The sequence below is a fragment of the Schistocerca piceifrons genome, chromosome 8, assembly GCF_021461385.2.
Source record: "Schistocerca piceifrons isolate TAMUIC-IGC-003096 chromosome 8, iqSchPice1.1, whole genome shotgun sequence".
Taxonomy (NCBI): domain Eukaryota; kingdom Metazoa; phylum Arthropoda; class Insecta; order Orthoptera; family Acrididae; genus Schistocerca; species Schistocerca piceifrons.
This window is the reverse complement of record NC_060145.1, coordinates 257,519,544-257,591,632: the sequence shown is the minus strand read 5'-3', so window position 1 is coordinate 257,591,632 and position 72,089 is coordinate 257,519,544. Positions and strand designations below refer to the sequence as shown.

At 44.3% G+C, this 72,089-nt stretch overlaps 3 non-coding genes across 3 annotated transcripts; 1 reads left to right on the top strand and 2 right to left on the bottom strand.

The window, feature by feature from the left end:
- Positions 1-28,775: 28,775 nt before the first annotated feature.
- Positions 28,776-28,850, bottom strand: Trnat-ggu. The gene has a single exon. It is a non-coding gene; the product is annotated as a tRNA-Thr (tRNA).
- Positions 28,851-50,050: 21,200 nt separating this feature from the next.
- Trnat-ugu lies at positions 50,051-50,125 on the top strand. The gene has a single exon. It is a non-coding gene; the product is annotated as a tRNA-Thr (tRNA).
- A 14,292-nt stretch (positions 50,126-64,417) lies between these two features.
- On the bottom strand, positions 64,418-64,492 carry Trnas-aga. Its single transcript has one exon. It is a non-coding gene; the product is annotated as a tRNA-Ser (tRNA).
- Positions 64,493-72,089: the final 7,597 nt, after the last annotated feature.

The following is a 72,089-nucleotide window of genomic DNA, read 5'->3' as shown; positions in this document are numbered from 1 at the left end:
TTAATACCTACTCCGAATTTTTCTTTTGTTTCCTTTACTGCTTGCTCAATATACAGATTGAACAACATCGGGGAGAGGCTACAGCCCTGTCTTACTTCCTTCCCAACCACTGCTTCCCTTTCATGTCCCTCGACTCTTATAACTGCCATCTGGTTTCTGTATAAATTGTAAATAGCCTTTCGCTCCCTGTATTTTACCCCTGCCACCTTTAGAATTTGAAAGGGAGCATTCCAGTCAACATTGTCAAAAGCTTTCTGTAAGTCTACAAATGCTAGAAACGTAGGTTTGCCTTTCCTTAATCTTTCTTTTAAGATAAGTCGTAGTGTCAGTATTGCCTCACGCGTTCCAGTGTTTCTACGGAATCCAAACTGATCTTCACCGAGGTTGGCTTCTACTAGTTTTTCCATTCGTCTGTAAAGAATTCGTGTTAGTATTTTGCAGCTGTGACTTATTAATAACGACTTATTAATAACGAAATAACTGATATGCAAAAAAAAAAAAAAAAAAAAAAAAAATACCAGGTTAAATGCTGAAAGTCGAAATGTAACAGCCAGTTTTGATGGTTATACTGCGGTTTCCAAAAGGTAAAGATTAAGCGAGACGTCGAATTGGAGTAGTCGAATAACAGACTTTCTCAGGTATTATACGGGAGTAAATGATATTCGCAGATACCGATATGGACAACCATCAGCTGCAGAGTGCAATGACGACTGTGAAAATTTTTGTCAGACCAGGATTCGAACCAGGATTTCATGCTTATCACGAGCTGCCGCCTTGCCATTAGCCTATCCGAGGACGCTTCTCGGTAAGACCCAAACTTCCATATGTCGTCAGCTCTGTGTTTACAGCTTGCATTCATACATCCATTATGTTGTATATCCCCATACAAGGGAGACATTTTAACTGAAAGTCGCTTGACTGGTATCAGCAGATGAATACACTATTACAGTGCTTGTGTTTTTCAGAAGTTCGATGTAATTTAGTATGACACGGTAGTTCTCCGTGAGAACAGACACACATTTATGTGTGCAAACTACAATCTCTCAAAAACTACGGTATGATTCTATAAGTTTATTATTTTCTGCTGCATGTATGATGGTGTTATTAATGAATGTGGATAGAATGGAATAGTTAATGGATAATATATCCGAAAAACATTCGATTCTGTATTACACCGAAAACACTGTTTTAATGCTGGCGGTGATAATAAGTTCAGTTACATATTTAACATATTGAGTTTTTAAATCACAATATCACCTCGTGTCGCATGATATCTTCTGCTCACTGCTAGATCGTCGCAAACCGTTCACCGACGAAGCACATTTCATTAGGCAACCAATTTTCAACAGAGGCCTTCCTTAACAGCGTTTAGGTCCAGCTTGAGAACGGAATGCAGCAGAGATTGTAAGTGCCATGTCATTGAAAAATACGAGGGTGAGTCAAATGAAAATCTTAAATATTTTTTTAAATATTATTTATCGTGCAGAAGTGGTACAAAGCTGTATCACCTTTCAACATAATCTCCCCCACGCTCAATGCAAGTCCTCCAGCGTTTACAAAGTGCATAAATTCCTTTAGAAAAAAAGTTCTTTTGGTAGTCGGCGCAACCACTCATGCTCCGCGTGGCGTACCTCTTCATCAGAACGGAACTTCTTTCCTCCCATTGCGCCTTTGAGTGGTCCAAACATATGGAAACCACTTGGAGCAAGGTCTGGTGAGTATGGTTAATGAGGAAGACACTCAAAATGCAGGCCTGTGACTGTTGCAACTGTTGCACGGGCAGTGTGGAGCCTTGCATTGTCATGTTGCGAAAGGACACCTGATGACAGCAATCCACGTCGCTTTGATTTGATTGCAAGCCGCAGATGATTTTTTAGGAGATCTGTGTATGATGCACTGGTGACAGTGGTCCCTCTAGGCATCTAATGCTCCAAAGTGACGCCTTTTTCGTCCCAAAAGAGAGTCAGCATAACCTTCCTTATCATGGTTCTGCTCGAAACTTGTTTGGTTTTGCTCGCTCTCTTCGTTGCTGGTTGGTGGAAGTGAACCCAGGTTTCGACCCCAGTAACGATTTTTGCAAGGAAACCATCACTTCCTCGTTCAAAGTGCCGAAGAAGTTCTTTACAAGCATCAACACGTCGTTCTCTCAGTCAGGAGTCAGCACCCATCTTACAGACACTCTGTGAAACTGGAGCACATATGCAGAATGTGGCGTAAACATGCTGCAATATCATTCATTGTCACTCGGCGGTTCACTATGGCCTCATCTGCTGTAATGTTCTGTGGAGTCACAACTTGTTGTGCCTGACCTGGACGAGGAGCATCTTCCATTGAAGTCACACAATTTGCCAACTTCCTACTCCATTCGTAGGCTAGCTGCTGTGACAAACACGCATCACCGTACTGAACCTTCATTCGTCGATGAATTTCAATAGGTTTCACACCTTCACTACGCAAAAACCGAATAACAGAAAGCTGTTCTTCCCTGGTGCAAGTCGCAAGTGGGGCGGCCATCTTTATACTGATACTGCGACGGTATGTGTGCATCTGCACTATGCTGCCACCTACAGGCCATTCCGCACGCTGTTTGTAGCACGCTTACCAACTTACAGGATAACTGCGCGAAATTTCGATTTGTTATTATAAATTTAAGGTTTTCATTTGGCTCTCCCTCGTACTTAGGTTTCCGAAGACATGTGCCACTGCATGCAAATACACAGGTCACTCAGTTACTGTAAATTACGGGGAAGTGATTTTTGTGGGTGGATCTGGCTACCTATATCTTTCGAGATGTGTTACATCGGTATTAGAGCAGGGGAATTTCGTGGACAAGATGGCAATGTGACTTCAGTATCATGCTCCTCAGACTACTGTAGATCGATTCCGGCATCGTGACACGGACACTTATCCTGCTAGAAGATACCATCGCCGTCAGGGAAGACACTGAATATGAAGGGATGCAGGTGGTCCGCAATAGTATTCACGTAGTCTACATCTACCATTGCGCCTTCAATTACTACTATATGACGCGTGGAAGCCCAGATGTATTCGTCCCTAGTATAATACTGCCATCACCTGCCTTTGTCCGTGGAGCGGTCCATGTTTGGAGCTGTCGTTCGCCTGGATGGCGGTGTATCTGCACACGATCGTCTATATGGAGTAGCAATGAACGTGAGTAATTCGACCAGGCGACATGTGATCAATGATTGAGAATCAAATATCGATTATACTGTGCCCACTGCATTCGTAATTGAGTGATGTCGTAGGGTTGGCATCGGAACATGTAGGGACAATCTGCTGCAGAAATTGGTGTTCAACAAAGTCCACTGAACGGCGTGCACCCAGATATTTGTAAATGCGTCAGCTATGTATCGTGTGTGGAAGGAGTATACAGATGTAAATGAGGACAATATTATGGAAATGGAAGAGGATGTAGATGAAGACGAAATGGGAGATATGATACTGCGTGAAGAGTTTGACAGAGCACTGAAAGACCTGCGTCGAATCAAGGTCCCGGGAGTAGACAACATTCCATTGGAACTACTGACGGCCTTGGGAGAGCCAGTCCTGACAAAACACTACCACCTGGTGAGCAAGATGTATGAGACAGGCGAAATTCCCTCAGACTTCAAGAAGAATATAATAATTCCAATCCCAAAGAAAGCAGGTGTTGACAGGTGTGAAAATTACCGAACTATCAGTTTAATAAGTCACAACTGCAAAATACTAACGTGAATTCTTTACAGACGAATGGAAAAACTGGTAGAAGCCGACATCGGGGAAGATCAGTTTGGATTCCGTAGAAACACTGGAACACGTGAGGCAATACTAACCTTACGACTTATCTTAGAAGAAAGATTAAGGAAAGGCAAACCTACGTTTCTAGCATTTGTAGACTTAGAGAAAGCTTTTGACAATGTTGACTGGAATACTCTCTTTCAAATTCTAAAGGTGGCAGGGGTAAAATACAGGGAGCGAAAGGCTATTTACAATTTGTGCAGAAACCAGATGGCAGTTATAAGAGTCGAGGGACATGAAAGGGAAGCAGTGGTTGGGAAGGGAGTGAGACAGGGTTGAAGCCTCTCCCCGATGTTATTCAATCTGTATATTGAGCAAGCAGTAAAGGAAACAAAAGAAAAATTCGGAGTAGGTATTAAAATCCATGGAGAAGAAATAAAAACATTGAGGTTCGCCGATGACATTGTAATTCTGTCAGAGACAGCAAAGGACTTGGAAGAGCAGTTGAATGGAATGGACAGTGTCTTGAAAGGACGATATAAGATGAACATCAACAAAAGCAAAATGAGGATAATGGAATGTAGTCGAATTAAGTCGGGTGATGCTGAGGAAATTAGATTAGGAAATGAGAAACTTAAAGTAGGAGTTTTGTTATTTGAGGGGCAAAAAAACTGATGGTAGTCGAAGTAGAGAGGATATAAAATGTAGACTGGCAATAGCAAGGAAAGCATTTCTGAACAAGAGAAATTTGTTAACGTCCAGTGTAGATTTCAGTGTCAGGAAGTCGTTTCTGAAAGTATTTGTATGGAGTGTAATCATGTATAGAAGTGAAACATGGGCGATAAATAGTTTAGACAAGAAGAGAATAGAAGCTTTCTAAATTTGGTGCTACAGAAGAATGCTGAAGATTAGATGGGTAGATCACGTAACTAATGAGGAGGTATTGAATAGAATTAGGGGGAAGAGGAGTTTGTGGCACAACTTGACTAGAAGAAGGGATCGGTTGGTACGTGTTCTGAGGCATCAAGGGATCACCAATTTAGTATTGGAGGGCAGTGTGGAGGGTAAAAATCGTAGAGGGAGACCAAGAGATGAATACACTAAGCAGATTCAGAAGGATGTAGGTTGCAGTAGGTACTAGGAGAGGAAGAAGCTTGCATAGGATAGAGTAGCATGGAGAGCTGCATCAAACCAGTCTCAGGACTGAAGACCACAACAACAACATGTATCATGTAGTCAGGTCTGCCACAGATGGCCGTCTACCCTGATTTACAGCGGCCAGCCTCCAGTAAGTACCACGTATCAGTTATATTAAGCAGATGTTTCACTGGGCGATCGACATGAGGTGTTGTCCCATCTTGCATGAAAACAGTGCTTTCCATAGAGTAGCGCTCTTCCAAAGCAGGAATAACGTGTTGTACAAGGAGGTCTTGATAACGTGGAGACGCCACGGTACACCTGACAGGCCCTCTGTGTGTTCTCTTCAAAGAAGAACGGACAACGGACAGAGAATAAAGGTGCATTGAATCCAGTTGGCAGTCACGCACGGCGAGTGAAATGGCTCTTCGTGAACAACACGCGGTTTAACAGTACCCTAAAGTCGGCAATTCTGTGTTCCCAGTGCACCCTGTAGTGTAAAATGTGCCTGGTCACTCCATAGAATATTGCTTGTTTCGATCCATACCAGAAACCAAAGAGCAAATTCAGAATGTTACTGCGGATCATGAAGTTTCAGTTGCTGCACCGTCTGGATATTGTACGGGTACCAGTCTAAATTAGACTGCAAAACTTCCATACTATTGACCATGGGCTGGACAGGTCTCGTGACACTACACGAGCACCAGCGATACTTAGGGGCACGTGCTTCATATCAGTTACAGCAACAACAACCCCGTCAGTAAATTCCACCGGGATAATACGCATTTCATTTGCACGTGCAACACTAAGGTCACCTGTGCTTTCAAATTTCAATCTTGTTTAAACCATTTAATGACGTCGGTCCTCTCCTTATACTGTCAGTTGGTGACGCTCTAATTGCTGTCATTCACATAAAACCGTTTCAGCAACAGCACACTGTCTCTTTTCTCGGTAACCAACTGTTCACAACTGTTCACTAACGTTATGGCTTGTCAAATGACAGGGTGGGTGTCGTATCGTCATAAAAATGGTTCAAATGGCTCTGAGCATTATGGCACTTAACATCTGAGGTCATCAGTCCCCTAGAATGTAGAACTACTTAAACCTAACTAACCTAAGGACATCACACATATCCATACCCGAGGCAGGATTCGAACCTGCGACCGTAGCGGTCGCGCGCTTCCAGACTAAAGCGCCTAGAACCGCTCGGCCACACCGGCCGGCCGTATCGTCATAGAATCAGTGTACAGCGTCAGAATTGTACCTGAAGCCCACAATTGGAACTAATGTTTTTTTCCAGAGTAAATCGGTTCCGCATTAACACATTAGCATATCTGCAAAGTTTCGCTGCCATACGACAATTACAGCCCACAGTGGACTTCCTAGAGTAGCTGCTCTTTAGTTATAACCACCCTCCACGACGTTACAGCGTCGCCGGCCGAAGTGGCCGTGCGGTTAAAGGCGCTGCAGTCTGGAACCGCAAGACCGCTACGGTCGCAGGTTCGAATCCTGCCTCAGGCATGGATGTTTGTGATGTCCTTAGGTTAGTTAGGTTTAACTAGTTCTAAGTTCTAGGGGACTAATGACCTCAGCAGTTGAGTCCCATAGTGCTCAGAGCCATTTGAACCATTTGAACCTTACAGCATCACCTGCCCGCAACGCCATCATACGGCATTCAATCTCGCGGAACATAGTCTTTTGTTTCATCGGTGTCTGTGATGAAGCTTTCAAAGCACCGTAATTATCATCATCTCCATCATCATCATCATCACCACCATCAGTAGGCTACCACTCGCTAAATATTGTGTCGCTTGACAACGCAACTGAAATTTTACGCCACCATTTAGATAGTCTAAGGACGACCGCTAGTTGATCGAAATATGGAACTCCACTTATTTATTCTCCGTTGAGAACTTTCTTTCTTTAAATCATAACTTCGTCAAACTTTACACCAATGTATTACATTACTTTGTCCTGCGCCAGTATATAGTGCCAGGGTTGCAGAGCGGTCCGTTAACACAAAAATATGTTTCTCAGCAATTTCTCCCAAACCGATACGAGCTTACCTCTGCAGTGTTAAATTACTACGAGGCACGTGGGCTAATGCCCTGGTATTATATTGTATTGTATGTTAACCGGGGGCCTAGAAACGACGGAGAGGCTCTGTCCCCGCCGCAGGCGCAGTGGTTCACAACCCCACGACGGCTACCGCTGTCCACTTCACCTCTCCGCCGTCCCACACCGAACCACTCTTGCATGGTTATTGTGTGGCCCCGCCCCCGGAGGGAAAGTCTCACACCAGACGAGTGTAACCCCTATGTTTGCGTGGTAGAGTAATGGTGGTGTACGCGTACGTGGAGAACTTGTTTGCGCAGAAATCGCCGACATAGTGTAGCTGAGGCGGAATGAGGGGCACCAGCCCGCATTTACTGAGGCAGGTGGAAAACCGCCTAAAAACCATCCACAGACTGGCCGGCTCACCGGACCTCGACGCATTTCCGCCGGGCGGATTCGTGCCGGGGACCAGGCGCTCCTTCCCAATCCGGAAAGCCGGGCGCCCTGGTATTAACCAGCAAAGGAAACTGAAGACCTAGCCAGAATGGCAGCAACGTCGTATCGATGCTCACGAAAGAGGGAGGGGAGGTGGTGATGGAGTACACTTCAGTATTTTTACAATAGAACGCTGTCACATGCTACATGTCTATATCACAATGCCCCGTAAAGCATAAAATTTAAACTCTGACTGGTGCTTTTGTTTGATAATAGTGCTCAGAAACTATCAAGTTACTAGCTTTTATTTCCAGTGTAGTATGTATGGATAGACGTTTTGCCTAAATAATCCACTGGGTGCTTTAATTCTACTGCTACATTTTTTCGTAAAAATTTAATGAAGTTCTCGGAAAAACTTAGCGAAATAAGTCCGTTTTGAAATTGTTTCATCTCGTTACCACAGCTCTTTTACCCTGGCACCTATTAGAACCGAGTCGCATGGACAGAACATTTTCTTCTGAGACTGTCTGTGCCTTTAAGGTCAATTTTATGCAACGAAGCTGTGACGTTTTCGCAAAGTTGGTGTTTCTTTGTATTGTTCAAATATTGCTCAGATTTCTGCCAAATTACGTTAACAATACCCTCAATGAGGTGCTTACTGAAAGCACGTTATTTCTTCTCCTCTGGGGTTGGTACTTGGGTCCCTCTACTATCAGCTGTAATTTGCACACATCGACTTACTCAGATTTTAACGTTTTGCTTTTAAGTTCCGTCATCTTTTACGTCAGCAATGACATATCTTTTTCTCTCGCCTTGTCAGTAAATGCAATTACGGTAACGGCAACCCGTCGCAACTGTCAGCAAATGCATTTTCGGAGGCGACTTTCCGTGATTAAAATAAAATCACAAACTATTTTGCACTGTTCTGAATCTTCATATTCCCGTAATGTATTACCTCATTCATAAAACTACGCCAATTTAACCACAGCTGCAATATGTCTGCTGCTAATATTTTGGTTGTAAAACATTTAGCCATATTCAGAATGAGCCTGGAAGATTGAATGTAGAGCTTTCTTTTTTTTCCCTCTGTTGTTATTTTGTCCCCTCGCCCCATATGGGTGAAGGGGTTGGAGGGGCGCTCTCCACTCTTCAACCAAGAGCATTTTTTTAAAAAAATAACGAAGATGGAAAACAAATATTATGAAAGGACAAAAGTTTACAGAAGGCTTTAAAAACGATAAAACGGATTAATTTTGCTAGTGTTTAAATAAAAACCATTAAGACTGTTGTCTTCTTTTTTAAATTAAAATCGTTAGACTAACAGCTGAAAAAAATACACAGTTTAAAAACGCATGCAAAACGTTGACATCCTTCTAATAGAAAGGAGTGCACTTTCACTTATAATCTGCACTGGGGCAAAATGATTTGGGTAGAAGAGAGCATGTTTAGTAGGATTCAGCGGTATGGGTACAAAAAAAAAATGTAGTGTCTGTTAGATAGTAAACTATGGAGATGAAGTGTAAATGTGGGGGTGGAAAGTGGAAGGACAAATGTGAGGAATTAGGTGAGTTGGTAGCACAGTTATTTCGAGAGGAATGGGATGGGAGGCCTTGAAAAGCGAAAAGGAGAGAGAATCCCTGATGTGGACTGATATAGGTGGGAAAGATTTACAGTTGTCAGGACGGGTAAATATCGGAGTGGACTTCATTATCTGGGAGAGGCAGTTGGTTGAAGTTGCGTTGGAACAGGATATGGAGGTTGTGTAGATGTAGGGAAGGTGGTATGTGTTCGTAAATGCGTGGCAGAATACCGGGATTGGCGATCAGAGGGGAAACAATAAGGTTGTTGGAATCTAGTTTGCGGATAGTGTAGCATATTGAGAGGTGTTTCATGTGGGCGAGGAGGGGCAGGAATTTGATCAGATGGTAGAGGATTCACACAGGGGAAAGCAAACGTATGCAGAAGGCGAGGCGGACTGCTTAACATTCAAGGATTTCGAGGGATTTATATAATGGTGATGGAGCCGGCATCTATGCAGCATTTGCATTGGAAAGGATAGGTCGGATCAATGTTTCGCAGGTGTGGAGGATGGTGGAAAGGTGTAATCATCGTGTTCGGCCAGTCTGTTGTAGGCTATTGTCTGTTGTGATCCTTCTGTAGAATAATTAGTAGGTGAGGTTTCAATGTTAGTGTATTTGTTAACTGGATAGGACGGTCATTAATGGTAAAGTAAAAGTCTGCGTTTTGTTCCTGTAGAGTGCTCCCTTCCACCTTACATACCGGTAGGGCGAACGAAGTGGTTTTGAAACAACAGAAAATCATAGCGAAAGAAACAGAATACCGATGGCAGAAATATATGCTACTGTGACCCCACTCTGAAAGATGTTGTTTCACAAATTATGGTCGACTGGGGGATAATATACACTACTGGCCATTAAAATTGTTACACCACGAAGATGAAGTGCCGCCAGGAAGAAGACGCTGTGATATGCAAATGATTAGCTTTTCAGAGCATTCACACAAGGTTGGCGCCGATGGCGACACCTACAACGTGCTGACGTGAGGATAGTTTCCAACCGATTTCTCATACACAAACAGCAGTTGACCGACGTTGCCTGTTGAAACGTTGTTGTGATGCCTCGTGTAAGGAGGAGAAATGCGTACCATCACGTTTCCGACTTTGATAAACGTCGCATTGCAGCCTACCGCGATTGCGATTTATCGTATCGCGACATTGCTGCTCACGTTGATCGAGATCCAATGACTGTTAGCAGAATATGGAATCGGTGGGTTCAGGAGGGCAATACGAAACGCCGTGCTGGATCCCAACGGCCTCGTATCACTAGCAGTCGAGATGACAGGCATCTTATCCGCATGGCTGTAACGGATCGTGCAGCCACTTCTCGATCCCTGAGTCAACAGATGGGGACGTTTGCAAGACGACAACCATCTGCACGAACAGTTCGACGACGTTTGCAGCAGCATGGAATATTAGCACGGAGACCATGGCTGCGGTTACCCTTGACGCTACATCACAGACAGGAGCGCCTACGATGGTGTACTCGACGACGAACCTAGGTGCACAAATGGCAAAACGTCATTTTTTCGGATGAATCCAGATTCTGTTTACAGCATGATGATGGTCGCATCCGTGTTTGGCGACATCGCGGTGAACGCACATTGGAAACGCATATTCGTTATCGCCATACTAGCGTATCGCCCGGCGTGATGGTATGGGGTGCCATTGGTTACACGTCTCAGTCACCTCTTGTTCGCATTGACGGCACTTTGAACAGTGGACGTTACATTTCAGATGTGTTACGACTCGTGGCTCTACCCTTCATTCGATCCCTGCGAAACCCTACATTTTAGCAATATAATGCACGACCGCATGTTGCAGGTCGTGTACTGGCCTTTTTGGATACAGAAAATGTTCGACTGCTGCTCTGGCCAGCACATTCTCCAGATCTATCACCAACTTAAAACATCTGGTCAATGGTGGCCGAGCAACTGGCTCGTCACAGTACGCCAGTCACTACTCTTGATGAATTTGGCATCGTGTTGAAGCTGCATGAGCAGCTGTACCTGTACACGCCAACCAAGCTCTGTTTGACTCAGTGCCCAGGCGTATCAAGGCCGCTATTACGGCCAGAGGTGGTTGTTCTGGGTACTGATTTCTCAGGATCTATGCACCCAAATTACGTGAAAATGTAATCACATGTCAGTTCTACTACAAAATATTTGTTCAATGAATACCCGTTTATCATCTGCATTTCTTCTTGGAGTAGCAATTTTAATGGCCAGTAGCGTAGTTGTATACGAGAATTATCTAATTCCAGTGCCAGGTTTCACATTTTGGCAAGGCTAAAACCATCGTCACGATTAATTAAATCATTCACCAACCGTATTTCAATAGCTTTTTTGAAGAATGAATCCCAGAAGAATGAAACTGTTGTTAAAATGCTTGCATTCTTGTAGTCCACAACGTAACCTGTCTGAATATGATGCTCAGCCCAGGCAGATTTATCCGTCTCTTCAAACTCCCTCCACTCATTACCCACGTCAAACACTTCCACATCTCCCATACTAGCCTTGAAGCTAAATTGTCCTGCCTAAACGATGAAAATGGCGATTAAGACTTGAACTATAGAGAGCATCGAATCCAGTCAAAGACGTACAAATACAAACTTGGCAAGAGAAGGCTGAGAAATTAGAGGATGAAAATAGGGAAATCAGTGTAGCAAAACAAGACTTGCAACAACAAATTAGAGAATTAACTAAGTCACACAACAAGTGCAAACACAAGCACTGATACTGACATAAGCTGCCGCCTTAACAATAGAGTCCTAAACTATAGAGGCTTGAAGAATAGAATAGGCTAAAACGAAACAGGCCACAACCCTATATATCAAATCGACAGCAAATCAAGACGCCAAAGCTGTTCGACAGACAATCTCCAAGAACATAAATCCCAGGAAAGAGAATGTACATATCAAGTCAATCAGAACAATCCAGACTGCATTTATAGTAACGGAAACTGTTACGTCTGCCACAGGCGGCCCCTGCCAGGCAGACTACACTCAAGACACCCCTGTGTACCATATAACATACACAAGCACTTGCAGGCGCATCCAAGAGGGACAACAATTCTTCAAAACAAACAGAACTTGCTAGAGACTAATGCGAGCCTTTTTCTGCAGAGGTCGCCTCACAGATACAGGGAAAGTTGGAATACTCCGCCGACCTCCACCGGCTTTATAAGGCCAGCGGAGCACCAGTACAGCCCCTCTCCCAAGGTGGCTTCCGCCTGCTCCCTCTCCCTGATGATGCCCTCCTCCCCTCCATCTACCCCTTCTACCAACTTTGATCCTCCCTCCCTCTTCCTGTGTTTGCTCCTTTGGGCACCCTCCTTCCCTTCTCTCCCTCTTCCCTCCCTCCTCCATTTCTCCCCACTCCTCCCCCGGGCTTCCCCTCCCCTGTCCCTCTACTCCTCCCTCCATCTCCTCAGCCATTGGCATCTTTGTTCTCCCCTCTCTCCCCCCCCCCCCTTCACCCTTCCTCCCCTCTTGGCAGGTCCCCGGACTCGCACACGCTACGTGGACATTCACGCGTCAGAGATCATCGCCATCAGTGTCTCGTGTGTGCCGTCGTGTTTAGTGTTCAGTGTTCACCGTCGCACTCCATCGTTCACCTGTGCCATCGCCATCTTCAGTGTTTGTGCGTCGTGTCAACAGTTTGTAGTGTGGATTATCGTCGAGTGTGAACAGCTCCGTGTTTGTCTTTATGTGTCTACTGTTTTATTACCCCCCCCCCCCCCCCGTTCTGTCACTTATGTGTATTCTTTCTGTTGTTTATTTATCTACTCTATGGCTGAAGAGCGCAACATGCTGCTGACAGCCTGCCTGTTTGTACGGGTTTGAAAATAAACACCAGTACAGCCAGTTCCTCGCTGAGCTAGGAGCAGCTCCGACGGACCTCACCGACGCTCTTGATGAATGGTCGTCTACATGTTATTTGTTTTCTTTGTGTGTACATAGTGATTGTTCGAGAAGTGTAGTTCAGTTTCAATAAACGACATTACACTGAGTGTTCTACACTACTGAGTATTCTTCAGAAACACAGGAGGATTGTCGAAAAATAAAAGAAAAGACTAAAGATCTGCACAACATTGTCTGTGAAGGACCGTGAAAACGCAAGCCACAAGTGGCAGTATATCACGTGACAGATACACTTACTGACGAGGAATTTCTAGAAAGCCTTTACGAGCAGAATCTAAGCGGTAACACCACGAAAGAAGACTTCGACAGAGAAGCCAAAAGAAGGTTTAAAACAGTGAAGGGGTTTCAGTCACCAGATTCTGGAGGTCAGCCCACACACGTACAGAGCCCTTACATGAAGACAGTGAGTCTACATAAATCTCGAATCACTCTCTGTGAAAGACTATACAGTAGTAAACCATTGTTTTAAATGTTGTGACCTATTACACACGACTAAAACCTGCAGAAAGGCCGACGTTACGTGTGCCAAGTGCGGCAACGAAGGACAAAAGCGCAGTGAGTGCAAGTCCCATGTTTGTGTCTGCATCTCATGCAAATACAGTGGCCGTGTCTGCAATAAAACAAAATGGGGTGATTGTCAGACCTATAAACAATTGCTTGACCGGCTCCTGGACAGTATAGACTATGGCAGCTATAATCAGCACACACACACAAGAAACGCGAACATCCAAAGCCAATCAACAAAAACACATAAATACAAATCATCGTCAACGCAACAGGGAAGCTACCAAATAGCATTTTCCTGGAGAAGGCAAATGAATCTTCTACTGGAGAATTACGACGATAATGAACTCATCCCGCCCCTAACACACTCAACGACGTTACATGATAGCTGTATTGATACGATAGAATACATAGATGACATGAAAATCGGTGGCTCCATCCACTACGAGGTGGCGAGCAAATTAAAAGACAATTACTCCACTAGATAAACTTCCAAATAGCATTGACGCAGAGGATAGATGAGTTGGGAGATGAGCTTCCATATATTCTGCACAAGAAAATGTGCAAACAAAGCCGACATAATCATTCACAATTTCTCCCAACCGAAGCACATCACATCACACATACACAAGATATACACAAACCAGCATCATCATCACATGGAAAACCCTACGACACACGTAAATGTGAACAGTACGTCAAACCGGTCAAATTTGTCTCGGTAGGCACTCTTTACCCTGGGCAAGAGGAACAAGGAATAGACAGATAAGTAGACCATGAATCAATACAACAACAAAACAATCAGGCCATAAACCAATACAAAACTCAGAACTACCGGACCCAGACTTGTAAAAGTAGACAAATTAGATAAGGACAAATCTGAGGGAGAGACATGTGGCATTTGCAACGATGTCAACGTGCGTCTAGAAACAACCTCCACTCCAAACATCAACAAAGACAACATAACACATACAGTCAGTCCCACACAAATCACCACCATTGCCGACACCACACCATCAGGCACCACCAAAATCAATGAAAAACGTGTGAAGGCATTGAAGAAGCGTGAAACAAAATGAAGTGTAACCGTGTGACATCCCAAAGAGATCTTAAAATGTCTCCCAATCAGCGGCCAACACCAAGCCACAATCCATCTAGTACCAACTCAGAAACCACAACAGAAACCAGCATCAACAGCAAGCCAGCTACACCTAATTATGATAATTTAGAATTTAAATTACTTTTAAGTAGGCTAGAGAAAATATACTGCAGTCAGCGCAGCGGATGCTACTTAGATTGTGCCATCCAAAGGGAGATTCTCTCTGTTTTCCAGTAACTGAGCAGACAGACAGAACCATCCTAAGGACAGAAAATATTCCTACATCAGCAGAGCCGCTGCTCGACCTCATGCTACAGGTCTGCCTGTGCAGGTCAGAATAATTCGACTTGGACAAAATATATATAGGTCATGTAAGAGAACACGGACTAACATATTTCGATTACTCACACACAGTCAGTACATGCTTTGTACGCGTATGACAGCCAGAACACATAGACAAAAAATGAATATCTTACAACATAATACAAAAAACAGTACGACAGTCAGCACGGAAATCCCTAAAATAGCACAAGACTTGCAGGCAGACATCATGTGCTTACAAGAACCTTATAATAGAAATTGGCAACTAACATGTCTACCAAAACATGCTACTACAATAACTGGCAGCAATGACTGTAAGGCTGCAATAGTAATTTTAAATACAGCTTATAATTAAGGTAACACCGTTATGCAATCAATACTTAGTTACCACAGAGATAACTAATGGGAACGTCACATGGGTAATTGCATCCATGTACGCCCAATACAGCCATCATGTACAGCCGTACGCAGACTGCATCAGAGACCTAGTAATGGATGCCAGAGGCAAAAAATTAATGATAAGTGCTGACATTAATTTCAGATCGACCTTCTGGCACTCAGACAGAACAGGTAACAGAGGACACATAATCACCGACCTAATAAAAGAAACACAGTTACATGTAATGAACACGGAAGGACCTATACTGACATATGCAGGGGTCGATGGTACCAGCAGTAATATCGACTTTACGCAAGCAAATAATGCAGCAATAGCATACTTAACAAACTGGACTGTACACGACAACATAACCAGTAGTGATCACACTGTCATAAATACACATTAACTCACACTCAGAAAACAACGACCAAATCACACAACAGACACTTATTGTTGCACAAAGCAGACTGGAACAAATTAACGGAAATCATCCAACAACTGCATCTATAAAACATCAATGAAGGTATCGAATATAGAGGACACAAATTAACACAGGTAATACAATATGCACAAAACATACCAATACCGACAGCAAAGAACACAAAACGCTCACCAGTACCTTGGACCAACGAACTCACGAGACTCAAACAAGATGTCAGACGCAAACGAAAATTATATCAAAGACCGATAGCAGATAGGGACAGACGCATAAGATTTGAAGCGTATAGGCGGCATGCTCAAGATTTATACAGACAGACTCTATACAACACGCGTATTACAATGGGAGATATTTGTAACAACACAATCAGAGCAAAATATATGAGGGGAAGCATACAAAACACTGACAGAGAAGATAAAAACTCCACTAGTTCTGGGAACGCTAAGGCAGGATGACTGCACGATGATGAGGGGATGGAGGAATACAGCGGAGTTTCTACTGTATAAACTGCTTCCTGACGACGTTATCGATACAGACACACAGTATCATACAACACTAAGAGAAAACCTACACACACCATACAACACTGCAACTATCACCTGTCCTTTCGCGCAAGAAGAGGTTGCGCTAGCAATCCCAGAGCTCAAAAACAAGAAAGCTCCTGGACCAGATGGTATCCACTTGGAAACACTGAAAAAACTAGGACCGCAGATCACCCGTTCCTAACAACGTAACTGAACGATGCCTTACGGCTGGGCAGGGTATCTACAGTATGGAAAACGTCCAAAGCAGTCATTATTAAGAAATCAGCGGACAGGGCTCCTTCAGATCCAAAGACTTACAGGCCAATATCGCTAATAAACACCCCAGCAAACATTCAGGAGAAGCTACTGTGTAAGCACCTGCAAACATACAGAGATCCCAGGGGTATGAGCCAAGACCAATTCGGCTTCAGAACTGGCAGATCAACAGATGATGCTATCAACCAGGCCCTAGTTAGTATAACAAAAAACAGAAATACGCCATGGCAATAACGATTGACATTGCCGGAGCTTTCGATAATCTCTGGTGGCCCTCACTATTTCAAAGGTTAAAATATCTGGAGTTACCGCAGTTACTGTACAACAGTTTCCTATACTACTGTAAAACCGAGTGGTGGAATGGCACATGGACAGCTGGAAAGTAATTAAAAGAATTACCAAAGGCTGCCCTCAAGGGTCGATCTGCGGCCCCATCTTCTGGGACATAACAATCGAACCCCTCCTAGAACTTCTGGATGGGGATGACAGATCAGACGGAATTGTCGCCTACGCAGATGATCTATTGGTTGTAGTCACTGCAAACAACAGAGCCCAGTTAGAAGAGAAAGCCATTGGAATACTACAAACAATTACACATTGGTATCACAACAATAAACAACATACACATTACTGAAAGGATTAGTCCAAAGGAATCCTTCGGTTAAAATTGGGGACACAAACATCAAACGAGCACACGTTACATGCTATCTTCGTCATGAAAGCATTGAATTTCCATGAACACATAAGGCTAGCAACAGACAAAGCAGAAAAAATACTACTACAAAACAGTACAGATTACCTCTACGGGTCATATGGACATAACACTGTGCGCGCTTCGAATCAGTACTCAGCTTCGCAGCTAGCACGTGGGCACATAGACTGAACGTGGTCACCAACGAAGCATCTGTCAGACGAGGGCAGAGAAGTGTCCTACTTAGGCTATCTGGAGCCTGCGGCACCATCTCAGCGGATGCACTGTGTGTGGTGCTCGGAATATGCCCCATAGATATCATGATCAAATACAGAGCTGCAAGGTTCTGGTTATAGATGGAGAGACTAGATAAGGTACACAAAATAACTGGTGTGCCGATAGAGACGATATGTAACCTTAAAAGTTGGCGTTTGGATACATGGCAAGGCGAGTGGGATGTAAGTGATACGGGACGTAGACTGCACGACTTCCTCCCTGACAGAAGGGAGCGCTTGAGAATGAAACATATCGATCCCAGCCGCGGTATGGGACATCTCTTAACCGGACACGGACCTTATCCCACGCACTTAAACCGCTTGAATCTGAGGCAGACACCTATATGCACTTGCGGGGAAGAAACTTCCCCAGAGCACACAGTCTTTTTCTGCTGGCAATACGCGAACAATAGGCATACACTACACTTAGACTACACAGATACAGACATAGATATAACGGTGAACAAAAAGTAAGTATTAATTTGAAAACGGAATAAATCACGGAATAATGTAGATAGAGAGGTACAAATTGACACACATGCTTGGAATGACATGGGGTTTTATTAGAACCAACAAAATACAAAAGTTCAAAAAATGTCCGACAGATGGCGCTTCATCTGATCAGAATAGCAATAATTAGCATAACAAAGTAAGACAAAGGAAAGGTGATGTTCTTTACAGGAAATGCTAAATATGTCCACCATCATTCCTCAACAATAGCTGTAGTCGAGGAATAATGTTATGAACAGCACTGTAAAGCATGTCCGGAGTTATGGTGAGGCATTGGCGTCGGATTTTGTCTTTCAGCATCCCTAGAGATGTCGATCGATCACGATACACTTGCGACTTCAGGTAACCCCAATGCCAATAATCGCACAGACTGAGGTCTGGGGACCTGGGAGGCCAAGCATGACGAAAGTGGCGGATGAGCACACGATCATCACCAAACGACGCGCGCAAGAGATCTTTCACGCGTCTAGCAATATGCGATGGAGCGCCATCCTGCATAAACATCGTACGTTCCAGCAGAAGTTTATCAGCCAGGCTTGGGATGATGCGATTCTGTAACATATCGGCGTACCTCTCACCCGTCACGGTAGCAGCTTTGCTGTCCAGCGCCATCTGTCGGACATTTTGTGAACTTTTTTTTTGGTTATAATAAAACACCATGTCATTCCAAGCATGTGTGTCAATTTTTATCTCTCTGTCTACATTATTCCGTGGTTTATTAAGTTTTCAAATTTATACTGACTTTTTGATCACCCGGTATACACAGCAATAAGAGACGAAGAACGATGGGCGCAATTAAACGTATTTACAAGCATTATTTCAAAAACAACACAGGGCACGCCATAACAAAATGGTTCAAATGGCTCTGAGCACTATGCGACTTAACATCTGAGGTCATCAGTCCCCTAGAACTTCGAACTAGTTAAACCTAACTAACCTAAGGACATCACACACATCCATGCCCGAGGCAGGATTCGAACCTGCGACCGTAGCGGTCGCGCGGTTCCTGACTGAAGCGCCTAGAACCGCTCGGCCACAATGGCCGGCACGCCATAACAGACATGCCTATGTGCAACGTAACAACAATCTGCAGAGGGTTGACAGCGATACCCACAGTGACAGCGAAAACAGTGATAATGAGGAGGAACAGGATGAGGAAGCCGACCTGTGACAGTAAATAAGCATAAGGTGCTGGCGATCTAGCCAAGAAATCACCAAATGCTGTACACGGATGGGCACCTAATGTTAATACATACGATTAGTAATAAAAAGGATAAACAATACTATTTCTCTTACTAACAGACATGTGTGTGTGTGTGTGTGTGTGTGTGTGTGTGTGTGTGTGTGTGTGTATGTATGTGTGTGTGTGTGTGTGTGTGTGTGTGTGTGTGTGTTTCTGTGTGCGCGTGATTGGCGGTGAATGGCTCGAAGAGATCATTCCGAGGTATTCACCGTCAGTCACATCCAGTCATGGTACTAACAAATCTCTCCTCTATCCTACCATCTGGTATACTGTCGCGCCTTTACAAACACGTCCCACCGACCCTATGCCTACACACACTGTCCTATCCCAACGAAACTTCAACCAACACCCTCTCCCAAACAATCAGATCCACCCTGATATTTATCACTCCTACCGATTTAAACTCTTTCACACCTACACCACTCCACATCAGGGTTCCTCTCTCTTTATCCCTCAACATCCATCCCAACCCTTCCTTTTTGTTACCACTATCCTACCCGCATATCAGACACCTCCCCGCCCTCTATCTTTCCCAACTTCTGTGTTCGCACCATCCTGCCCAATACCTACCCTCGTCTCCATAGTTTCCCTTCCCGTCACCTCAATAATAATAATGTCGTGTGACGAGGGCCTCCCGTCGGGTAGACCGCTCGCCTGGTGCAAGTCTTTTGACTTGACGCCACTTCGGCGACTTGCGCGTCGATGGGGATGAAATGATGATGATTACGACAACACAACACCCAGTCCCTGAGCGGAGAAAATCTCCAGGATTGACAGTCTGTCGCGCTGACCACTCAGCTACCGTTCACCCCAATGGAAGATGTTCTTTTCTCCTGAAATAATTTTCTCCCAGTGTAGGTCCTTCAGATTTTAAGTAAAAGTGCAGTGCTTCAGAGCTCATTCCTAGAAGAATTTCATCATTATCTACATATTTTCGAAATGTATATATTTTCTCTTTTTAGATGTCCGCTTTCGATTTTTTTAACTGAAACTAGTAAATCAGTCCTCGTGTCCTTTATCCCATCCGTAATATATTTTTTAGAATGCTCTTGGCTGAAGAGCGGAATATTGTATACAACAAACCACAATGATGAAAATCATATAAAAACGCTTGCCTACTGCCGAATCGTCATCCTTCACAGAGCAATTGTACACAACAAACCACAACGATGAAAATCATATAAAAACGCTTGCCTACTGCCGAATCGTCATCCTTCACAGAGCAAATGGGCGTGACTCTTTTTTGGTGCTGGCAGAAAAAGAACTCTGACTTATGTTGAGAGAGGATTCGGCCAGTTTTAGAAGGAAGATTCCCTACGAATGACAGGAAGGCCATGGGTTGGAACCTTCCTCTTCAGCTTCTTGAGGCAGGACACACACCGCAGCTTTGGTTCAAATTGCAAAGCCCAGGAGGTCTCTCATGATGGCCAGTTGTTACCTTCAAAGCCTTTTATTAAACATTCAAGTTTTCCTGTAGATTGCTTTTATCAGCAGTCATGTGTGTACGAGAGTATTCGAAACACCATTGGTCTGTACTTGTGCAGGATGACGATGTCGGCTGACTGCTTCACTGGAAACATACGATTGCTCTTGTCGATACTTGTAAACAATCTGATGGACAGGGTGAGCAGCTATCAGCTAGTTTTCACTGATAACACCATAGTGGACGCGAATGTGTCGTCGTCAACACAGTTGAGTAGGAAAAAAACTCCTGTAATGTGCGAATACAATGTTACAGATATCCTGCTTGACACATAGAAGTCGATTAAAAATCTAGGCGTAATGTTGCAAAGCGGCGTGGAATGGAACGAGCGCGTAAGAAGGTAGCAGGGAAGGCGAATACTGAACTTCGATTTATTGTGGTAATTCAAGAAAATGTAACTCACTGTAAAGATAGGGAAGTATAGAACACTGGTGCAACGGATTCTTGAGTACTACTTGAATGTTTGGGTTTCCCATCGCATCGGATTAAAGGAAGACAACGAAGCAGTTCAGAGGCGTACTGCTAGATTTATTACTACTAGGTTCGATCAACACGCGAGTATTACGGACATGATTCGTGAACTCCACTGGGGTTCCCTCGAGGCAGACGACGTTCTTTTGCCAGACTCAAACAAAATTAAACTCCGCCCGAACAGGCCATGGAGGCCCAACGGTGCTGACCGACCGCCGAGTCCTTCTCAGCGCACAGGCATCACTGGATGCGGATATGGAGGGGCATGTGGTCAGCACACCGCTCTCCTGGCCGTATGCCAGTTTACGAGACCGGAGCCGCTACTACTCAATCAAGTAGCTCCTCAGTTTGCCTCAAGAGGGTGGATAGCACTCCTCTTACCAACAGCACTCGGCAGGCCGGATGGTCACCCATCCAAGTGCTAGCCCAGCCCGGCAGCGCTTAACTTCGCTCATCTGACGAGAACCGGTGGTACCACTGCGGCAGGGTCGTTGGCTCTTACGCGATAAAATTTTTGAAGCTGACTTCAGAACGATTCTGCTGCCGCCAACGTACATTTCGCGTGCAGGACCACAACGGAAAATTAGAGCTCTTTTAATTTTATTTATTTTTTATTTTTATTTTTATTTGACTCATCTGTCTTCTTACTGGAATGATCAGGTCTACCCAAAAATTTCTCTCCTTGTCTCAGAGTAGCACCTGCAACCTACGTACCCAGATATTTGCAGGGTGTATCCAACCTCTGTTTTCCTCTATCGTTATTACACTCTACAACTCCCTCTTGTATCATGGAAATTATTCCCTGATGTTTTAACAGATGTCCTATCGTCCTGTCCCTTCTCCTTATCAGAGTTTTCCATACGTTCGTTTCCGTCCCGATTCTGTGGAGAACCCGCTCATTCCTTACCTTATCAGTCCACCTAATTTTCAACATTCTTCTGTAGCACCGCATCCCAAATGCTTCGATTCTCTTCTGTTCCGGTTTTCCGCAGTTCCTGTTTCACTTCTATACAGTACTGTGCTCCAAACGTATATTCTCAGAAATTTCTACCTCAAATTAAGGCCTATGTTTGACACTAGTAGACTTCTCTTGGCCAGAAATGTCTTTTTTTTCAGTTTTAGTCTGCTTTTTATGTCTTCCTAGCTCCGTCCATCGTGGGTTAAGCTCAATTCCTGAACTTCATCTACTTCGTGATCACAAATCCTGATGTTAATTTCTTCGCTGTTTTCATTTCTGCTACTTCTCACTATTTTGGTCTTTCTTCGATTTACTGTAAATAAATATACTGTAGTCATTAGACTGTTCATTCCATTCAGAAAGTCCTGTAATTCTTTCACTGAGGATAGCAATATCATAAGCTAATCTTATCACATATATCTTGTCAGGCTGAATTTTAATTTCACTCTTGAACCTTTCTTTTACTTGTGTCATTCCTTCTTCGATGTACAGGGCTATTACAAATTATTGAAGCGATTTCATAAATTCACTGTAGCTCCATTCATTGACGTATGGTCACGACACACTACAGATACGTAGAAAAACTCATAAAGTTTTGTTCGGCTGAAGCCGCACTTCAGATTTCTGCCGCCAGAGCGCTCGAGAGCGCAGTGAGACAAAATGGCGACAGGAGCCGAGAATGCGTATGTCGTGCTTGAAATGCACTCGCATCAGTCAGTCATAATACTGCAACGACACTTCAGGACGAAGTTCAATAAAGATCCACCAACTGCTAACTCCATTCGGCGATGGTATGCGCAGTTTAAAGCTTCTGGATGCCTCTGTAAGGGGAAATCAACGGGTCGGCCTGCAGTGAGCGAAGAAACGGTTGCACGCGTGCGGGCAAGTTTCACGCGTAGCCCGCGGAAGTCGACGAATAAAGCAAGCAGGGAGCTAAACGTACCATAGCCGACGGTTTGGAAAATCTTACGGAAAAGGCTAAAGCAGAAGCCTTACCGTTTACAATTGCTACAAGCCCTGACACCCGATGACAAAGTCAAACGCTTTGAATTTTCGGCGCGGTTGCAACAGCTCATGGAAGCGGATGCGTTCAGTGCGAAACTTGTTTTCAGTGATGAAGCAACATTTTTTCTTAATGGTGAAGTGAACAGACACAATGTGCGAATCTGGGCGGTAGAGAATCCTCACGCATTCGTGCAGCAAATTCGCAATTCACCGAAAGTTAACGTGTTTTGTGCAATCTCACGTTTTAAAGTTTACGGCCCCTTTTTCTTCTGCGAAAAAAACGTCACAGGACATGTGTATCTGGACATGCTGGAAAATTAGCTCGTGCCACAACTGGAGACCGACAGCGCCGACTTCATCTTTCAACAGGATGGTGCTCCACCGCACTTCCATCATGATGTTCGGCATTTCTTAAACAGGAGATTGGAAAACCGATGGATCGGTCGTGGTGGAGATCATGATCAGCAATTCATGTCATGGCCTCCACGCTCTCCCGACTTAACCCCATGTGATTTCTTTCTGTGGGGTTATGTGAAAGATTCAGTGTTTGAACCTCCTCTACCAAGAAACGTGCCAGAACTGCGAGCTCGCATCAACGATGCTTTCGATCTCATTGATGGGGACATGCTGCGCCGAGTGTGGGAGGAACTTGATTATCGGCTTGATGTCTGCCGAATCACTAAAGGGGCACATATGGAACATTTGTGAATGCCTAAAAAAACTTTTTGAGTTTTTGTATGTGTGTGCAAAGCATTGTGAAAATATCTCAAATAATAAAGTTATTGTAGAGCTGTGAAATCGCTTCAATCATTTGTAATAACCCTGTAAAGGTTGAACGTAGTAGTGAAAGACTTCAGCCCTACCTTTACAGTTTGCCGATTTTCGGCACGATTGTGTTCCGGCCGCGAGTGTTAAGGTCGATATTGGCCTCGACAGAGACTGAGGGCGCCGAGTTGGCGGCGAGTGGCCCTCTGGCGACGTGGAGTGGAGGATTAGACAGTATCGAGCGAGAAGTACAGAACGGCAGAGTGTTGTGGTCCGGCTGGCCCGAATTGTGCATTGAATAATTTTGGCACTCTGTGGTTGTAGACTGACGGTGAAACCGAGACGCTTGGGAATTCAACGCTGCTGTGGAACGATGAGCCGTGGGCTCTGCAATTGTATGGACGCAGTTATGGCGAGCTGTGGCCGATGTCGTTTGTGGGTGTTTTGCTGCGGCAGATAAACAAGACAGCGTGGGCCCAACCTGAACACGCTGTGCTGTAGCATGTTCGCTCCCAATAAGGATGTCATGATACTGGAGAAGAAAGCAGTGGAATACGGTACGCCCGCATCTCGTGGTCGTGCGGTAGCGTTCTTGCTTACCACGCCCGGGTTCCCGGGTTCGATTCCCGGCGGGGTCAGGGATTTTCTCTGCCTCGTGACGGCTGGGTGTTGTGTGCTGTCCTTAGGTTAGTTAGGTTTAAGTAGTTCTAAGTTCTAGGGGACTTATGACCACAGCAGTTGAGTCCCATGGTGCTCAGAGCCATTTTGAATACGGTACGTGTATTAACCTTTAGCGACTTCTGAGGTGTTAGTTTACTTAACTACGTGGAGACTGAGCAGTAACTGTCACTTTTCAAAGTCGGATGGGCGTTGTCACAAAGTTATTATATTTCTTATTTGTGAACATAATTTTGTTATCAGGATTACTCATTGGATAGATTTGAAATTCAGTCTGCGCTGTAGTTCAGCGGGTTATAAATACTGGAATTTACCATATCTACTAACTGTGAGTTTTGTATATGTTTTTATATCTGCGTGTTAAATGAAAGTTAATTTTGAAGTTTGAAAGGTACCTTTCTACCATTACTATTCTTTAAGTTTTTATTTGGAAGTGATGTTGTTTGCTACTGTTATTGGTGGAGAATTTATTATTCAAATGAACACTTATGTAATCAGTCTTTTATGAAGTGTTTTAAGACTTGTTGTTGGTGAACTATTACTAATAAATTACGTAAATTAGTAATGCTGTGTAAGCAGTTATTGAAGACACCCATCTCCATTAGCCAATCAACCATGGCCAGTTGGGAACGGGCACTGATGTAACATTAGAGAACTAGAGGCTATTTACTAAGTTGTGGCAACGCTAATCCTTTTGTTTGTTGTTATTGTTGAAGTATCTAGTCGCCCCCAAATTAAATAATAGTTCTGCACAACAGCCTTTCTAATCCCGGCACTTGGTTCTTGGTCTTCTAGTCGTATTGTTCCCTCTTGGATTTTGTACATAATGCATATTGCCCGTCTTTCCCTATAGCTTTTTTCAGAATTTCGAGCATTTTGCACCATTTGAAATTATCGAACACTTTGTCCAGATCAACGGCACGGTAACTCAGCATGTTCGGTCAGAGGGTTGGCTGCCCTCTGCAATAAAAAAAAAAAAAACTGAGTTAATGGCCCAACAACGAACTTCAACGGGTATCTTGCGACGTCCGCCCCGAGCAGATACAACGAACAAAATGAGATTAAAAAAAAAGTCATCGATCCCTATGACCATGTCTTCATTTTTCTTCAGTGTTGCTTCCGCTATCAGCCGCAACGTCAAATCTGCATATCTGATGCCTTTACTTTTCCTAAACCCAGACTGATCGTCATCTAACAGATTCACACTTTTCTTTTCCATTCTTCTGTATATTATCCTTGTCAGCAATTTGGGTGGATGAGCTGTTAAGAGATACTTCTCTGGCTTTCTATATTCGAAATCGTGTGGATGATGTTTTTCCGAAAGTCTGATGATACACTATGTGATCAAAAGTATCCGGACACCTCCAAAAACATACGTTTTTCATGTTAGGTGCATTGTGCTGCCATCAGGTACTCCATATCAACGATCTCAGTACTTATCAGACATCGTGGGAGAGCAGAATGGGGCGCTCCGTGGAACTCACGGATTTCGAACGAGGTCAGGTGATTGGGTGTCACTTGTGTCATACGTCTGTACGCGAGATTTCCATACTCCTAAACATCTTTAGGTCCACTGTTTCCGATGTGATAGTGAAGTGGAAACGTGAAGGGACACGTACAGCGCAAAAGCGTACAGGCCGACCTCGTCTGTTGACTGTCAGAGACCGCTGGCAGTTGAAGAGAGTCGTAATGTGTAACAGGCAGACCATCTATCCAGGCCATCACACAGGAATTCCAAACTGCATCACGATCCATTGCAAGTACTAGGACAGTTAGGCGGGAGATCAGAAAACATGGATTTCATGGTCGAGCGGCTGCTCATAAGCCACACAGCACGCCGGTAACTGCCAAACGACACCTCGTTTGGTGCAAGCAGCATAAACATGGGACGATTGAATAGTGGGAAAACGTTGCGTGGAATGACGAATAACGGTCCACAGTCGGGCGATCCGATGACAGGGTGTGGATATGGCGAATGCCTGGTGAGCGTCATCTGCCACTGTGTGTAGGGCCAACAGTAGAATTCAGAGGCGGTGGTGTTATGGTGTGGTCGTGTTTTTCATGGAGGGGGCTTGCAGCCCTTGTTGTTTTGCGTGGCACTATCTCAGCACAGGCCTACATTGATGTTTTAAGCACCTTCTTGGTTGCCACTGTTGAAGAGCAATTCGGAGATGGCGATTGCATCTTTCAACACGATCGAGCACCTGTTCATAATGCGCGGCCTGTGGCGGAATGGTTACAAGGCAGTAACATCCCTGTAATGCACTGGCCTGCACAGAGACCTGACCTGAATCCTATAGAACACCTTTGGGATGTTTTGGAACTCCGACTTCGTACCAGGCCTTACCGACCGACATCGTTACCTCTCCCCAGTGCAGCACTCCGTGAAGAATGGTCTGCCTCTCCCCAAGAAACCTTCCAGCACCTGACTGAACGTATGCCTGCGAAAGTGGAAGCTGCCACCAAAGCTTAGGGTGGGACAATACCGTACTGAATTCCAGCATTACCGATGGAGGGCGCCACGAACTTGTAAGTCATTTTCAGCCAGGTGTCTGGATACTTTTGGTCACATATGACGAGTCTCATACACACTACACACCAACGTGAATAGTCATTTTGTTGCTACTTCCTCAAATGACTTTATAAATTCCGATGGAATATTATCTATCTGATTTGCTTTATTCTTTCTTTAGTCTTCGAAAACTCTTTTAAATTCTGATTCTAAAACTAGATCCCCTATCTCTTCCCTGTCGAGTCCTGTTTCTTCTTCTAGCACGCCATCAGACAAGATCTCTTTCTCACAGAGGCCTTTTTTAACGTAGGGCTCATACAGAGGCGTAGAGGCTGTCGTTTACCCCTCGCTACATTTGCGAGTGGAACAAGAAGAACTAGCGGTGTTACAAGCTACCCTCCGTCACACACGGTATTTGAGGCTTGAGCAGTATGTATGTATATGCAGATGTAGGCGTACGGATCGTCTTACTTTCAACTGGAATGTGGCTGTGCGTAGTCACGTAGCCGAGGCAGTTCCCGCTACGGGCGGGGGCTACGGTTCATTTTGTCGAGTAGTAATTACAGACGGACTGCGCCCCTGATGCAGTAGCAATAGCAGGTCACTGGTATCCTGGCTGGACCCGGGGTTGCGCCACAGTAGGCAGTGTCAGACTGGGGTCGTAGCGCAGGATGCGAAAAACGGACCGGTAAAACCGACACTGGTATTTTAGCTCTGAATAATCGATATTTTTCAATATTCGTTTCGTCTCAGTTATAATAGGTGGATTTAATTTTTTACTAGCAACCGGGTAAAAAAGCCGAAATATAAACCAACCATAGAAAAAGTGCAAAAAATTTTCGTTTTTAAATAAACTTTTTTAAGAGAGGAGTAATTTTTATTCATAAAAATTGGCAATGGTTCGAAATATTGCGTTATTATAGAAAATGGAAAAAGAGATAAGTGCTATTTTAATAACAATGCCGGCATGAACGAGCATCAAATACACAGCACAGAAATTGGTACAGCACTGCTGCGACAATAACGTAGCTGCTACTGTGTGTCGTAGCTTAAGGTACCGGTACAGATGTACTTGCAGGGTACAAGAGTCCTCTCTACTGCCGGCCTGTGTGGCCGACCGGTTCTAGGCGCTACAGTCTGGAACCACGCGACCGCTCTGGTCGCAGGTTCGAATCCTGCCTCGGGCATGAATGTGTGTGATGTCCTTAGGTTAGTTAGGTTTAAGTAGTTCTAAGTTCTAGGGGACTGATGACCTCAGATGTTAAGTCCCATAGTGCTCAGAGCCATTTGAACCAATCCTCTCTACTACCTGGTCTATAAAGTAGTTTTTCGCTGCCGTCGCCGGACATTCGTTGTACTGCAGAATGGCACCAACCCCAGTATGGAAAGATTCTTACGAAGAGATGTAGCAATGAAGTACAATGCTTCATTAGATTTAAAAGATTAAAGATTTGTCTGCCAATTACGTGAAGTAAGACAAGAGGAAGAATATAATGGTAATATTAATAAATTAAAAACTTAACGACAGTTTTTACAGTATGTAATAAAAATAGTAAAGAGCTGATCTGCTGAATGTGTCTACATAATAGACCTTTATCTGCTTGTAGCCCTTGCAATTAACACGAAACCCGGAGTTCTCCACCATTAATTTTCACCCTTTAGCGCTGACTATTCGTAATATCCAAACTGTAGTACGATCTATATGTAATTTGAAAGGGGATCGCTGCTATCAGCTGCAGTGGGACATTATGCGGAATCAGCGGAGACGAATGAAAATGTCTATCGGACCGGGATTCGAACCCGGGACCTCCTGCTTACCAGGCAGGTGCGGTAACCACTGCGCCATCCGGGACAGGGCGTTATTACTACTACACAGACTATGTCGGTACGCCCCATCGCCGATCCACACTCCCATCGAGCGCCAGTCCCTGTCCATCGTACTCTTGTTCGCTACTTAGAGATTCCCACTGGTGTGTAAATGGGCAGGGACTGCGGATAGGTGGCGACCGATGGGAGTGTGGATCGTCCGTGGAGCGTAGCGACATGGCCCATACAGTTGCGACCACGCCCTGTCCTGGGTGGCACAGTGGTTCCACACCCGCCTAGTATCCAGGAGGTCCCGGGTTCCGGTCCCTGTCCGGTATACATTTTCATTAGTCGCCGCTGATTCTGCTTAATGTTACGCTGCAGCTGACAGCAGTAAACCCCATTTAACTTACATATAGTGTTTCACAGCTGCTGGATCTGCGTGGGGTCTGTTCTTTCGAAGGAAAAGACACTTTCTTTCTTTCTTTTGCTTGTGCCTTTGTCCCGCAATGACACAGGGTCAATTGGATTTGGCAAGGTTAATTTAAGGGGTGGCCAGATGCCCTTCCTGCCACCGCCCTTTACCCACTGTGACGGAATTAGTGAACCTCAACTGTCTGTGTCTAGTGTAATCCATGGAATAGTGTGAATGTGTTCAGATGTCTGCGAGCCGTGTAACTGAGGCGGGACGTGGGGACCAGCTCGGTATTCATCTAGTGGGATGTGGAAAACCGCCTAAAAACCACATCCGTGCTGGCCGGCACACCGGCCTCCGTCGTTAACCCGCCAGGGCGGATTCGATCCGAGTCCAGGAAGCTGCGCATTAGCGCTCTCGGCTAGCCTGGCGGGTCGAAGGAACAGACACTGTGCAGTAAAAAAACAAAAACATAAAAAATTTTGGACGCTCCGGGCTTACGACATGAGTTTTGTACAGAGTTTCATAAAAGTAGAATCAATAGGAGAATTTTTTGCGGTATTCAACCCGTAATTACTTTTCGAGAAAAGCAGCGAACGGAGGAGGGACTAGGTAGCCTTTCATTTGTCTGTTTAATTTAGTATTTTGATTGTATGTATCTTAAAACTGAGGGAGTCAAATTTTTCAAGCTTTGTTCGATTTCTGCGTTTAAGACAGGAAACAACAGGAATAAGGAAACCGAAAATCGGTTATTTCGGAAACCGATATAACCGAAAACCGGCAGTTTGAGCCGCTGCTGCGCACAGCCCGTCACTCGCACGCCACCCCTCCGACACGACAGCCGGGGCAGGCGTGGCGGCGGCGGCGGCGGCGGCGGCGCGCGCAATATCGATTGCAGCGCCACGCGGCCCACCGTCCATCTTCCTCGCCCGCTGCCAACGAACCACGCGTTCCTGCCTGGTGTTATACGGCATTTGGCTGTAAAACGAAGGGGCTGACGCTGTCACAGAATAATCACGCATGTGCCGAAGATGAACGACTAATAGCTGTGAAGCGTGAAGCCTTCTCAGTCGAATGCTGCATCTCTGGCGCCTGTAGGCAAATCATTGTAACCGTGCCATTCGTTTGTGTGAGAGCTAGAGTTGTAAAACTACCATAGGCTTCCAATAACGAACCTGGGACTGCTGCAGTTTTCGTGGAATCCTGGGTCAGTTAAGATCGCGCCGACGATACCTACTCGTTGGGTCTGCTACATACATCGCACCGCTCGCTTTCTTTACGTACGCGCCGCACGGAGTGGCTGCGCGGTCTTAGGCGTCATGTCGCGGATTGCGCGGCCCCTCCCGCCAGAGGTTCGAGTCCTCCCTCGGGCAAGTGTGTGTGTGTTTTTCTGAGCATAACATAGTTTAACTAGTGTGTGTGTCTTGGGACCGATAACCTCAGCAATTTGGTCCCTCAGGAATTCACACACATTTGCACATGTTAAGTATGCGATTCGCGTCTTAGTAGATTCCCATAAAAAGGGGCAGCGTTGAACTGTTTAGAAGCTGACTGAGGATATATAAAGGGCAAGGTAACGCATAGAATGTTTTTGTTCTGTATAAATATCCTCCTGACCGTCATTATGCATAAAAAGCATTTATAGCAAAACTGATATTGTCAATGTTTAATTCAGGTTTTACTCGAATATTCTTGATATGTAACGTTAGACACAGGGATGTTGTAGTAAAAATGAAGAAAACATTGCAGATTTATCATAGAGCGCAAGAAATCCCATTTCGTTAGCAAAAAGGTAGAATTAAAAAACCGCAAAGCAAAGATATATCAAACATCAGTACTCAATTGAATTTCTATAAAACATGTTTCTGTTATTGACAAACAACTTTCGCATTTATCTGTAATAACAGGAAACTCTTGCCTTTGTTCATGATGAAGAACGTTCTATTGAGTACAAAATAACAACAATAATTATATGCATATTTTTTAAATGTGTGCATGTGAACTGTATTTACATCAGAATTAATTCCTTTGGTTAGATAAAAGCACGGAAGATACGAGATCGAGTAATTTTTATTACATATAAAATGCAATTTGAATTGCATAAGATGTAGAATGTACATTGGACTAACACTTATTGATTAGTGGGTCCAATTATGTGAAAAAAAGAGTGAGAAAGAAGTAATAGGCTCCCATTTTATCTTTTATACATTCATTACGATTCTTTCCCTACCAATTCTGCCAATGCTACCGGCAATCCTATCATTTACTACGTGATTTATATAGTGCAACAAAGCTATCGAACCGTAGTTCTGGTAGAGTCCAACTCTAGTAATAGCTATTATTTTGTTTTGCCGGAAAAATGACAAGTGTATTAACAGAGCAATAAATTGTCGTGAAACTTAAAAACTTAGGAAAACTGCACTGAAGCCTATATTTTACTAAGAGAAATATATGGTGAGCACTATTTATCACGTATCCGTGTTTTTGAGTGTTTCAAGCGGTTCCAAGATGGCCGAGAAGACGTTGAAGATGACACTCGCCCGGGACGACCTTCAACAGCAAAAGCGGATGAAAACACTGCGGAAGCAGGTAATCTGACAGTCAGTTGAGTATTCGACCGATTGCTGAAACTGTAGGCATAGGAAAAGAATAGAAGATAAATTTTAGTTAACCATTTTAACACGAGAAAAGTGTTTGCGAAACTGGTGCCAAAAATTCTTCCAATCCAGCAAAAAAAAGCTCGTGGAATTATCTGCACCGATATTTTGAATAACATTGAAAATGATCCTCATTTCTTGGAAAGAGTGATAACACGTGACGAATCTTGGTTTTTCATTTATGATCCAGAAAGTAAGCCCCGATCCATGTACTGCAAGGGCCGAACTTCACCGAGAGCGAAAAAAGCACTAATGAGCAAATCAAGATTAAAAGCGATGATGATTATTTTTTTCAGTATTCAAGGAATTGTGTATCTTCGTTGTGTTCCTTAAGGTCAGACTATTAATTAAGATTACTACCTTGACAACCTTGCTCAACTCTAAGAAGGAATAAGAAAAAAAAAGAAAAAAAAGACCCGAACTGTGGAAGAACAAGCCACGGGTTCTGCGCCAAGACAGCGCACCGGCTCATACCGCATTAAATTTCCTTTACTTTACGTCTATGGTCATAAACTTTTTGTTACTTTAGATGTAAAGTAAAGGAAATTTATTCTATAATTCGGGTCCCTGTCTTATTCGCGAAAATGTAGCAGCTCGTGAAATTCAAACCGCATTGTCTTTTAAAGAGGTTTCTAGTGAAATACAGCATCCCAGAGTTAGACCACTCACCATATTCGCCTGACTTCGCACCATGTGTCTTTTATCTATTCCTGAGGTCGAATCTGCATTACGAGGGACAAGATTTCTGTCCGGTGATGCAGTAAAAAAAGAGGGCACGTTTCATCGAGGAGCTAGCAGAGGAAGACTTGCAGGAGTGATCCCATCAATGGAAAATTCACATGGAGCGTTGTAGGGATAGAGAAGGGGAGTATGTTGAGCGTTACAATGTTTTCGAAATAAAATGTTTTACTCCAATACATCTCGTATGTCCACACAGTCCCCCAATGCAGAAAAGGCAGATAAATTCGAGAAAGTATCCTGTAGTCAACTTGACAAAGTAATTCTGAGTGCACATGGGTCCGTGCCGTAGATTTGTAGTAGAAACGTTAGAATAAAATCGTAACAAGTATTTCGGATTAACAGGTAATTTAACTATCAATCTCTCTAACACAGTAGCAGCTCGTATAGCCGTGCGCTTTAAAGCGCTGCTTCTGTGATAGGGAGATGCAGCGGCCCCGGATTCAATCTGCCTGGCGCATTAACGACGAGCGTTGGTATGTGGACTAGCCTGTATGTGGCTTTTAGCCCCCCCCCCCCCCTCCGGCCCTCCCCCCCCCCCCCACCCTCCCCAGGTGAATTGAAAATAATCGGCTGATACCCAAGTATCACTCTGGGACAGGCAAAAGAAAACGAAAAATAATTTATTTAACACAGTTTGACAAAGACAACTATAGGGGAACGGCAGATAATACGGACCACCTGGTGGTTCATTGATTTTCCGCGAAACGCTGGAATTGTGCAGTGCTTGGTATAAAGCGCAGACGTCACTCCATCATTTGCTATAACTTAACTGCTGTAGCTGTTGAGTAACTACCACGAGTAAATTTTGTGTGTTTCTGTCAGGACTGGTAAATGGGGTACTTTTTGGCATAAGTTCATACTTTTAAAGGCAAGAAGTAACGTTATCATACTAATACTAGTATGGAGAAGTTATAATTTAAGTGCAGCGACTCACAGAGGTCCAGTGTGAGCTGTAATTATCGTATGGCAGCGAAACTTCGTAGATATTCTAATGAGTTAATGTGGAATTGATTTACGCTGGGAAAAAAAATTGGCCACCAGGTACAAATATGGCGCTGTACAGCATCTTGTTGAAGTCTCCGGTGCTCGTCACGTTGAACAAATTGTGTAAACGGCGGTTATCAATAATATCAATTATTATGCCTTTCTCACTTGTCTGAGCTTTTCTGCCCACGTCCTGTTCCTAGTTCATTACATGTGGAAACATTGTTATATGTCCTCTTTGCATTTGCAGCGCCAGGTTTGCACCTGGCGGCCAAAATGGGAACGATTTTTTTTCAGTTTAAATCAATTTCGCTTAGCGCATTAGAATGTCTACCAAGTTTCGCAGCCTACGATAATTACAGCTTGCAATGGAACTTTGTAAGTAGCTACTCCTTTATTATAACTACACGGGATTCAATTAGTCTACTGTAGATTGTATCGTAATAATAAATTCCTCCCGCTCAAGCCGGTTACTGTTTCCGCCATGTTTTAATGTGCAATGTCAGTCGAGTATTGTGAGACATTCTAAAATCGAGTGGTTTGGGCCATATAAGTGATTTTTTTATGTTTTTATGGCACGATGCCAAGTCTGAACAAGAAGTGTTCCGGTGAGGGTTAAGGGGAGTGGTCAGAGGCTGCAATGAAGCGACCGGTTTCAAGTGTTTTGGAAGGCGAAATGACCGAAAGTGCTACTGCCGATCGTTTTAATGTCCCTAAAACTACACTACAAAGGAGGTTAAAATCATTGCAAGGAATCAACAGAGATCTGCGACCCCTCAGATTGGTTTTTTTCAAAACCAGCATTTGAATAAAATTATGAAGAAATGCTTGTAGATCATATTTCAGGTTAATGACGCTAGGTAACATTGAGTTTCAAAAGTTAACTTACGATTTGGCAGAAAACGTAATAGAGAAAAGAAAGTTGCAGATAAAGATCTCTGTAGAAACTTTACGAAGTAGCACGGAGAACTGTCTTACAGAAAACGTCAGCCCACAGGTTTAATGCGATGTTCCAAGTTCATTCGACTACAATTTGAAAGTTTTTTTCTTGTTTTAACCAACTGTTTCTTTTATTATCTTGTATTTTTGCTACACAAACAAGCTGATTTGTTTGTGAATCACAAATGCACCTTTTCTATTTAAAAACCGATATGTAGTTGCACGGCCCATACTACCCGACACTTTTGTTTAAATTATCGAATAGTACGGCTTAGGATATTTTCTCTTGCTCTGTGACGCTTTAGTTTGAAATTATTTTTTTTCACCATTTACACCAAAACAAGTGTTCAAGTAAAGATTATGCGCGGTTACAACCAACTTCAAAACGACAACTATAGCTTTATGCCACTTTTGGCTTAAGTGACCCATACAGCCCAACGTTTCCTAATGATTACGAAATAGATGAATCACAAATCACAAATTTATCGATTGTAGCGTCGGTTGACAACACGCTTCAGTTGTTCGTCACGCCACATACTCGTCTGGCGCTGTCACTTTTTCTTCTATGTCTGTATTATAACTGTTTTCTGCATTGCCTTCCAAAGACGCGTGTACATGATCCGTGGACGCTGCATGATCTTTGCGCCTTTTTTATCTTTCCTTCTCAAGGCTTCGCAGTCGCTCAGCACTGTATTTTTTAGATTTTGGATACCCCTTCGACACGAACTTTCCTCTGCCTTACGTTTTCTGTAATTCCGACCATATTTACGAGTTATATTTTGTAATTTTCCATTTAATACCGATTTTCGCTTATATTCCAGCGATTATTTTTATTGTCTCCCTTTGGACCCTAGTAATGCTGAAAGCTCTTCACAGTGACACCCAATTCAATTTTAACGCCGTTCTACGCTACGTCAATGTACAACTTTACGCAAAGCTAATTCGTAACAAACGCCCGCACGCACCTACATAGTACGATGTCGTCACAGGCGAAGCAAATACTGCGCGGCAAACACGTACGGACAAATACTGTTTACCCATTAATAGTGTCATAGTTATTAGCGAGTTAAATCTGACGGCAATTTGAAACACACACAAAAAAAAAAAAAATGTTCGACCGACTACGTAACGTGCGTGTAGACGATTAAACTTCAAAATGGATCAAGTTTGCTGACATGAAATTGCGCGAGACGAACGATGTGTTGTGTTCTTCAAAACGAAGACTGGTTTGCTGCATCTCCCCACACTAGTTTATGCTGTGCGAGCCAATTAATCTCTGCAAAACTACTGAAATCTGCAATCATTTGAACTAGCTGACTGTGACGTAGCTTTGCTTTACTTCTATTTTTATTCCCCTTGCTTGCCTCGGTTACCAAATTGAAAATCCCTTAATGCTACAGGGCGTTTTTTTGTCAACCGATCCCTTTCTTCAGTTAATCTGTGCCATTAGCTTCTTTTCTCTCTCTACATCTCCCTCTAGTGCCATGGAAGTTATCAGTCTACCTAATTTCCAACATTCATCTGTAGCATCACATCTCAAATGCTTCGATTCTCTTCTGTTCCGGCTTTCCCACTGTCCATGTTTAACAATGCTGTGCTCCAAATGTAAAGGGTGAGTCAAATGAAAACCTTAAATTTTTTAAAAATATTATTTATTGTGCAGAAGTGGTACAAAGCTGTATCACTTTTCAACATAATCTCCCCACGCTCAATGTAAGTCCTCCAGCACTTGCAAAGTGCATAAATTCCTTTAGAAAAAAATTCTTTTGGTAGCCCGCGCAACCACTGATGCACCGCGTGGTGTACCTCTTCATTAGAACGGAACTTCTTTCCTCCCATTGCGTCTTTCAGTGGTCCAAACATATGGAAACCACTTGGAGCAAGGTCTGGTGAGTATGGTGGATGAGGAAGACGCACAAAATGCAGGTCTCTGATTGTTACAACTGTTGTACGGGCAGTGTGGGGCCTTGCATTGTCATGTTGCAAAAGGACACCTTCTGACAGCAATCCACGTCGCTTTGATGTGATTGCAGGCCGCAGATAATTTTTTAGAAGATCTGTGTATGATGCACTGGTGACAGTGGTCCCTCTAGGCATGTATGCTCCACAATGACGCCTTTTTCGTCTCAAAAGAGAGTCAGCACAAGCTTCCCTACTGATGGCTTTGTTCGAAACGTCTTTGGTTTTAGTGATGAGGAATGGCGCCATCCCTTGCTCGCTCTCTTCGTTTCCAGTTGGTGGAAGTGAACCCAGGTTCCGTCCCCAGTAACGATTCTTGCAAGGAAGCCATCACCTTCTCGTTCAAAGCGCCGAAGAGTTCTTCACAAGCATCAACCGTCGTTTTCTCATTTCAGGAGTCAGCTGCCGTGGCACCCATCTTGCAGACACTTTGTAAAACTGGAGCACATCATGCACAATGCGGTGTGCTGACCCATGAGTAATCTGTAAACATGCTGCAATGTCATTCAATGTCACTCGGCGGTTTTCCTTCACTATGGCTTCAACTGCTATAATGTTCTGTGGAGTCACAACTCGTTCTGCCTGACCTGGATGAGGAGCATCTTCCACTGAAGTCACACCATTCGCGAACTTCCTACTCCATTCGTAGACTTGCTGCTGTGACAAACATGCATCACCGTACTGAACCTTCATTCGTCGATGAATTTCAATAGGTTTCACACCTTAACTACGCAAAAACCGAATAACAGAACGCTGCTCTTCCCTGGTGCAAGTCGTAAGTGGGGCGGTCATCTTTATACGGATACTGCGACGGTATGTGTGCATCTCCACTATGCTGCCACCTACAGGCCATTCTGCACGCTGTTTGTAGCACGCTTACCAACTTACAGGATAACGGCGCGAAATTGCGATTCGCTATTACAAATTTAAGGTTTTCATTTGACTCATCCTCGTATCAGAAATTTCTTCCTCAAATTAAGGTCCATGTTTGATACTAGTAGACTTCTCTTGGCCAGGAATGCCTTTTTCTTCCAGTGTTAGTCTGCTTTTTATGTTCTCCTAACTCCATCTGTCATGGGTTAATTTGCTGCCTATGTAGCTCAATTCCTTAACTTCATCTTCTTCGTGATGACCAATCCTCGATGTTCTGATTTCTGGTACTTCTCACTACTTTCGTCTTTTTTCTATTCACTATTATTACATATACTGCACTCAGTAGACTGTTCATTCCATTCAGAACGTCCTGTAATTCTTATTCACTTTCACTGAGGGTAGCAATGTAAGCAACGGATCTTATCATTGATATCTTTTCACGTTGAATTTTTTTTCACTCTTGAACCTTTGTTTTATTTCCGTCATTCCTTCTTCGATGTGCATCACAGTAGTGATGAAAGACTTCATCACTGCCCTACACCCTTTCTAATCCGATCACTTCGTTCTTGTTCTTGAAATCTTATAGTTCCCTCTTGGTTCTTGTACAAATTGTATATTACCCACCTTTTCCTATTGCTTACCCCTATGTTTCTCAGAATTTCGAAAATTTTGCAGTTTCGAACGATTTTTACAGTTAGACAAATCCTATGAATGTGTCTTGATTTTTCTTCAGTCTTGTTTCCATTACCAACCACAATGTCAGAACTGTCTCTCTCGTGCCTTTATCTTTTCTGTAGCTAATCCGGTCGTTATCTAACAGATCCACAGTTTTCTTTTCTATTCTTCTGTATATTATTCTAGTCAGAAACTTGGACGCGTAGGCTTCTCATACATTCTGCACACCAACGTGAATAGTTGATATGTTGCCACCACTCCAACGATTTTAGAAATTCATTTGGAATGTTATCTGATTCTTCTGTTTCATTTGAACTTACGTTCTCCAGAGCTCTTTGAAATTCTGATAGTCAACCACATATTTCTTCTCTGTCGGCTCATGTTTCTTCTTCTGTCACGTCATCATAGAGGCCTTCAGTGTACTCTTTCCATCTATCTCTCCTCTGCATTTAACAGGGGAAGTCCCATTGCACTCTCAACGTTAGCGCCATTGCTTTTAATTCCACCGAAGGTTGTTTTTGGCATTTATGTATGTTGAGTCAGTCCTTCTGATAGTAATTTCTTCTTAGATTTCTTCACACTTTTCATGCAGCCATTTCGCCTTAGATTCCCCGCATTTGCTGTTTGTTTCATTGCTAAGTGATTTGTATTTCTGCATTCGTAAAATTTATTGTACTTCCTTCTTTCGTCGGTCAACTGAAGAATTTCTTCTGTTATGCATGGTTTCTTCGTAATTTACTTGCTAGTATCTACTTTTTTCTTTCCAATAACTGTGAATGCTCTTTTTAGAGACCTCCATTCCCCTTGAGCTGAACTGCCTAGTGAGCTGTTCTTTACCGCAATATCTATAGCCTCAGAGAATTTCAAGCGTATCCTTTCTTTCCTTAGTACTTCCATATCCCACTTCTATACGTACTGATTCTTCCTTTCTAGCCTCTTACACTTCAGCCTACTCTTCATCACTACTAAATTGTGATCTGAGACTATATCTGCTCCTGGGTACGTCTTACAACCCAATATCTGATTTAACATGTAACATAACTGAAATATTTCCGTACCTCCCGTCCTTTTCCAAGTATATCTCCTCCTCTTGTGACTCTTGAACAGAGTATTCGTTATTAACAGATAAAATTTATTACAGCACTCATTTAATCCTCCTCCTGTCTTTTTGCTACTACAAAGAAAGCCCATATTCTCCTGTGACCTTTTCTTCCACTCCTTCCCTAGAACGAAATTCCAATCTTCCATGGCCATTAGATTTTCATCTCACTTTACGTAATGAATTAGCCGTTCAGTATCCTTATATACTTTCTTTATCTCCATGTTCTGCTTGTGTCGTCGATATTTGAAATTGACCTATTGTTGTCGGTGCCTGTTTGCGGTAGAGTCTGATGAGAACAACCCTATCACTGAACTGTTAACAGTAACTCACTCCGTGCCCTGACTACTTGTACTTCCGTTATACCATTTTCTGTTGGTGTTGATACTACCCTACACTCGTATGACCAGATATCATTGTGTTCTTTCCATTTCACTTCACTGAACCCCACTATATCTAAACTGAGTCTTGGTATTTCCGTTTTCAGATCTTTTAGCTTTCCTGTCACGTTCAGACTTTCGACATTCCACATCAAGTCTCGTAGAACGTCACCCTTTCGCTGATTATTCAATATTTTTCTCATGGTCGCTTCCCTCTTAACAGTATCCTCCCAGAGATACGAACGGGGATAATTACTGAATCCTTTGCGTCTGCAGAGATCATCATGACACTTTTTGAATTACAGTCCTCATTTCCTGTGTATTTACTCTACGTGTCTTTAATGCAGTGGTTTCCATTGCCCTCTGCATCCCAATGCCGTTGATCGTTGCTGATTCTTTGGCCTTGTAGAGGAAGTTTCCCAACCCCTCGTCGTGTACCTAGGATCAAATATTGTATTGAGTTTTAAAAGCGTTGCGATCGAGAAAATCTTGTGAGTGCCTTATTTAATCGACTGTTTGTACGTTATTGCTCTACCACAGGCAATAATCAATAAGTGAAGACAAATTAAATATGAATATTATCAGAAACCAATTACAAGTTAAATACAATTTGAAATGGAAGGTCCTGGAAACTAGTGAAAACTTCGATTTTTAAGACAGGTAAAACTGTTAATACACCAAAAGAAGTGCAGTTCATTCGCAAATATCACCTGGTATAAGACCTTCTTCCGTTTCAAGGTACAAGATGGTGCACGACTGATGAAGTATGCTTAATAGCTCAAAGGTTGTATAACTACTTTTCAAAATGTATAGAGTTTTACTCACCATAAAACAATATATTGTAAATAGATTTAACATTTTATACTGCATTTAAATATGTAGAAGCGAAATATGTACAAATTCTGCACTAAATAGAACTTTATGTCTAACAGCAAGAAAACCCGTATAAAATGGCGGAAACTGATTACGGCGGTAGCTGGTGCACTTTCCCTCGTGCAATTATAAAATCACTCAGCAGACTGAAATACCGACTAAAAATATCTTATATTCCTAAGTTCACTATCGTCTAGGTACAACACTCTCCCCAACCATCAATGAGTATGAGCGGATGTGTTCCTCGAAAATGTTTCGACATTATACAAGGATGAACCATGACTTCTCACGGTTCAGTTTAAGTTCCAGGTTTTGTGTCCATCATGATAATGAACATAGGCTGTACCTGATACGGAAGCAGCAACTCTATCAACTGAACGCCATGAGGGTATACATGGTGACTCAGGTGCCCCTACCTATTGGTTTTATGCAACCCACAACGCCTTCAAATGCGAAATTCAAGATTTTCACATTCTCTCACTCACTACATGCAAACTATTATCCCTGCACAAAAAATGAACGAGACTTTTTGTAGGAACTTTAATATAGTGAAATTTTGCTCCAAGAAAAACTTACGTAAGTGACCTTCAAACGCGTTTTTCTTGAGTAATCCGAAAATCGCTGCTTCCAGCGAAAACGTATCTCAGTACAAAATACAACTACGTTAAATTTCCTACAAAAAGCTCCTTCTCATTTTTTTCTGTAGGACTAAGAGTTTGCACATAGAAAGGGAGAGACTATGACAATCCCACACACAATTTGTGAAGGTGTTGCAACTTGCGAAAAACTTACCGGTAGGTGTAGCTAAATCACCATGTATGTGGTAATTACAAGAACGTAACACAAATAAAATATCGTTAACGTGCATCGAGAGAAGCAGTGCGTTATGGAAAATGAAATGAACCCTGGCAGACTCCTGAGAACACATGGTTTCCAGGATGACTTCTACGACCCATAGATGTAATATTGCAGCGTGTGCATATGTATGTACATAGAAACTCATAGTTCACTATCTTCCAATGTGTGTGTGTGTGTGTGTGTGTGTGTGTGTGTGTGTGTGTGTGTGTGTGTGTGCGCGCGCGCGTGCGGAGTGGACTGTGACGAGGGTGGGGCCAAGCGCTTAGTCAGAGGAGAGGGCAGAAGGGCGTGTGTAGGGTTAGGGCGTGTGTGCGTGGCTCGCTAATCCAGCCCCTGGCGGCGACCCACTTTGAGGGCGGCTCCCCGTGTGTGCGGCCGGTCACACAGGGGAGGTGTGTGTGTGGCTAGGCACGGCTGTGCCCACAAGCGGCATTCCGTCCACACGCCGACGCCAAGCGGGGGCTGCACGCTCGGCGCCGAGCCGGTGACACACTTGCTGCCGATCAGAAAACCTCCGCCTGAACTCACTTCACCACGATCAGAGGGTCCCTCAAAAAGCGCACCGGTTTTGAATCATCAAATTACGAGCTTTAGTTTTTTGATTGGTTCAAATGGCTCTAAGCACTACGGGACTTAACATCTGAGGTCATCAGTCCCCTAGAACTTAGAACTACTTAAACCTAACTAACCTAAGGACATCACACACATCCATGCCCGAGGCAGGATTCGAACCTGCGACCGTAGCGGTCGCGCTGTTCCAGTCTGAAGCGCCTAGAACCGCTCGGCCACACCCGCCGGCCTTTAGTTTTTTGAATCAAATTACAAAATACATAAACTTGTTCATCACACCTTCCCATTTCATGTATGGGAAATGGTATGGTATGACCTAATATGACAGGAACTCTGTCCGAAAGAACAGACACCAAATATACGACCAAGAAAAGGCTGGTCAACGATCTCTTCAGTGCAGATGTACTTCACGCTCGAACTCTTACAGGAATCGTCGAAATACCGCGATAGTGTGGATAATGGATATGGGCACATTCGTAAAGTGTGCAGAACTTGAGAATTTGAGGCTGACGGGAGATGTGCTAGGGTAGTCGGTGGAGTTGCGATGACCACTCTGCCGGCCGCTGTGGCCGAGTGGTTCTAGTCGCTCCAGTCAGGAACAGTGCCGCTGCTACGGTCGCAGGTTCGAATCCTGCCTCAGGCATAGTTGTGTGTGATGTCCTTAGGTTAGTTAGGTTTAAATAGTTCTAGGGGACTGATGACCTCAGATGTTAAGTCCCGTAGTGCTTAGAGCCATTTCAACCATTTGATGACCACTGTGTCCGGATGGCTTAGTGGTCAAAGCATCTGCCTAGTATGCAGGACACCCGGTATAGAGTCCTTGTGCGTCACAAATTTTCGACTTTCCCCACTGACGTCGATCAATGCCAACTACCAGCTAAACGTGATTACTTCCTTTGTGCATCGAATTTCCTCCCTCAGCTCGTGAGTGATTGGGTTTCATTAATATACATTAGTGATTTAAGATAAAACCACAGAAAAATATCTCTAGGTGTTAAGTCACACGGCCCTAGTGGCCGCCGTTAATTTACACGAAGAGCCACAGAAACTGGTACACCTGCCCAATGTCGTGAGGGCCCCCGCGACCACGCAGAACTGCCGCAACACGACGTGGCATGGACTCGATTAACGTGTGAAACAGTGCTGGAGGGAACTGACACCATGAATTCTGCAGGGCTGTCCATAAATCCGTAAGAGAACGAGGGAGTGGAAATCTCTTCTGAACAGCACGTTGCAAGGCATCCCAGGTATGCTCAATAATGTACATGTCTGGGGAGTTTGGTGGCCAGCAGAAGTGTTTAAGCTCAGAAGAGCGTTCTAGGAGCCACTCTGTAGCAATTCTGGCCGTGTGGGGTGTCGCATTGTCCTGCTGGAAATGCCCAAGTCCGTTGGAATGCGCAGTGGACATGAATGGATGCAGACAGGAGGCATACGTATGTTTTACTTGTCAGAGGTGCATCTAGACGCGTCAGGCGTCTCATATCACTCCAAATGCACACGCCCCATTCTGTTACAGAGCCTCCACCAGCTTGAACAGTCCCCTATTGACATGCAGGGTTCATGGATTCATGATGTTGTCTCCATACCTGTACACGTTCATCCGCTCGATAGAATTTGAAATGAGACTCGTCTGACCAGGCAACATCTGTCCAGTCATCAACAGTCCAATGTCGGTGTTGACGGGCCCAGGCCAGGCGTAAAGCGTTCTGTGGTGCAGTCATAAAGGGTACACGAGTAGGCTTTCGGCTCCGAAAGTCCATATCGAGTGGTTCGCACGCTAACGCTTGTTGACGGCCCAGCATTGAAATCTGCAGCCATTTGCGGAAGGATTGCGCTTCTGTCGTATTGAACGAATCTTTTCAGTCGTCGTTGGTCCCGATCTTGCACGATTTTTTGCCGGCCGCAGCGATGTCGGAGTTTTGATTTACCGGATTCCAGGTATTCACGGTACAATCGTGAAGTAGGCGTACGGTAAAATCTCCACTTCATCGCTACCTCGGAGATGCCGTGTCCCATTGCTCCTGTGCCGACTGTAATACTGCGTTCAGATTCACTTAAATATTGATATCGTGCCATTGTAGCAGCAGTAATCGATCTAAGAACTGCGCCAGACACTTTTCTATAGGCGTTGCCGACCGCAGTGCCGTATTCCGCCTGTTTACATATCTCTGTATTTGAATAATCGTGTCTATACAGGTTTCTTTGGCGCTTCAGTGAACATCTACATAAATGTTCGTCAAGCCATCGGACGGTGCCTGGTTGGGAATTCCCTGTACCACTACTAGTCATTTCCTTTCCTGTTCCAAACGCACGCAGAGCGAGGGAAAAACGACTGTCTACATACATCCATACGAGCTCTAATTTCTCTTATCTTCGCGATCCTTACGCGAAATGTACGTTGCAAACAGTAGAATCATTCTGCATTTAGCTTCAAATGACTGTTCTCTCAACAGTGTTCGTCGAAAAGAACGTCGCCTTCCCTTCAGGGGTTGCCATATCAGCTCCTGAATCTTCACCGTAATACTGACTTATTGTTCGAACCTACCGGTAACAAATCTAGCAGCCGAACTCTGAAGTGCTTCCACGTCTTTCATTAATCCGACATGCTTTGTATCTCAAACACTCGAGCAGTACTCAAGAATGGGCCGCAATACTGTCCTATAAGCGGTACCATTTACGGATGAACCAAACTTTCTTAAATTTCTCCCAGTAAACCGATGTCCACCATTCGCTTTCCCTACTACACTCCTTATATGCTCAATCCGTTTCATATAGTTTGCAGCGTAACACCTAGATATTTAATCGACGTGACTTCGTCGAGCAGAACACTACTAATGCTGTAGTCGAAAATTGCGGGTTTGTTCTTTCTATTTTACTGCATTAAGTTACATTTTTTTGCGTTTACAGAAAGCTGCAATTCATCATACCAATTAAAAATCTTGTCTGTCATCTTGTAGCCTCCTACAGCCACTTAACTACGATTCCTTTCCGTCCACCACAGCATCATCACCAAAGAAACGCAGATTGCTGCTCACCCTGACCGTCAGATAATTTATGCATACAGAGTATAAGAGTGGTCCTATGACACTACCCTGGGGCACTCATGATGGTACCCTCGTCTCTGACCGACAATCGCGTCGAGGACAACGCACTGGGTTCTATTACTTAAGAAATCTTCGAGTTACTCACATATCTGGAAACCTAAACCGTACGCTCGCACCTTCGCCAGAATTCTGAAGTGGGGCACAGTGTCAAACGCTTTCCGGAAATCTTGTTGTTGTTGTTGTTGCAGTCTTCAGTCCAGAGACTGGACTGATGCAGCTCTCCATGCTACTCTATCCTGTACAAACTTCTTCATCTCCCAGTACCTACTGCAGCCTACATCCTTCTGAATCTGTTTAGTGTATTCATCTCTTGGTCTCCCTCTACGATTTTTACCCTCGTTGCTGCCCTCCAGTACTAAATTGCTGATCCGTTTATGCCTCATAATATGCCCTACCAACCGATGCCGTCGTCAAGTCAAGGTGTGCCACAAATTTCTCTTCTCCCCAATTCTATTCAATACCTCCTCATTAGTTGTGTGGTCTACCCATCTAATCTTCAGCATTCTTCTGTAGCACCACATTTCGAAAGCTTCTATTCTCTTCTTGTCCAAACTATTTATCGTCCATATTTCACTTCCATACATGGCTACACTCCATACAAATACTTTGAGAAACGACTTCGTGACACTTAAATCTATACTCGATGTTAACAAATTTCTCTTCTTTAGAAACGCTTTCCTTGCCATTGCCAGTCTACATTTTATATCCTCTCTTCTTCGACCATCATCAGTTATTTTGCTCCCCAAATAGCAAAACTCATTTACTACTTCAAGCGTCTCATTTCCTAATCTAATTCCCGCAGCATCAGCCGATTTAATTCGACTACATTCCATTATCCTCGTTTTGTTTTTGTTGATGTTCATCTTATATCCTCCTTTCAAGACACTGTCCATTCCGGTCAGCTGCTTTTCCAGGTCCTTTGCTGTCTCTGACAGAATTACAATGTCATCGACAAACCTCAAAGTTTTTATTTCTTCTCCATGGATTTTAATTCCTACTCCGAATTTTTCTTTTGTTTCCTTTACTGCTTGCTCAATATACAGACTGAATAACATAGGGGATAGGCTGCAACGCTGTCTCACTCCCTTCCCAACCACTGCTTCCCTTTCATGCCCCAGAAACATGGAATCTGGCTGTCGCCCTCCATCGATGGTTTGGAGGATATCGTGTGAGAAAGAGGCAAGTTGAATTTCGCGGGAGCGATGATTTCAAAATTCGTGCTGATTTCTAGACAGAAGCTTTTCTGTCTGAAGGAAATGTATTACATTCGACTCTTTCAGCTGCTTCGTTAACTGATTCCTGATGGTACTAGATGTGATACCAGAGAATACGCCATACTGTGACTTCGTAGGCTTTCACGGCATAATAAGCCATGAAAGTCTCTTCGCGTATGCTGCTGCATCCTGAAATGAACTCGGTTCGATATTTCGGCGATCCAACCGTTCGCCATCTTCAGAAGAATGCTGTTTCTACTCAGCGGGGCACATCAGCAGAAGCAGCATTCTCCTGAAGATGGCGAACAGTTGGATCGCCGAAATATCGAATCGAGTTAAATTTAGGTTCTGGCAGAAAACCCGAAGAGACTGTCAATACGCCATACTGAAGGATATCCTGTTCCCAGATCTTTGTTACGGCCAAAAACCGACTTCACTGGACTAGCAACTGCTCTGCCACGGCCCAAGGCAATGTTTTATACAGGTCGACATTAATATGAGGTGTGTCGACCCTTCGGCTTAGTGACGGTTTGAACTCTGCTGGGGAGGTGTGTGAAAGTCTGTAGAGAAATGGCAAACCATTCTTCCACAGCAGCCGAAACCAGAGAAGGTGTTGCGAGTGACTGCATAAACGATGCACTGGTATTATAATAACGCTGTTGGACTGTACTACGTTTTCTTCCCAAACTCATTTCCCTTTATTTAGTGTTCGTTTTAAGTTCTGAAATTAAATCCCTTCCTTTCGTGAACATCAACCAGGCTCTTTAGTGCAAATTGTGATTGATGGGAAAAGCGTTTATTTGTTTTGCTCACAGCATCGTTAGGTGCATAGTTCAATAAATGAATTAGCGCACTGCAAACAAAGCACAGAGGTCGAGAGCGCCAACTGTTGTCTTTTTACATTAACTATTTAGCCCAAAAAAAGGATTTGAAATGCATGTAATTGATTACAGTGGTTTATCCAGCAAGCCCTAGCGATAAAGCGCTTGTGAACGTAAACTATGTGTCGACAAATAGTTAACCTTCGCAGTCTAAACGGAAAACAGACTGATTTGTGTTAGAACGAAAATAAGTATTCGATACTGCAAGGAGAATAAATGGAACCACGAAGGATGCAAAGATTACGAAATCAAAGCGAGACGACAAAGGAGTTATTGCTACGAAACTCTCGACGCAAACTTATCTTTCGTAACCTGAAATAGCTACTAAATTAAAAACAATCTTTGCTAGGCCGTGAAATTCGTACGCGATGAAAATGATTGTCACTGAACTAATAAGTGAGGTGAAGGGATAAAATAATGTCCTTGGTTGATCTTATGCAAGGTATTAGTACAAACCCTCATGGTTACTGAACTCCGTCCGAACAAGCCTAGGAAGGCCCAACGATACCGACCGACTGCCGCGTCATCCTCAACCGATAGGCGTTACTGGATGCGGGTATGGAGGGGCATGTCATCAGCACACGTGTCTCACGGCCGATGACAGTTTTCGTGACCGCTACTTCTCAGTCAAGTACCTCCTGAATTTGCCTCACAAGGGTTGAGTGCATCCCGTTTGCCAATAGCACTCGGAAGACGCTGACAATGACCCATGCAAGTACTAGCCAAGCCCTCCAGTGCTTAACTTCGGTGATCTGACGAGAACTAGCGTTACTACTGCGGCGTACCGTTGGGTGTTGCTTAATACTACGATCTTGATAAATGTTAATTCGTGTAGTTAAATTGATGAAAGCAACGAAATAAATATATGAGAAAGTACATTTTTAAAATTTTCCTCGTTAAGAAAATCACCGGTCTGGCTAAAATGCTTTAATAATGGATTAAAAACAGTTTTGGTTGCAATAAAATATTTACTTACGGTGCTTATAGTTTTCGATCGGAATGCGGCAACCTTCACATCATTTTTACCATGATGGTAAGCGGTGGCGGTGAACGGAGCAGATGTTGTGACTCCACGTACGTCAACTGCTCACTTTCTTCGAGTCACAACATCTGCTTGGTTCACCGCCACCGCTTACCATCATGGTATAAATGGCCTGAAGGTTGTCGCATTCTGACCGAAACCGGTAACCATCGTAAATAAATATTTTATTGCGGTCAACACTGCTTTTAATCCATTTTTAAAGACACAAGATTTTGTTTTCACCTCAGGATTGTTATTTGATGTCAAAAAGATCAAGGATTCTGCACAGAATAGTCTGACTAATGTTACATGAATTATTTCGTGCACTCAGCACAACCATACTAAGACCAGTTCTCCGAGGTACGTTTGAAAATTATGCAAAAAATAAAACAATTTACTTGGTGAATAAAATACCGGCTTGCTAAACCCCGCCACGAATCAGATAGAACACGTAAACGTGGTGGAATCTGCCCACATTGATGACAACCGTAAGTGCCACTCTGCTAGTGATCCGATAATATTACCTAAGCAACGATACTGCTCCAGTATAAGTTGCCAAGTCATAAAAGAAACTCTTTAGGGGTACATCTGCGCGTTCTCGGGGCCTTACCACGTAGGATTAAAGGAGTACATCGAGAAAGTTCAAAGCAGGGCAGCACCTTTTGTATTATCGTGAAACAGGGGAGAGAGTGTCACTTACATGATACAGGATCTGGAGTGGACATCGTTAAAATAAAGGCATTTTCGCTGTGGCGGAGTCTTCTCACGAAATCTCAATCACAAACTTTCTTCTCCGAATGCGAAACAAAATTGTTGATGCCGACCTACACAGGGAGGAACGATCATCATAATGAAATAAGGGAAATCAGAACTCGCACGGAAAGATATAGATGTTCGTTTTTTCCACACGCTCTTTGGGATTGGAATAATAGAGAATTATTGTGAAGGTGGTTGGATGAAGCCTCTGCTAGGCAAAGTGTGATTTGCAGAGTGTCCATGCAGATGCACATATAGAAACACCATACCTTGTGTTCTGGAGTCGGCACTTAGAAAGTATTATGTTAGATTCTCACTACGACGGCCTGAGTACATATCATAAGCTGTCTTTAGTTTCCTTGCTCCGAGTAATGCAAGGTAGCCTCAATTAAAAGCACGCCATATCATACACGAGCAAAACACAGTTTTTCCTCAGAGCGACCCAAACAAAAGAGAACGAAACAGAACGCCTTGTTTTCCTTCAAAACCCGCGAGCTCTTTGTGGTCCGCCTCGGTAGCTGCGCGGTCAGAGCGACAGATTGCTAACTGAAGGGGCCGGAGTTTGATTCCCAGCCGGGTTGTTTTTCTCCATTCGTCGACTGTGTGTTGTGTTGTTCTTATGCTCGTATCATCGTAAAGGACAAGAAAATCGTCTCCAATATGCTGTCGTGCCGCCTTTTTGTTACTGATATGGTTGAATGGGCACGCAGCGAAAGCTAATAAAATGAAATGATAGTAATAACAATAATAGCGATAATAAAAGCTATGTGTGAGGATCACGCCCTCGCTAGATATCGGCCGAAGCCGCTCTCGCCTCAAAGACTACAGGCAGAGAGAGACGTGTAGCCGAAGCAGCCTTCGATGAGCGGAAGCCAATCACTGTGCCGCATATATAATAGCAAAAATTGATTGCGTGACGAAGGTAAATAAAAACAGAAACCATGCAAAGTGACCGATTTTAATGGACACCTTTCAAGTTGTATGAAGATGGTATCTATTCTTTCGGACATGTCCGAAAGAACAGATACCATCTTCATATGGTTAAGGCTAACCGGCCATTGACCTTCTTCTGTGCTGGATGCACACGCATTGCCCAACCTCTTATGGGGCTCGGTAAGATTGTTTGCCGCGAGTAGTGAGTGTAATGCGCAGGGACGCCACGACTGCAGTGTGTGGACATTAAGTTGGGGATGTGGGCTTCACGTGGGGCGTGCAAGGGATAAACCCCTGCAGTCTCGCTATCCTCTGTGCCATCGGTGGCTCAGATGGATAGAGCGTCTGCCATGTAAGCAGGAGGTCCCGGGTTCGAGTCCCGGTCTTGGTACACATTTTCAACTGTCCGCGTTGATGTATATCAACCCCTGTTGCCACAGCTTAGGGTCTTGATTTAATTATCATTACTTTCAAGTGTGCTGTAGGCCCTGCTGCATTGGCCAGCCGTTTGCATTACAAGTAACGTGAAGTAATACTCGTGGTGTAGTGAAATCTACCAGGTATTTATGAGTGCCGGTGCAATCAAACGCGGAATGCTAGCAGCGTGTGGGCTATTGCAGAGCGTGAGCTTGTATGGCCACTTGGTTGCGAAAGATACAAGGAAGAATTGAAACGAAACGGGCACATCGACCACAGATTTTTTAATAACTTTCTATATTAGGTAACCGGAATATGTAGACGTGCATTGAAACTCCTCAATGAACATCGAATTCAAACTGACTGCGTAAGAGACAAATTATTTTACAGTATACACAAAAACAGTGATACCAGGGAATCGAACTTACTTACTACCAATGAGAGGGTTTTTTAGAATCTAAATGGTGATCTATGGCACCAGCATTTACAGATGTTCCGGTCCACGTGAACGCACGACTCAAACTCACACACGAAGAAACTATGTACCATTTTCAGTCGGAAAGCCTTGTAATTGTATAAAATCCCGTTAAGTGCGCTTATGACTCGCGCACCGCGGGCTATTTGTATAGGCAGTTCATCCAGTCCCTGAGATCGAGTATTTCGATGCTTTTTGCCTGTTATCGATATGGATACTGGGAAGATATCAAAATATCTAGCGTAAATACACGTGTCTTTTCACTGTAATGTATTGAAAGCGTTAAGTTCATACATCGCCAAGGGACCACACACCTTAGTACGTGACATAAGTTCCAACTTAATACGTCTACCCTTTTCTTAGAAAAAAGGGGCATATCAGATGGACAGGCAGACTATCGGATAACAAATGACAAAAAAATTATCGTTTGATATAATTAAAAATAAAGAATATTCGTTATTTTCTTGTAGTTGTACAGTGGAGCCTTGTTTACTGCCAAATTTCATGATTGTTGGTCCACGGGAAGTACCGTGTAGACTTTGATCAGTGAGTGTGTGTGTTTACGGCTGGAGAGAAAGACAGATAGACGGACGGAGACCAAAGTGATCATGTAAAAGTTCCGTTTTCACCAAACGAGGCACGGAATGCTAAATTTCACAGTGCGTAATCGTAACACTGGAATAGAAGCACGTCCTACGCGAGTGGGACCGATTACATTTGCAGCGCATTGCTTAAACCAATAGCAAGTAGCAATTTCAAGAAGAAATTTGCACCAGCGTGATGTGAAGCAACAACCTGTGACCATGTGACTGACAAGAACCAAGCCCAGGCCAGTAGTGTTTAAGACTGGCAAACAAGAGCAACTGCAAACTGGGCCCACGTCATGCCGGAAAACGAAACGAATTTTCATGGCAAGTCGACCGAATGAACGCAGCAAACAAAACAGCTTCCCGTGAGTCTCCTGCAAATTCAGATCGCTCCAAGCACTATGGGACTTGACATCTGAGGTCATCAGTCCCCTGGACTTAGAACTGTAAACAGAACCTGGATTCATCCGAAAAAATGACGTTTCGCCATTCCTGCACCCAGGTTCGTCGTTGAGTACACCATCGCAGGCGCTCCCGTCTGTGATGCAGCGTCAAGGGTAACCGCAGCCATGGTATCCGAGCTGATACTCCATGCTGCTGCAAACGTCGTCGAACTGTTCGCGCAGATGGTTGTTGTCTTGCAAACGTCCCCATCTGTTGACTCGGGGATCGAGACGTGGCTGCACGATCCGTTACAGCCATGCGGAGAAGATGCTTGTCATCTCGACTGCTAGTGATACGAGGCCGTTGGGATCCAGCACGGCGTTCCGTATTACCCTCCTGAACCCACCGATTCCATATTCTACTAACTCATTGGATCTCGACCAACGCGAACAGCAATGTCGGGATACGATAAACAGCAGTCGCGATGGGCTACAATCCGACCTTTATCAAAGTCGGAAACGCGATGGTACGCATTTCTCCTCCTTACACGAGGCATCACAACAACGTTTCACCAGGCAACGCCGGTCAACTGCTGTTTGTGTATGAGAAATCGGTTGGAAACTTTCCTCATGTAAGCACGTTGTAGGTGTCGCCACCGGCGCCAACCTTGTGTGAATTCTCTGAAGAGCTAATCATTCGTATATCACAGCATCTTCTTCCTGTCGGTGAAATTTCGCGTCTGTAGCACTTCAACTTCGTGGTGTAGCAATTTTAATGTCCAGTAGTGTATTTTCAACCATCGTTTTCTCATCTATAAATACTCATCCCAACATTAAGGATTTGTACCTCTTGTATTTGTCGCCTGTCCACCTTTGCTCCGCGTTTGCTCCGCACAGCGACAGTAGGAGTGGCTCTACTTGGCCGCCGCCCCAGTCGGCGGTGAATCACCTCGCGGCACAACTTCCGCCCCCGCACGGCGCGCCCCCACGCGCCTCACTCTTGCCGCGACGCTCGGTTACAGGTTGCGCCCGCCCGGTCCGCCCATTACGCTGATGGCTCGGAATAACAGGTGGGCAAAGTTTGCGCCGCTGTGTGCCGGGCTGGCGACCATTAGGCCCGGAGCTGGCCGCAATTACCGACAAATAAATGAGTCGCGGGCAGGGCCGCGGTCAAGCGCCGGCTAGAGGACTCCTCTTGCACAGTGCACTGCTGCCCTGCAGTGTCAGCGTTCGACTTAATCGCCCCCCCCCCCCCCCCTTCCGTGCAGCACAGTGATGAGCAAGGCGCCCTCTGCGCTCTGTCTGCACCGCCGCTTACCGCTGCTTCTGGGGAGGACGGTCGTAACGGGGAAAAGTGCCTGGGTGTCGAGGGTTTGTTGTTACTTAGCTGACACTGCATCTTAGGAATCATGTTCTCGGTTGTTATAGTAAATGAAGAAACACAACTATCATTGATCACCTTCGTTAATACGCTTTCACACAAAAACACCAACGACGCACGACGAAGTAATTATCCGAATGTGATGGAAATGGGGCGAAAATCCGTAGATGTTATGTATAGGTACACACAAAAAAAAAAAGTGATTATAATTTCAGAAAAACTGAATAATTTATTCAAGAGAAAGAGATTCACGAAGTGAGCAAGTCAATAATGCGTTCGTCCAACTCTGACCCTTATGTAAGCATTTATCCAGTTTGCACTGGTTAATAGAGTTGCTCGATGTCCTCCTGGCAACGGCCTAGTGGCAGTGGATACACCGAAGTTAAGCGCTATTGGGCGTGGCCGGCACTTGGATTGGTGACCATCCAGCCGCCATGCGCTGTTGCCATTTTTCGGGGTGCACTCAGCCTCGTGATGCCAATTGAGGAGCTACTCGACCGAATAGTAGCGGTTTCGGTCAAGAATACCGTCATAACGACCGGGAGAGCGGTGTGCTGACCCCACGCCCCTCCTATCCGCATCCTCCTCTGAGGATGACACGGCGGTCGGATGGTCCCAGTAGGCCACTCGTGGCCTAAAGACGGAGTGCTTTTGATGTCCTCCTATGGGGTATCCGGCAGAATTCCGTCCGATTGGCGCGTTAGATGGTCAAATTCCGAGCCGCTGAAATGTAAGCCCAGGAAGGCTTGCTATGAAGGCGAGAAGAAAACGGGGTTCGAACCGCTCTGACGCTTAAATTTTGAATAAAAATCATCAGACACGGTGGTCGTAGACTTCCGGCATAAGAAGTTACCCTCATTCTGCCAATGGCCCTGTCAAAGAGGGCGGAGGAGCAGACAGAGGTTCGGGGCGCTCTCTTGTACTTCATGCGGGCAATTGCCCGTAAAGGCGGATGAATCAGCAATGATCAACGGTATGAGGATGCAGAAGGCAATGGAAACCGCTGCATTAAAGACCCACAATTTGTATCCACAGTACAAGTGGCTTGTAGTTGAAAACGTGGCATGCTGATGACTCCATTGGCGAAAGATTTCCGACTAGTCGCCCATTTTGGTCTCCGGAAGAGGACTGCCAAGAGGGAGTTGACCATAAGAGAAAGACTGAATAGCCAACGAAAGGGTAACGTTCGAAGAGTCCGGGCGAGGAATGTCAGACGTTTGAACATGACAGGGAGAGAAAATCCAAAAAAAGGTAAATGACAAGGTTCAATTTAGATACAGTGGACGTCAGTGAAGTGAAGACGATAAGGATTGCTGGTAAGATGGGTATCGGATAATATCAAGAGCAACAGAAAATGATATAACGGGAGAGGATTCATAATGAATAGGAAAGCGGGGCAGAGAGTTACTGCGACCGTTCAGTGATAGGTTTGTTCTCCTCAGAATCGGCAGCAAACCAACACCAACAACAATAATTTAGCAAATATGACGACGTCACAAGCAGATGAAGAGACAGAGAAAGTACGTGAGTATATTGGACAGGTAATTCTCTGTGTAAAGGGAGATGAAAATGTAATAGTCATAGGGGATTGAAATGCGGTTGTAGGGGAAGGAGTAGAAGAAAGAATTACGGGAGAATATGGCCCTGGTATTAGGAATGAGAGAGGAGAAAGACTAATTGAGTTCTGGAGTAAATTTCAGCTAGCAATACCGCGTACTCTGCTCAAGAATCACAAGAGGAGGAGATATACTTGGAAAAGGTCGGGGGATACGGGTAGAATTAAGTTACAGTACATTATGATCAGGCAGGAATTTCGCAGACATATACTGGGTTATAAGGCGTACCCAGTTGCAGATACAGATCCGGATCACTACGCAGTAATGATGGTGAGTAGCCTGAAGTTTAGGAGACCAGTCAGAAAGACACAATATGCAAAGACGTGGGGTACGGAAATACTAAGAAATGAAGAGATACACTTGAAGTTCTCTGAGACTATAGGTACGCGATAATGAATTGCTCAAAAGGTAGTTCAGCTGAAGAGGAATGGACATCCCTAAAAAAAGGTGATCACAGAAGTTGTAAAGAAAAATGTAGGTATAAGGAAGATAACTACCGAGAAACCACGGGTAACAGAAAAAAAATACTTCAACTGATCGAAGAAAATAGTATGTAAAAATTTTTCAGTGGAATTCAGGAACACAGAAATATAAGTTACTTAGGAATCAAATAAATAGGAAGTGCAAGGAAGCTATGACAGAATGGCTGCATGAAAAAGTGACGAAATCAAAAAAGAAATTATTGTCGTGAGGATTGACTCAGCATATAGAAAAGTCAAAACAGTTTTCGATGAAATTAAGAGCGAGGCCGGTAACACTAAGAACGCAATGGGAATTCCACAGTTAAATGCAGAGAACAGAGCACATTAGTGGAAAGAGGATATGGAAGGCCTCTGTGTAGGAGAGGATTTGTCTGATGAGGTGAAAGAAGAAGATACAGATGTCAAAAGCGAAGAGGTAGAATCAGAATTTAAAACGGCTTTGTAGAGCTTAAGATCATATAAGGCACTAGGGATAGATGACATTTCATCGGAATTTCTACAGTCATTGGGGGAAATGGTAACAAAACGTATATTCAAGATGGTGTATAGAACGTATGAGACTGGCGACATACGTTGGTGAGTCAAATGAAAACCTTAAATTTGTAATAACAAATCGAAATTTCGCGCTGTTATACTGTAAGTTGGTAAGTGTGCTACAAACTGCGTGCAAAATGGCCTTAGGTGGCAGCATAGTGCAGATGCACACATACCGATGCAGTATCAGTATAAAGATGGCCGCCCCAGTTGCGACTTGCACCAGGGAAGAACAGCGTTATTCGGTTTTTGCGTAGTGAAGGTGTGAAACCTATTGAAATTCATCGACAAATGAAGGTTCAGTACAGTGATGCATGTTTGTCACAGCAGCAAGTCTACGAATGGAGTAGGAAGTTTGCAAATGGTGTGACTTCTGCGGAAGATGTTCCTCGTCCAGGTAAGGCTCAACGAGTTGTGATTCCACAGAACACTGCAGCAGTTGAAGCCATAGTGAAGAAAACCGCCGAGTGACACTGAATGACATTGCAGCATGTTTACAGATTAGTCATGGGTCAGCACACCACATTGTGCATGATGTGCTCCAGTTTCACAAAGTGTCTGCAAGATGGATGCCACGGCAGCTGACTCCTGAAATTAGACAACGACGTGTTGATGCTTGTGAAGAACTTCTTCGGCGCTTTGAATGAGAAGGTGATGGTTTCCTTGCAAGAATCGTTACTGGGGACGAAACCTAGGTTCACTTCCACCAACCACTTCCTCATCCACCATACTCACCAGACCTTGCCCCAAGTGATTTCAATTGAAACATCCCCTTCGAAAAATTAGTGAATTACTGTGCTGATAAACCTATTATGTTATTTGATTTTCAAACAGCTGAGCAGAACTGGACGTACTCAGACATTTCTCTCTTTAATTATTCTGATGAAGACTGAACTGAAACACAATCGCCTCCAACTGCCCAAAGCTACGTGCTGTTCACATCCAGCTGCCCAACACTACAATAGCAAATATTCCAATAATGAAAACCAGCCACAGACTGCACACAGCACAGCGAGTGAATTTCATATAGAGCGCTACGTGGCGTTACCAGCATAGAAACCTGAACAGCCTACTTACACCATATATTTGTACCACTCAAAGAAGCAATGGGAGGAAAGAAGTTCGGTTCTGAAGAGGAACGCCACGCGGTGCATGAGTGGTTGTGCGGACTACCAAAAGAATTTTTTTCTAAAGGAATTTATGCACTTCGTAAGCTCTGGAGGACTTGCATTGAGCGTGGAGGAGATTATGTTGAAAAGTAATACAGCTCTGTATCACTTTTGCACAATAAATAATATTTAAAAAAATATTTAAGGTTTCATTTGACTCGCCCTCGTATCATCAGAATTTCGGAGAAACATCATTCACATGATTCCGAAGAGAGCAAGTGCGAGAATTACACGCAATCACCTTAACAGCTCATGTATCCAAATTACTGACGAGAATAATATACAGAAAATTGGAAAAGAAAATTGAGGATCTGTTAGGTGACGATTAGTTTGATTCAGAAAAAGTAAAAGCATCAGAGAGGCAGTTCTGCCGTTGTGGTTGGTAATCTAAGCAAGACTGAAGAAAAATAAAGACACGTTCACAGGATTCGTCGATCTAGAAAAAGCGTTCTACAATATCAAATGGTGCAGGGCGTTCGACATGGTGACAAGAATAGGGGTAATCTACAGGGAAAGGCGGGTAATGTACAATACGTATAATAACCATGAGGGAACAGTAAGGGTGGAAGACCAAGAAAAAAGTATTCGAAATAAATAGAGTGTCAGACAGGAATGTAACCTTTCGGCCTATTGTTCAATATATACATCGAAATCGAAAAAGCAATGAAAAAAATAAAGGAAAGGTTCAAGAGAGAGGTTAAAATTCATCGTGAAAGGGTGTAAATGATAAGGTTCACTGATGTCATAGCTATTTTCAGTGAAAGTGAGGAAGAATTACAGGATGTGTTGCATTAATTGAACATTCTAATAAGTACAGAATATGGACTGAGAGTAAACGAAGAAAGTCGAAGGTAAAGAGAAGATGAAGAAATGGGAACAGCGAGACCTGAACATCAGAACGCCACTCGGAGTGGCTGCGCGGTTTGAGGCGCCTTGAAACGGACTGCGAGGCCCCTCCCGCCGGAGGTTCGAGTCTTCCCTCGGGCATGGCTGTATGTGTTGTTCTTAGCATAAGTTAGTTAAAGTAGTGTGTAAGTGTAGGGACCGATGACCTCAGCAGTTTGGTCCCTTAGGAATTCACACACATTTGAACATTTTTTTAAACATCAGAACTGGTGTTGTCAAATTAAATGAAGTTAAGGTATTCTGCTACCTCAGTAGCAAAAGAATCCATGACGGACGGAGCAGTGAGGACATAGAAAGCAGACTATCACTGGTAAAGAAAGCATTCCTTACGAAGAGAAGTGTACTAGTATCAAACATAGGTTTTCATTTGAGGAAGAAATTTCTGATAATATATATTTACAGCACAGCATCGTATGGTAGTGAAACATGGGCTGTGGGAAATCCGGAACAGAAGAGAATTTGAGATGTGGTGGTACAGACGAATGTTGAAAATCATGTGTATTGATAAGGTAAGGAGTGAGGTGGTACGCTGCAGAATGGGCGAGGAAAGTAATATATGGAAAACACTGACAGGAAGGAGGGACAGAACGATAGGACATCTTTTAAGACATCAGGGAGTAACTTCCATGAGACTAGAGGGAGCTGTAGAGGGCAGAAACTCTGGAGGAAGATTGTAGTACATCTCGTAGCTAATTTAGGACGTACGTTGCAAGTGCTACTCTGAAATGAAAAGGTTGGCAAAAGAGAAGAATTCGTGGCTGGTCGCATCAATCCTGTCAGAAAATGGCTCTTAGCCCTATGGGACTTAACATGTGAGGTCATCAGTCCCCTACACTTAAAACTACTTAAACCTAACTAACCTAAGGACATCACACACATCCATGCCCGAGGCAGGATTCGAACCTGCGACCGCAGCGGTCACATGGTTCCAGACTGGAGCACCCAGAACCGCCCAGCCACAATGGCCGGCAACCCTGTCAGAAGATTGTTGACATAAAAAGTATTCCCTCCATCCGAGCGTTGTCTACACTAGTGAAGCTAAGAAACATTAAGACCTCCCGTTACTAGATTTCTTGGTTCGTAGGAAAGAAGACGGCTCCTTGGACCACAGCGTGTTCGGTAAGACAAGGCACGGCGACCTGTGTGTAAGAGAGAGTAGTTGCAGCACAGCGGCGAACTGCGGAATCTCTTCCATGGAGCTAGAACTACGTTACACATCAAATGAATTCGCAATTGCATGAGTGACAACGACTGGAAGTTTGGGTCTCGCCGTGCGTCGTGCACGGACAGCCAAATGGTAACGCGACCGCTCGCGATTGGCGGGAAATCCAGGTCCGAGTCCCGATCCGGAACAAATTGTCCTTGTCGTAATTCCATTCTCCAGCTGATGGGCAATCTTTATTCGGAATTGTGAATTCATTTGACGTATTTCGTAACGGCTGTGGTCGCCGCAGTGCCTGTACTTCGGACAAAAATGAATGTCCAAAGGAACTTTGCATCGTAACCAGAATAACACAGGCACTGCAATATCGTGGAACTATGGTAGTGCCAGAGACCTTATCAGTAGAGCTTAGTACTCCCCGTTCTCTATTTGTCCAGAATCGTTACTGTGCCTAGCAAATTCGTAGTACACACATATTTTTGTCCAACCACTGTATGTATTTCGAGTGAAACGCAAGCGACATTGTGAGTCCGGAAAACAACGTTTAGGTGGTTTGCAAAACTGTTGATTATAAGGGGGTGGTCGGGCTACGGGGCTACGAGAGAGGAGAGGACAGCAGAGTAAAGGGGCGGCAGAGGGTGCCACGGCAGCGCCAGGACGAACCACGTGAAGGCTCGTGGAGTGGCGGCGCCAATTACCGTAATGTGTTTGCCGACTTTGATGGACGGAGTTTGGAAAACTGTCGCGCCGTGTTATTAGCCAAATGAAGACTAGAGGGGTAGCGTGGGGTGGGTGGAGGCGTCGCGTTTCGTCGCCCTTGGCCGGGACGGGGGACAGGGGACAGGGCGGGGCCGTCCCTGCGCCCGAGACTAATCGCTGCGGAGGAATGTGGCGCTGCGACAGCCGCTGCGGTGCGGCTACCGGCGCCAGTGGAGGGGGCAGCACCGGCTCCAGGCAGGGAGACTGCTACTGAGGCCGCAAACCTCTGGCGGAAGTATAAATGCAACTTCTATAACGAGGAAAGAACACACTCTGGTTTGACCGTACTGTTAGGTCCGTGAGGTGACGCAGGGTGACTCACGGCGAGTTTTTGCAAACCACACAACTGAATGGTCCTGCGCACGTTAGAGCGCAGCGTGACGTGACGCACTTCCTGCGCTTGCTGACCCTGCGGATCGCAGTCTCCTGTACGCAGTTTACTGCGAGGCTCACGGTGGTTCTGGCTGTTGGTAGTTCGAAATGGAGGAAAAGCTAACTGAAGCCGTTCGTGTTACCAGAGTTCTGTATGATACAAGCCATGAAGATTACTTGAAAACGAAGCTGAAAGCTGAGAAGTGGGAGGCAGTGGCCAAGGAAACGGACATACGAAATGGTAAGTTGCATTGTAATTCGTTGTTAACATTCTACATTGACATTGTTAAAACTCTGTAGCAAATTTTCGTGATGTGCTCTGTCCTGGTTAAATGTTTATCAAAAAAGATGCCTAGGTTCCTTACAATATCATTCCTTACTAGCGTGTAGCCCTCCATATCTACCAGTGAAAACGGAGTAGATGGATTTGACCACGTCTTTGATATCAATATACACTCCTGGAAATTGAAATAAGAACACCGTGAATTCATTGTCCCAGGAAGGGGAAACTTTATTGACACATTCCTGGGGTCAGATACATCACATGATCACACTGACAGAACCACAGGCACATAGACACAGGCAACAGAGCATGCACAATGTCGGCACTAGTACAGTGTATATCCACCTTTCGCAGCAATGCAGGCTGCTATTCTCCCATGGAGACGATCGTAGAGATGCTGGATGTAGTCCTGTGGAACGGCTTGCCATGCCATTTCCACCTGGCGCCTCAGTTGGACCAACGTTCGTGCTGGACGTGCAGACCGCGTGAGACGACGCTTCATCCAGTCCCAAACATGCTCAATGGGGGACAGATCCGGAGATCTTGCTGGCCAGGGTAGTTGACTTACACCTTCTAGAGCACGTTGGGTGGCACGGGATACATGCGGACGTGCACTGTCCTGTTGGAACAGCAAGTTCCCTTGCCGGTATAGGAATGGTAGAACGATGGGTTCAATGACGGTTTGGATGTACCGTGCACTATTCAGTGTTCCCTCGACGATCACCAGTGGTGTACGGCCAGTGTAGGAGATCGCTCCCCACACCATGATGCCGGGTGTTGGCCCTGTGTGCCTCGGTCGTATGCAGTCCTGATTGTGGCGCTCACCTGTACGGCGCCAAACACGCGTACGACCATCATTGGCACCAAGGCAGTAGCGACTCTCATCGCTGAAGACGACACGTCTCCATTCGTCCCTCCATTCACGCCTGTCGCGACACCACTGGAGGCGGGCTGCACGATGTTGGGGCGTGAGCGGAAGACGGCCTAACGGTGTGCGGGACCGTAGCCCAGCTTCATGGAGACGGTTGCGAATGGTCCTCGCCGATACGCCAGGAGCAACAGTGTCCCTAATTTGCTGGGAAGTGGCGGTGCGGTCCCCTACGTCACTGCGTAGGATCCTACGGTCTTGGCGTGCATCCGTACGTCGCAGCGGTCCGGTCCCAGGTCGACGGGCACGTGCACCTTCCGCCGACCACTGGCGACAACATCGATGTACTGTGGAGACCTCACGCCCCACGTGTTGAGCAATTCGGCGGTACGTCCACCGGGCCTCCGGCATGCCCACTATACGCCCTCGCTCAAAGTCCGTCAACTGCACATACGGTTCACGTCCACGCTGTCGCGGTATGCTACCAGTGTTAAAGACTGCGATGGAGCTCCGTATGCCACGGCAAACTGGCTGACACTGACGGCGGCGGTGCACAAATGCTGCGCAGCTAGCGCCATTCGACGGCCAACACCGCGGTTCCTGGTGTGTCCGCTGTGCCGTGCGTGTGATCATTGCTTGTACAGCCCTCTCGCAGTGTCCGGAGCAAGTATGGTGGGTCTGACACACCGGTGTCAATGTGTTCTTTTTTCCATTTCCAGGAGTGTAGAATCGAAATTGTCGTCCGAGTACATTTCATTCTTGATGAGACCATGCACTTCTTGGAACTGATCACGGTTTAATCTAAAATAGTTCGTGAATTTTTCATCACCAAATTCCTTAGTTAAAGCGATTTCCCCATGACTTAGTCTTCTTTTCATGTACGCACTTTTTTCTGCTTTTTGTTTCATCAAAAAATGCTTGTTTAACCCTGTACTGTCTTGCAATACATTTATTCACAACCGGTTTCGATCATTGATCATCTTCACAGTCGAACTCAGAATCGGAATCCGATTCTGAACTTATATCTACTAACATAGCAGAAGTAGTCGCCTATTCTGCCAGAGCCAAAGTTCCTCAGCAAACTGCGTATTGAAACTGCAATCCAACTTGCGATGATTGTCGCCGTGACTCACGCAGCCGTGAGGAATTTGGCGTGAGCCCGCCTGTGTCACCTCACGGGCCTGCGTCTCATCTTGCGGCCCGCCTTATAGTCGGTGCATGAGCGATGGGGCACAGCATCGCCGAGGTATAGTCTGTCTGCAAACTCAAGAGCGAGCAGCGCTTTTGGTGGGGGACGTGCCCTTTCCCGGAAGAACGCTGTCACTGGCCTACAGGGGCACCCAAAATCAGTTACCCGTTACCTGTCCAGCGGTGTAGATCGGCATGCAGAGATATACGTTGTTTCTGTTCGGGGATCGTAGTTTCCAGTATCAGTCAGTTAACTCTGTATACTCACTGATACTTAGGTATCCGGAAGTGATGGATAATCGCCCTGCATTGCAAGAAAATGTGCAGAATAGGAAGACGAGGTACCTGCGGAGTAACGAGCGTTCAGTCGTCTCTAATGTTATGACAGCGTGTGCAAGGAGGCGACACAAAAAGAACTGTTTGCTAGTTTTACCAATCCCATTCAAAGGGCTGCAATTTATGCAAACGTCAGCCTCTCCACAATAGGATACACGAGGAAGGATGGTTTACTGGAATCGCCACGAAAGAAAACTAATAATTTCGGGAGGAAACCCATCGTTATAGACAGTTTCACAAAATCGGTCACACGACAAACGATGGAGGACTTTTACATGAACCAAAAACTAGTGCCGACATTACGGAAATTGCTTACTGCCGTAAAACAAAAAATTGATTTTCCTTGGCAGAAAGATGTTTTACACAAGACACTACGTGAAATAGGATATACGTGGAAAAGATCTGTAAGTAAACGAAAGATTCTGGTAGAGAGAACGGATATAATTGACTGGAGATCTAAGTACCTGATCCAGGTGAGGAAATTAAGGGAGCTAGGCATTCTTATAACAAAATGTAATACAGATTGTCTAATCTATTTTTATACAACACAAATAATCTTTGCTGCTATCAAAACACATAAACCTTTTTGACAACTGATAACAGAGTAAGTACCCAATATGCATAACATTGTACAGACACTTTGCAGACTTGTCTACGAAGACAAGCAAAAAATGTAATACAACACACGAAATTATAAATTTCTGGTTGCTTTTTAAACACACTTCGTATTGCAAGAATTGTTAAGTTTCAATGCAGCCCTTCAAAGGAAACTTCTAACATTAAGTAGACACACAAAGTAGGAACAAACCTTAAATCCTACATATTGACTGCAATATATGGGATTCGTTTTACGAATAGCAATAGAGGAACACACATTGACATGAACAGGCATTCGGTTCTATGTTTGTAGTAGAATTCTGACTTCCGGTCCTTTGTTAATATTATTTACTCTATAATGTTGTGTTTCAGAAGGAGCTATCGTCGTTTGTATTCCTGATAGTCTTAGCGCATTTGTCTAAAAATAAACGCAGCTGGAACGTATCTGTACACGGCGTCGCCACAGATTCAAAGCGCGCGCCGCGGCAGGGCCGGCACTACGTTGTGAAACAGCGCCTTGTGACGTAGGTGGGTAGGCAGAGTGGGGACTCGCTCGCTCGCTCTTCAGTTTACCGACAGACTATAGCGATGAAGTGGGGCTTTTCACTTACGACCACTTCACGAGTGTACCGTGAATATCAGGAATCCGGTAAGACATAAAATCTCCGACATCGCTGCGGCCGGAAAAGAATTCTGCAAGAACGGGACCAACGAGGACTGAAGAGACTCGTTCAACGTGACAGAAGTGCAACCCTTCCGCGAATTGCTGCAGATTTCAATGCTGGCCCATCAGCAAGTGTCAGCGTGCGAACCATTCGAGGAAACATCATCGATGTGGGCTTTCGACGCCGAAGGCCCACTCGTGTACTCTTGGTGACTGCATGACACAAAGCTTTACGCCTCACCTCGGCCTATCAACACTGACATTGGACTGTTGATGACTGGAGACATGTTGCTTGGTCGGACGAAGATTCACTTCAAACAAAGAATTGTTAGCTGGAGTTGACAACTATTTTGCAGGCGTGGAGGAAACTCATTTTCGAGATGGGATCAAGGCACTGGAACATCGTTGGACCAAGTGCATTAATCTAAAGGGAGACTAGAATGAGATTTTCCCTCTACAGTGGAGTGTGCGTTGATATGAAACTTCCTGGCAGATTAAAACTGTGTGCCGGACCGAGACTCGAACTCGGGACCTTTGCCTTTCTCGGGCAAGTGCTCTACCAACTGAGCTACCCAAGCACAATTCACGCCTCGTCCTCACAGCTTTACTTCTGCCAGTACCTCGTCTCCTACCTTCCAAACTTTACAGAAGCTCTCCTACATTGAAAAATAAAAAAAAAGTTTCAGTGATGTAAGTACTCTTTTCTGTTCCGTTCCGACAACTTTTCAAACCACCCTCGTACCATGAACAGCATAGTGAACGCATTAATTTAGTATTCGTTTTTTGTTCACGTGCTTCTGCAAATAAATGAACTGTACGTGTGTATTTTACTGTGTAGACTAATGGTTAGAAAATTAATCGTAGTTTTTGTTTTTGCGTAAGTATTGTGAATTTGGCAGCTTTCTAAAATAAATTTTCAGTGTAGAGAAATTTATTTCTGTTTAATAGCTTGCGGTCTCGGAGTTCAGTGAGGAATCTGCTCACCAACTTTTAGTGTTACTTTATTCTCCTTTGGTACATTTTTAAACTCACTAGCGCCATTTGAGACCTCATATCTATTTTGTACACAGTACGGTATGGCTAGCGACTGTGCTTGTTGTGGTCGGCCGGAGTGGCCGAGCGGCTCTAGGCGCTACAGTCTGGAACCCCGTGAGCCCTACGGTCACAAGTTCGAATCCTGCCTCGGGCATGGAAGTGTGTGATGTCCTTAGGTTAGTTAGGTTTAAGTAGTTCCAAGTTCTAGGAGACTGATGACCTCAGAAGTTATGTCCCATAGTGCTTAGAGCCAATTGAACCATTTGTGCTTGTTGTGAGCGGATACAAGGAGAGTTGGCTGCTGTCCGTAAACAGCTGGAAGCTGCTTTGGCTACCGTTGACAAGCTTCTAGCTAATGCTCGAAGTTGCGGTGACGTCGGGAAACCAGCAACGAGACCTCTGACACCTTTGGTGTCACTGGAATCCCCTTGTGGGCCGGACGTTACTCCGGCTTCCGATATGTAACATCTGACCGGTCCGTCCTCACTCCAGAGTGGGTGGCAGACAATGGTGGGTTCGCGTGTCACTGGGCGGAAGGCGAAAGAGAGAGCAGGCCTTGCGGCTGGCTCCATACGTCTTAGAAACAGATACGAGGTGCTTCCCAGTGATGATGATAACTTTGAGCCAGCGTGGGATGCCTCTCCTGTTGGGCCAGCGGTCCATTTTTCTGCCCAGTCCGGAAAAGTACAGAGGGTGGGTATGCTAGTCATTGGGTGCTCCAATGTTAGACGGGTGGCGGAGCCCCTCAGGGAGATAGCAGGCAAGGTGGGAAAGAATTCCAGTGTGCATTCGGTATGTTTGCCGGGAGGTCTCATCCGTGATGTGGAGGAGGCCCTGCCGGCGGCTATCGAGGGCAGTGTGTGCAACCGGCTGCATGTAGTGGCACATGTCGGCACGAATGACGCCTGCCGCTTGGGTTCTGAGGCCACCCCTGGCTCCTTTCGGCGGCTGGCTGATTTGGTGAAGGCAACTAGCAACGCACGCGGGGTGCAGACTAAGCTGTCTACAGGATGAAAAGCATTTAAACCGACAAACTCTGGGAGGTTGTAGGGGACATCAAAACAAATATTTTTCCCTAATGTAATTTTTTCCTGTGATGATTATTTAAACCGGTGGAGGCCGTATTACGCTCTTCAGTTGTTACAAGGCGTATTACGCTCTTAAGTTGTAGGCAACTGCTGTCCACTAATGTAGTAGTGCATTGTCTCTGTTTACTAATGGAGCGATGCACCTGGAGTGAGTACACTGATATGGTTGGTGCGTACTACGTAGCGCACCACAATGGACGAGCTGCACAGCGGGTTTATCAACAACAATATCCTAATCGCCGTATCCCGCATCATACGACCTTTGCTGCTGTGAACCAACGTCTGCATGAGACCGGGTCATCTAGCAGATTACCTGGACAGGAACGCCGTCGCACGGTAAGAACGCTGCAATTTGAGGAAGCTGTCTTCCAGCATATGGAGCAGGATCCTTCAATCAGAACTCGTGCAATTGCACGTAACATGGGAACGAATCAGACGAATGTAAGAAAAGTCCTTCGAGAGCAATTGTTACGTCCATTTCACTTACAGCGTGTCCACAATCTGGAACCAGTTGATTATCCACCCAGAGCACAGTTTTCGCAGTGGTAGCTGGAAGAGTGTGAAATGCATCCTACATTTCCATCCTCTGTGTTGTCTACCGATGAATCAACGTTCGGGCTTGATGGAGTCTTCAACATGCACAATTCGCATGTTTGGAGTGAAGATAACCCACATGCCACAGTTACTAGCGCTCATCAAGTGGGGTTCTTCGTTAATGTGTGGGTGGGTGTTGATGTGGAATGTTTAATTGGCACGTATCTGCTACCTAGGCCATTAAATGGCAGGCACTATTATAATTTTCTCGCCAGAGCATTGCCAGAATTGCTGGAAGACGTCCCGCTCCCTACAAGACAACTCATGTGGTTCCAACATGACGGGGCGCCGGCACATTTCAGTCGTCGTGTGCGTCGATTCCTGGACCGACGGTTCCCAGAAACGTGGATTGGCAGACATGGTCCTGTACCATGGCCTGCTCGATCCCCAAATATGTCCCCTCTGGACTTTTTTGTGTGGGGAGAGATGCGCAACCTTGTTTACGCAACTCCTGTTGAATCAGAAGAGGATCTGGTTGCCACGGTAGTAGCAGCAGCAGGAACAATTCAGGATACTCCTGGGGTCTTTGCCCGTGTCAGACAGAACATGATCCGACGGTGTAACCTTTGTTTACGTGTCAATGGAGGCATTTTTGAAAATCTACTGTAATTGAAATTGGGTTGTGTTAATGTGTTGTCTCTTGGTCATAAAAAAATGGAAAAGTGTTTGTTGGTTTAATTAATTTGTTACCAGAGAAATTTTCCTCTACCGGTTTAAATACTCCTCATAGGAAAAAATGACATTTGGAAAAATATTTGTTTTGATCCCCTACAACCTCCCAGAGTTTGTCGGTTTAAATACTTTTCACCCTGTATTTGTGGCATCGTACCCAGGGTTGATCCCGGTCCTCTGGTTTGGAACAGAGTGGAAGGTCTAAACCAGAGGCTCAGACGGCTCTGCGACGGTATCTAATGCAAATTTCTTGACCTTCACTATCGGTTGCAGAATTGTAGGGTTCCTCTTAATACTTCAGGCGTGCACTACACGCAGGAAGCGGCTACTAGGGTAGCGGAGTACCTGTGGTTTGCACATGGGGCTTTTTTAGGCTAGAGGACCCCACCCTTGGGAGCAAACACGATTTGTACGTTGAATCAGCCACAACGACTTCAGAGAATCTTGGTACTCGCAGATCAGAGATAGAAAAGATTAATATGATTTTCGTAAACTGCAAGAGCATCTAAGGAAAGGTCACAGAATTAGTATCGCTTATTGAAGGTGATAATGCACAGACAGTATTGGGAACAGAAAGCTAGTTGAAGCCAGACGTAAATGACAACGAAATCCTAAGTTCAGACTGGAATGTTTATAGTAAGGGTAGGTGAGTCCCCAATGGTGATGGCGTGTTTATAGCAGTAAAAAATTCTATAAAACCTAGCTAGGTTATGACAATTCCAAATGTGAATTAATATGGGTGAAACTATCAAAGAAAGGTCAAAATGGTTATCGGATGCTTTTATAGACCACCTGGGTCAGGATCAGTGGTTGTAGAGCGCTTCAGACAGAGCTTGCAGAATATCATTAGTAATTTTTCTGATCATGCCGTTGTAATAGGGGGTGACTTCAATTTTCCAGGTATAGATTGGGAGTGTTATGGCATCAAACCTGGTGCCAGAGACAGGGGATCGTGAGGAATTGTTCTGGATGTCTTGCCCGAACATTACCGTGAGCAGATAGTTGGAGAACCAACACGTGAGTGTAACGTCTTAGACCTCCCGGCAACAAACAGACCTGAACTTAACGTAGATGAAGGTATCAGTGATCTGTGACAGGATCTATGACGACTTGTCCTACAAGGAATGTTAAGAATGGTAGGAAGATATATTTGCTCAGCAAGAGTTACAGGATAAAAATTTATGAATATCTCAGCAGTCAGCATCAAATATTCGGTGATGAGGACGAAGATGTGGAGAACAAATGGAAAAAATTCAAATGCATTGTTCAATATGCCCTAGACAAGTATGTTCCGAATAAAGTTTTAAGGGATGAGAAAGATCCACCACCGTTTAATAGCCGAGTTAGAATAGCGCTTCGTAAACAAAGAGCACTTCATCTCAGGTTCAAGAGAAGTAAAAACCTAGCTGTCAATCAAAAGCTGAACGAAGCGAAAATGAGCGTAAGGAGAGCAATGAGAGAAGCGCTCAATGATTTCGAAAGTAAGACGTGTAACGTTCCCTGGCAAACTCACGTTATTAAAAAAAAAAAAAGAGTTTATTTGTACCATATACGCCGCTCTGGGCAAGTTGTATATATCGTAATTATTGAACAAAAATATTACTGAATGTGGTGTAAAAGACATTTGTTATTCTCCTTATATTTTTTGTTGTAATATTTGTCTGTATTTAGGATAGGAATTTTTTCTGTATTTATTATGTGATTGTAAAATGTGTCAGTATTTGCGATAGCAGAGATATGTTGCCAGAAGAGAATAATATCGTCAATTTGCAAAGAAATGTTAATAGTCAGCAATACTATTTAAGCACAATGCATTATGTATTCTTTGGTCTTCTCTGTTCAGAAGTCATTGCGGTAGGACACTGTGAAAGAGTTTTTTACGAATGGGTAAACTTCTTTTGTCTCTGTCTGGACTTAGCCGCCATTAGACAATGCGTTACGAATTAATGTGAGTTGTATTGTTGTTTGATCTAAATATATTAGAGTTTATCAAAAGTGTGAATTATTTATGTAAATTAGCTTGCCCACGTCATCTATAAAATTTCTTTAAGAATTTTTCAGCATTTTTTAGCGGTGTTGCTGGGCTGTGCCGCGACCAACAATAGCAAACCCGTAAATCGGGAACAGATGCATAAAAATCAATGGTGAATTAAGAAATTGTTCTTCTTTTTCAGTGATCCTGTGGCTGATAAAATTTGAATTAATTATACGTTTGTGCATTCGTAGGCGGATAGCTAATGTTAGTTAACATTGAAATTTAAACAGTTTGGTTCTTTCAAAATATCTTAAATGTGTAATGAAGTAGGTTTATTCAATGATAAATGTCGGCTTGGCAATAATTAAAACATTTTCTGCTAATAGAGGTAATCTTGTGTTCTATGGCTAGTGCCGGGATAAAATTCAGTAAAAATATTTAACAAAAAATCCACTGCATCAGGAAAGTGTATGCCAAGGCCGAATGATTTAAAGGACCCAATTCTCAACCTAATATTCTTAACCAGTTCATATGAGTTCACGTAAATATTATTTTTTCTTTAAATGTACGTAATAATTAAGTAAGTAAAAAATTTTTATTACCACACGAAAATAAGAGAGTGGTTCTACAACAAAGTTCGCACGAAAGAAAATTAACTTAAAAACAACAGATAAATTTTATTATTCTTCTTTAACGAAATTTCAAATCAATCCCATTCATTACGACCGATTTCGTTAAAGACGTTAACCGACCTGAGTAAAAACGCTAAGAATTTCTCTCAGCGACCACACCGGCACCAAAACGGAAGATAATAGAGAGAAGGCCGAACTTCCGAAGTTGTTTCACGCGGAAGATCGTAACACTGTCCCTTCTTTCAATCGTCGTGCGAACGTCGAAATGGCAGATATTGAGATAACCGATCGCGGAATTGAAAAGCAGCTGCAGTCGCTAGGTAGTGGAAAGGCATCAGGACCAGATGAGATACGTATAAGATTCTAAAAAGATTATGCGATAGAACTTGCTCCTTTTCTAGTAGTAATTTATCTTAGATCGCTTGAGCAATGAAAGGTACCAAACGACTGGAAAAAAGCGCAGGAAATTCCCGTATTTAAGAAAGGCCGTAAGACAGATCCACACAATTATAGACCTATATCGTTCACGCCAATCTGTTGTAGAATTATGGAACATATTTTATGCTCAAGAATTATGACGGTCTTGGAAAATGAACAGTTCCTCTATAAAAATCAACAAGGATTCCGCAAACAGAGATCCTGCGAAACTCAGCTCGCTCTGTTCCTCCATGAGGTCCACGGCGCAGTGGACAACGGCGCTCAGGTTGATGCCGTGTTCCTTGATTTCAGTAAGGCATTTGACACCGTCCCGCATTGCCGTTTAATGGAAAAAATACGAGCTTACGGAGTATTGGAGCGGATTTGCGACTGAATTCAAGACTTTCTTGCAGATAGAACTCAACACGTCGCTCTTAACGGAACTACGTCGACAGAAATAAATGTAATATCCGGAGTGCCACCGTTGCTGTTCACAATATATATAAATGATATAGTAGAAAGCGTCAGATGCTCTTTACGGCTATTCCCAGATGATGCAGTTGTTTATACCAAAGTAGCAACGACAGAAGATGGTAAGAATTTGCAGAACGACCTGCAGAGAATTGATGAATGGTGCAGACTCTGGCAGTTGACCCTTAACGTAAATAAATGTAACCTATTGCGCATACATAGGAAAAGAAATCCACTACTGTACAGCTATACTATCGATGACAAACAGCTGGAGACAGCGTCTGCCGTAAAATGTCAAAGCGTAACTACCCAGAACGACCTTAAGTGGAATGACCATGTAAAACAGATTGTGGGAAAGGCATACACCAGATTCAGAGTCATCGGAAGAATCTTAAGCAAATGTAATTCATCCACGAAAGAAGTAGCTTATAAGGCGCTTGTTCGCCCGATTCTTGAGTATTGTTCATCTATCTGGAATTCATATCAGGCAGGACTGATAAAGGAGATAGAGAAGATCCAAAGAAGAGCGGCGCGTTTTCGTCACGAGATCGTTTAGCTGGCGAGAGAGCGTTACGGAGATGCTAAACAAACTCCATTGGCAGATGTTACAAGAGGTTGTGCATCACGGAGAGATTTACTATAGAAATTTCGGGACAACACTTTTCAGGAGTAGTCAGGCAACATATTGCCCCCCCCCCCCTCCCCCATACATCTCGCATATTGACCACGAGGGGAAAATTCGAGAAATTAGAGCCACGACAATCATTCTTCCCAAGCACTATTCGCGAGTGGAACAGGGTTGGAGTGATCAGATAGTGGTACCGAAAGTACCCTCCGCCACACACCAACAGGTGGCTTGCGGAGTATGATGTATATGTAGATTGTAGTCAAGATCAACACAAAGCCCGCACCCGCCACAACAATACAAGTTCGTATTCCAACTAGCTCCGCAGATGAGGAGGAGATTGAGGAAATGTATAATGAGATAAAAGAAATTATTCAGATAACTGAGCAAAACGAAAACTTAATAGTCATAGGGGCTGGAATTCCGCAGTAGGAAAAGGTAGATAAGGAAAAGTAGTAGGTGAATATGGACTGGGGGGAAAGGAATGAAAAAAGAAGCCTCGTAGTAGAATTTTGCACAGAGTATAATTTAATCGTAGCTAACACTCGGTTTAAGAATCATGAAAGAAGGTTGTTTACGCGGAAGAGACCTGGAGACACCGGAAGGTTTAAGATTGAGTAAGTATTCGTAAGACAGAGGTTTCGGAACCAGGTTTTAAACTGTAAGA